This window comes from Lagopus muta, chromosome 12 (assembly GCF_023343835.1).
Source record: "Lagopus muta isolate bLagMut1 chromosome 12, bLagMut1 primary, whole genome shotgun sequence".
Lineage (NCBI taxonomy): Eukaryota > Metazoa > Chordata > Aves > Galliformes > Phasianidae > Lagopus > Lagopus muta.
In genome coordinates, this window is record NC_064444.1 from 2847869 (window position 1) to 2919079 (window position 71211).

Sequence of the window (71211 nt, forward strand, 5' to 3'; positions counted from 1 at the left end):
TCAACTGTTCCAGAGCATTAGCTGCCACTCCTCTCTTTGATTTACATCCCTCGTAAAATTTTATGGCCAGATTAGAATGAACTTCACTTGCACTGTGTTTTTGGTAAGGTTTTTGTGCTGAATAAAAGCAAAAATCAATGCTGCAACTAATTACAACCTCAACCAGGAAAGGAAAACAGCTCCAAATGCTGGTGGAGACCCCAAAACCCCTTAGGAGGGATCCCTTCATGGGCCCTGCTTCAGACACCTGAGCTCTTAGTATAAGAATGTTAGGAGAGCAACAGCAATATAAAATGACACAGTTTAGGGAAGAGCAATTTTGGATGGAATAAGACTAATGTGGCTTTTTATGGTAAACAAGAGGGAGTAAGAGGCAGTTGGGTTCCAGTAAATATGAGAAGGGAGTGGGTGGTTATCAGCCACTACGTCTGGTATGTCTTTGAGTCACTTGGCTTGTTTTCATGGAGGGAAAAGTCTACTTTTGAAATAATTGGTTGCTTTGCAGAGATAATGCAGCCATAGCAGGCTTTTTTTTTTTTTTTTGATAGATTGTGGAACTCCCTGGGCTTTAGTTAATCAGTCACTTTGCTTCAATAACTATAAAGCTAAGCCATAAATCCAAACAGAAAAAGGGCTTTTTTTTCTTTCTTTTTTTTCCTTCTTTTTGTCATTGAAATACAGCGTCACAGCAAAGGACCTTTATGCATAAGCATACATGAAAGACTGCAAAAAGGAAGGGAAATAAATAAGCCTAGTAAAATATTTACTGTGGTAGACATCAGTAGCCAAGGCCAGATTGATGGGAAATGCTTAGTTTGGAGGCTGACAGCCTCTAAATGACCTCGTTACCACTGCCTGAATCTTGAAATTTAACATGCACATGAGCTCCATTGGGACGTGCAAGCATTCTGTGCAAGCATTTTGCCGTATCAGGCACTGGCCCATTGACAGCAGCAGGAATTACAGGTGCTTGGTTCCTCCCAGATGTGTAAAGCAGGGATGCTGGAGAGCAACTCATCCTGCCCAGGCTCCAGCTGCCCCAGTTTGTGCCGGACGAGAGCAGATTGTATGCTACATTTCACTTCTGGCCAGGATTTTCCTCCATTTACTGCTTTTTTTTTTTGCTCAAAATTAATGCTTTTGGGCTGCAGAAGCATTTCCCAAGGTGGATTTTTCCACTGAGAAAGGAGCCGCAAGAGAAGGACCACTTCATATGGTCAAAGCGTGGGGCTTGGTAGATTTATTTTAAATTAAATAAGTTCTTCCATGTGTCCTGGACACAAGCTCACTATAAACTAATTTAAAATCCATGGAGAAAACCCCCAAGAGCCATTTTTTCAGTCCTTCAAGCTGAAATACCTTACCAGTAGTTCATCACCTGGCAAATAAACCTGCCAGCTCCAAACTTTATTAATCATTTTCTGTACCCTACTTGAACTTTTCTAAACTGAACTCAGGAGTACTCTAATTCTCCATCCACTGGAACCAAAAGAAACAAGTAAAACATGTGGAAGGGGAGGAATGAAGGCTGCATCAACCTCTTTTACCTCCTCACTGTAGGAACACAGAACTTCAGAGATTATGTTCTGGGGGATATAGCTGCCATTTGCCCCACAGCGTTCATAGCTATAGCTGTAGCTCTGTTACAGCAAGCTAGAAACAGTCAGACAGATTCCTTGCTCGATGGAAAGGATTTTTAGCTCACGACTTGGGCAGGGAATATTTGTATAGAAACGTCTTCAAATATCGATCTGGAGTAACAATTAACAGCTTTTCTCATTATTTATATTCTCTGGCTGAAGTGCATGCCTCAGAAGTCTTTGCTTGCTTACATACCTATATTTCTTCTTCTAAATTTTTATATTTAAATCTAAAGAAAAAGGGAAAGAAAAGTGAGAGGTGACAAAAACTCCACAGAAAGAAGTAGCAGATGTTCCTGAGATCATAGCAAAAACAATCCACATACTTAGTAGGAACAGACTGTGATGTACAACATTGATGTTTTTTCTAACCTTCCTAAAATTACCCATTTGACTGATTTCTTATGTGTAAAAAGAGGCATAAAGCCTTTGCTTCTGTCAAAGTACCACTGTCTCGAATAATTTAGAAGCTCCCTGTTTCAGTGCACTGAGACTTCCCGAGCACAGGCAGATTTAAGACACCTTTAAATTTGTGCATGACTCCCAAGAATGCGTTTCTTAATACCACTGTAACTAGAGATGTATTTATAAAAGAGCAGCCAGAATCCAAAGCTCTGAATCAATGGCAGTCCCAAAAGGGATGCAGTCACAGTGCTGCCTCGTGCACACAGCCAATGGCCCAGGGTGCAAAGAGGGGCTCCACAGCCAAATTTGTAGAGTCCAATTCACAAACACCAGTTCCACCAGTATGGAACCACAGCCCTGAGAAACTGCTGACTGGGAGGGCCGAATAATTGACAGCAGCCATATGTGCCTCAACTCCAATTGGGCAAATTTGAATAAGAAATCATTGCCACAGTATACATAGGCTTGACAATTTTATATTTAAGCACTGGATTTCTCTTCTGCAGATAACATCGCTGTAGTAATAAGTGCAAGAACTTCCTCAAAAAGGAGAACATCTTCTTTAAAGTCTCTTTCCTTATTGAAGTAAGCAGGAATTATGAATATGCATGGAACGTGTGTATACATATATATGATTTTTATACATAATCTTCCACATGACTCTCTTCTGTCTTGACATATTGTAAGTATGCTTAATTTGCAGTACATAATGGCAAGATATAACTAGGCAGAGAATGGACTGTAGGTTACATGGACCAGCAACTATCAGTGAGTATCCTGCATTCTGTGATGAATATGGCATCTAAGTTCAAGTGAATGATGAGATATTCAGATTATCATTGAAACTGAACTACCAGACTCTGCATTCCCTACACACAATCAAAAAATGTGTTTGTGTCACATATTTAATTAGTCTATAAATAAATGCTATTACTAGAGGACAGCCCATTCAGATGTGTTTCTTCCTAATTCTTCCAGTTTGACTTCACATACAGTTAAAGACTATCAAACAGTGTAGTTTCCTGTAGTAGCTTATGCCCATGCTTTAATGACTACACCAACCAGAGTTCAGACAGACAGAGCTTTTATTTGAAAATCAAAGCTGAAAGAGCAGAGGAACTGCTATGTGGGTCAGAGATCCATGCTGCCCTGTGCCCTGCTGTTCACACTGGAGAGCAAATGACAAGTCAGGAAAAATACCAAAAGCCTGAGCTTTTCAATCAGCCATGCAGAGATTTCTTCTCCATCACCTCCAGGCACCAAGGTTAGCAACACAAAATGTTCCTCATTTCTCTGCAAATCCCTTTATATCACTGACCTCCAGAACATCCTGTGACAACGTGTCTCAGAATTGTGCATTTTGCTGGAAATAACATTTCTGGAAAGCTGCCGCCTGCTAACACCATTAGGACAAGCCTGCGGGTGCTCACAGAAGAGAGCCATTGCTCACAAGGTGCAGGGAGGAAAGGTCTGGGCCTTCAGTGTTGGAACCAAGCTGCAACTTGGGAACCCTCTGGGCGGCTTCATCCCTGCAAGAAAAGCAAGGATGCTGAATGGTGAGAGGGAAGAACCAGATTGCCATCTTTTAATTTCTGACATGATTTTCACTTGGAAGTAGACACAGAAGAGGAGCCTATATGGATTTTGTCAGCATTGCCATATGTAGACTGCCTAAAAATCTGCCAGGTGGCTCATGGATGGAGTGGAGCAGCTACCTGGCAGCAGCTACAATCCACAGCTTACAAGTTCAAGCAGTGTGCCTCTTGGGGGTGTAGTGCCCTGTTTTATGTGCTTTAGAAGTGTCTGGTTATCAGATGAAGCTGAGCACTCAATTTTCTGAGTGTCATCTACGGCATCTCCTCTGACAGCCAAGAATCAGTGTTTATTTTAAAAAGCAATCTAAATGAAAACAAGCAAACTTGCCTTTTTTTTTTTTTTATGAGAGAAAAGATTCAAAAGGGAAAAGGCTGCAGTAAAAAATTGCTGTAATCATGTCGCAGGAGAAACAGCAATTCACCAAGAAACACAGATTTTGTTGATATAATCCTTTCCCCTATAAAAGGCATTGCTATATTGATTTTCTAAACATTTATCTGCTCTGTGCTGACAGATTTTTGTGTCAACACATTTTGCCTTGTAAATGGTCAGCCTGCTCTTTGAGATAGAGGATTCATTCTATTTGGGATGTGCCTAATGTTGCTCTTCGTAAAACATCCAAGGACTCGTTAACCTATATGGAGACCTATATAAAAACCTATATAAAGCTATAAAGCAAGCAATTGAACAAGTGTCTATGGTTTGTTTGCATGCACAAAGTGCTTGTGCAATCGTTCTTTTTCAAATAACACGTAATTGTAAAATTAACAAACACATCAAGCATTAAACAAAGAACACTTCCTTGTGCCAAACAGAAAATCCATTATCTGCGGAGCTGTAGCTACGTGGGACAATATGGGAAAATAGGAATTCTTTACCTCTTCCTGCTTGCAAAAAAAAAAGTTCTGTAATTATTTTACCTGTAATAAAATTCAGCCAAGCCCCAGCCTTGTGTTAACCCATCCAGTTGGAAATCTGCAATGCACTCATGGAAAACACCTCTTCCAGTCAGGCCGTTGTACACCACAGGGCAAGCTTGCTTGTCCAGCCTTGCAGAAACATCAAAGTGCTTGCCACCTTTCATAAATGCAAGAAAGGAAGAATGTTTCCAGACTCCAATTGTGTTTAATCTCAAAAATTCACAACATCTACTATTTTTGCATATAGATTTTTTCTTATGCTTTTCCAAAGAGCAGTAGTTTTCCTCTTTGCTTTGTAAATTGAGAAGGAACTTTGATCAAGGCATATTTTCAAATATATGTGTCACTTACCAGCAGTAAAACTGACTCTGTACTCATCCTTGATTACACCATCATCAGCCATTTCAGCCAGCGAGGCATTGGACCACTCAATCCCAGCCTTCTTCCCATCAGGGAAAAAGACATAACCTACAGTGAGGCTGAAGAGGAAAGAAATGGAGCAGAACAAAAGTTCAGCTAAAGCTCAAATGAATCAACGTGCTGACCTTCCAGGGGAGCTCAGCTTTGAGTATAGCCTCCATTCCTGGCCAGCAGCATAAAAATGGTTGTATTGTGGGATCTTGCAAATGTTGAACAGGGGTGGCCATGGAAGTAGGAAAGAAGATGAGGATTGCAAGAAGGAAAAGCAGGTCATTTGGTCACACTTGGTCACAGAGCTGGAGTCAGAAATGAGAGGATTGAAGCTCCCCACCATTCAGAAACATAACATTAGGCTCAACAATAGTGAGCAAGTGCTCAATTTCTACCTCTAAGTCCTCTAGACAGTAAGAAAGACAGCTGCAGCAGCCCAAAAGTAATTGAAAGGAAAGGAAGTAATTGGAGGTAAAAGCTGTCCTTATAACTAATTGCAGCTGGAAAATTGGACTGAGGGAGTGGAGAGCATGAAAAAGAGGGTGTGGATGGAAATCTGGCTAGGTGGGTTCAAAGCAAGAATGTGCACACAGCTGTCTTGCTGAGCAACTTCTGTCACTTTAGAGATGTGTGTTTTCATCAGGGCAAACTTCCTGGTTTACTTACTTCGTTGTGGTAGCAGGCATGTTTATAACTGTTAAATGTGCTGCAGTCCCATCCTGAAAGACAGGAATAAAAGAAAAGCGGTCTGATTGACATGAGTTGTATGCTGATTTGACCAAGAAGACCTAGAAGACATTGGATTCAAGTCAGGTTATGCAGCACACTATTACTTATTACTTTTAATTCTTCTCAGTCCATTTTCTCTGTAAGTGTGGCTGCAAATGAAAATCCAGGAATATAAACTAACTGAGGGCAAATTAAGGACATTAAGGACATCTGAAAGTCCACAGAAAGCAGACATAAGAGAAGAAGGGAAACAATGACTGCAGAAACCTCAGCTTGCTGTGTTCAGAACTGCAGAGCCACCTCTCACAGTTGCAAATGTTCTTTGACAAGATATCTCTTTTAACCTATATTACTCCACGCTTTAAAGCAGCATACAGGAAAAATGTTAAATAAGGAGGAACTAGATTCTCATGTTTTTATTCATTTCTATTCCATTCTTGAGTCTGAATCTCTTCATGCTCCACTTGGGCTGCTTGGAGGTAAATAAAAGCCCATGCTGCAGTTTTTTAATTGTACAGACATCGAGATGTAAGGACTCCAAATTTCAATCAGTGATTAACTTTAATTGTTTCTTAATAAACAGTTAGATGGCTTTTAATTAGGAGGGGTAGAGCAGCAGTTATTTTGAGTCCTGAATAACTATGAAGAAAAGGGAGAGGTTACTGACCGATTGTGCACATCACAGTGCAAAACCACAATCTTATTAAAAGGTACACAGGCATAAGTTAGATCCCAGCAGCAACTGGATCTGCACGTATGTGGGAATTTCCAAGGTGTGTTTTTCTGCTGGCCTGCATGTGTCTGGGCAAGAATTTTTATTCTGCTTTCAGTCTCAACTCATGTAATGCTGAATATAACAGACATCTTTATGCCTTTTCAGAAGCAATCTGCTCAGGTTGCATGCCAGCCTGGAATGCCAGGGTTCAGAATTTCCCCAGGCTGTGCTCTCAGCAGCCGCTCCTCCAGCACAACCACCATAGCAAAGCAGGGAATTAGAGCTGAGCATGGACAGAAATATTTGCTGACTGCTGTCATGAAGGCTTAAGATGCCTTCAAATATCTCAGGCTGTGAATCAGCATTGCATCACCTCCTCCGAGCTCTTGGGTATCTGTAGCAGGAGAAAATCTGTCCAGTAAAGCTGTCTAATTTTATCTTAAAAAGCCAAAACAAACAGTTTCAAGTTATCAAAACAATTTTTAGTTAAGCCAGTGTAGAAAAAATATATATTAATTTTCAAACACATGGCTCAGCTTTTTGAGATCTGCACCCATCACTGACATGTGCTAATGATGGCAACATTTAGAATTTCTGATTGCACACTGTGAATGCTCCCAGCATGTTATGTCTGGATATTTAAATGTAACTGATAAATTCAGAAACATCAGTAGTGCCATGGTGAAGGAGCATACTGGCATGCTCATATCTACCTCAAAACGTGCCAAAATCATGACATAACGGTAGATCTCAGACCAGTTCCGGACACCTGCAAAACAGAACAAAATCATCCAATGTAAAGTACACCATGGCTGGAAAACATGAAGGAACAGTATCTGACTTGACATTGACTTCAGATAAAGTAGTCCTGCAGTAACTGATACATGATGAGTACGTGCTGGGCTCCAGAACAGCCATGGAGTATCATAGAATCATAGAATGGCCCAGGTTGAAAAGGGCCATAATGATCATCTAGTTTCAACCCCTCTGGTATGTGCAGGGTCAAGGCCATCATAATTGAAAGAGAAGCAGAGTAACATGTCGAGTCAGACTGAGGAAAGGTTTATCTTGACCAAAACCAGGAAAATGTCTCAAAAGATAAAATTAAATTAACAGTTCTGAGTGTGTCAGGCCAGGAGGCTGAATGGGCCTCATCCTCTCCATCACAAGTCTCTACAGTGAAATTACATCCCATGCCTCTCTTAAAGAGGCATGCTGTCACCTGGAGGAGCACCAGGCTTCAAGGAGGTGAGGAGATGGGATGAGTGGTTTGGAGTGACTTAATCCCTACTGGAGTCTACTGGAGGTGAACAAGGGGAAAATTTCTGCTGTTGTTACCGTAAGAGTGGCTCCGAACACCTTTGAGGGAAAGTTTGGTTTTCTCATGATTTTTTATTTCAATTTCTCCAACAGACTGGCCCCACTGCTCATGTCGGAAATGTTGTTCCCTTTGTCTGTAAGAAAGAAAAGCTCGAATCAACATCGGCAAAATCAACATGGCTTCTATTAGAGAAACCACAGTGCCAATCTGATGGATGCGCATCCAAAAAATGAAGGTTTCAGAGCATCTAGATCACAGCTGTGTCAGATCCTACACGTCAGCAAACACTTTCAGATATCCCAGCTATTGCTAAATGCGTGTTAGAACACACAGGCATACCCTTGCAGCAGTCTGTAGAGTAATAACTAACCCCAGAAGACATTATTCTTGCCTCTCACTTTTTGACCCTTTGGAAGAACTCGATGGTCCATGGTTCCTGGGCAAAAGCATGGGCAAATGTGCTGGGATGACTGTCATCACGGAAGCTGAACACTTCTGTAGAGTTCTCCCAACTAGGAAAAGAAGGGAAAAAGCAAAAGCTGTTATCAGCTTGCAGGTCACATTAGGCCAAGTTGTGCACTTGCTACTCCAGGGATGCTCTTTGCATGTTATGGTGTTTGAAAATTTCTGATCTTTTCCATTTTTAATATGCTATTACTTTTCAAGAAAACAAACAAAAGGAAACAGAGAATGGGTACCATATTCTGCAGAATGGCTTAACAAGGGTCAGCAGATTACCTAACAAGGGAAGCTGGAAGGGCAGAGCCTCAAGTAAAAGGATGATGCTTTCTTTCATTCAGTCTATTCAGAGGTATAAATGCGGAATGATGCCAGAAATGCTGTGCTACTCCGACAGCAAATCATTTTTAATCAGGCAAACAGTCCATAAATCATTTGCACTGCTGAAAAGCAATGGCAGAATAAGAAAGCAGAGACAAGGATGGCATGAATTACTTTGGACACATGACCCTGTGAAAACAATACCTATGGGAATAAGAGAAATAAAGCCACAAATATATATTTTCAAATAGAGATTGTGGGTTTGGGGTGGTTATCTTGCATACTATTTCCTAGTTGTATGAGCAGAGCTTTTATCCAAATACATGCTAGAATCATTCTATAACTGTTGCTTGGGTCTAGTTCCAACCCCCTGCTATGTGCAGAGTCACCAACCAGCAGCCCAGGCTGCCCAGAGCCACATCCAGCCTGGCCTTGAATGCCTGCAGGGATGGGGCATCCACAGCCTCCTTGGGCAACCTGTTCCAGTGCATCACCACCCTCTGGGTGAAAAACTTCCTCCTAATATCCAACCTAAACCTCCCCCACCTCAGTTTAAGACCGTTCCTCCTTGTCCTATCACTATCTACCCTCATAAACAGCCATTCCCTCTCCAAGAAACAGAAGGACCAGTGTATTTTGAGACCATAGAACTAAATTCCTTTTAAAGCAGTTTCTCCAAAGACAAAAACACCAGACATAGAATTCTTTGGTACGATAACTGCCTAAATAACAAATACTGAAGTTCTCACTATGCAGTCAGTTTGCTTTCATTTCCTCAAGGATATACTGAAGAACCAAATCTTTAACCACAAACCCACAATACAAACCAAAGCAAACTGAAATGCTCTTACTGAAAAGAGAATTTAACCGGTACAAGTTCTCCCTCTTCTTCACTCCACTGCTGTCGGTAGGGTCCTTTTCTATAAGAGAAAGCACCATAATTCTGTATAACTTCTAAACAGGTGACATTTTTTATGTATTTGAAACTGGAATCAACAGAAGACACTGCAGAAGAATGGTGTCATTGTGTGCTAAAGAAGGACAGTAATACTCCATTGCAGTGAAGAAGCAGAGAATAGAACTGGATGTGGATCCTACCAGCTGTATTTTCAATGCATAGAAGGCAATGCATGCTATTGGTACCAAGTAGCTTTTGGTTCAAGCCTGTTAATTAGTTTTCCAGGTAGTGTTCAAGAAGCCTTGGCTTCACATGTATGAGCCCACAGTGCTGTAATACCTGAGGAATCCATTGAAGCTTATTTTCCAGCGTGCTTGGAGCTCTAAGTATTCAATAGTGAGCCCTCCTCCACTCCAAATCTCTTCAGATTCATCTTTCACCATCATGTTTGGGTGCTGTGGGTGCTAAAGAGACATTTCAGGAAAACATTTGTTTAACCCAATTCTGGAGGTGCAACACAGGTGAATTCCCACTGTGACAGCCCTCTGCAGGAGTAACATCAGATTGAATTGGCTTTTCAGCTCTGTCTGCTTTTTGGTAGCCACATACTGGAAAAGAAAATTGTATCTAAAATATTGGAGTTTCAGATAGTTTGTTATTGCTTCAGATAATACAACTGAACTACTTGTGCGTAGGAAAACCACTGTAACAGCCCAGCTCATGCTTAGACCCAAGCCAATGTGAAGCTCTGGGGGGTAAAAGTTATTTTTAGGCTGACTATGATGAAACAGATGATTTTGTTTTAAACATGCTTTAGATTTTTAGTGCTTGCAAGTTCTCAAAGCTCGTCAGCTGCTCTTTGAAAAATATGCCTTATTTCCTAAGGTTGTCAGCTTCCTGAAGGAGCTCTTATCCCTGCTGCTATAAGAAAGGGTATAGGGTATATATAGCTTGGCTGCAGTTGCAAATAATAAAGCCACAGCTACACAGTACTAGGAAACCTAATAATGCACATCAATCTTCACTTCTGTGGTTTACTGTGAATAGGATGCTCCCTGGTCATGGCTACTTAGCAAAGCAAATTTGTGAATGTAAAAGTATTGGTAAGGTGCAAACGGATTTAGGCCAGATCTTTTCTTTTCCTTCACCACAGAGTCAGCTACTGACAAAAAGAAAATCCACAAGTAAAATATTTGATTAATACTGTTTTCCTGTTAGGATGAATGAAGCAGATGTATATCTAACTCCTTAAAAGCCCTCCTTTCTCGTTGAAAGAGACGCTTCCACAACAGTTTTATAGCATTCACTCATTACAGAAAGGGGAAAAAACAACCATAGCTGTACAGCACTGCTTATTAACCACACGCAGCACATTATCACAAAGACTGAATGCTCAAATACTTCCAAGATGATTTACCAAGATATTTTTTTAGACAACATGTTATATTTAGTGCACTTACTGGGGAAAAAACAAAACAAAACAGTGAATATCAGATACCTGCCCTGAAAATTACACACAAGGAGTAATCCACTGAATTCACGGAAGTGAAATGCAATTTATCTACTGGAGCACCATTCTATTCCCCATGCGTGGATTGACTGCATTCAGTTTTGGAGCCTGATGGGGTTCATGAACAGCTTTCTTTCCTTAATGTCTGTTGCCACTTATCTTAATGAGACATTTGAGAAGACAACAGGTCTCAAGGTTTGTTTTTCTGCCAGTGATTGTTGTGCTCACTGGAAGTGAATTCTAATGGGGTGTTTCAAGAAGACAAGATCATGCAACACATGTAACTGCCTTGTAGCAGTACTGATGGTTTAGAATGTTAATCATAGAATCATAGAGCCACCGAGGTTGGAAAAGACCTCCAGGACCATCCAGCCCAACTGCCCACCTATCACCAACAGTTTCCACTTGTTTCTCAGCACAGCATCAATGAAGACACATGCGTGGTGGTGATGGGTTGACTGTTAGACTAGATGATCTTTATGATCTTTTCCAATCTTAATGGTTCTGTGATTAATTTTCACTTGGGTTCCTAGCATAGCAATAGGACTTAAGCACTGAATGTCCACCACTTACTTCAAACTCTCCTATTCCATCCACCCTCAGGAAGAGCCACATCTCACAGATGCCATTGGGACGCTTGGCAAGACGAGCAATCACAAAGCTCTTGTTGGTCTCTGCAAAGCCCGTGAAGTAAACTGAATCAAGTGCCTAGGGAAAAGGAAACAGATCTCGGCTCAGGCTGGAGGGGGAGAAAGAGAGCCATGCTTTGTTTTCCGTGTTTTTTCCTCAGGAACAGGACTTTACTTTCACTTTCTGTATCTAATACCACATTTTTCATTAGATTAAAAGCATTGTTCCTTTCTCCTTTGCCCATGTACTTGTCAGGAAGAAGAGATAGAGCAGGTGATAAGCAAGTTTAACCAGGGACCGTAATTATTTTATGATACTCGTGCAAAGTGAGCTTCTTGCCATAAGAAACCCAGCACTTCACTGCCATGATTACCAAGTAATGGCACTGTTAACATCTCAAGTCTCAAGAACGTTTAGGCACAGAAATCCACAACTCCACTTCTACCTGCGAGGTACAACCAAGGTGACATGCCCATGTTGCCATCCCAGAGATGTGCATAGGGGAGAAAAAGGGTGCAGGTTCAAGATTGGGTAGTGAGTGAAGCCCAGCATTGGGATGCAGGGGAAGGAAGCTTCTGATGCAGGGGGATGCAAGGTGCTGGTGTGCAGGGGATGCAGAGGGGTGTGTGCCCTTGAGGGATGAGAGTCCCACACACAGAAGTCCTGGGGAGTGTGAATACAGGTTATGCTAGATTAATGAGCAACCCAGAGGATGGAGGTCCTGGAGATGGCATGCACTGGGACACAGTGGGAATCTGAGGAGATAGGGGTCCTGGGGATGGCACTGCATTGGGATGCAGTGGGTCTCTCAGGGGATGGGGGTCCTGGGGTTGGAATGCATTTGGGCAGAGTGCTGGGGAGATGGGGCTCCAGTCAAAAGAGTGCCATAGAGATGGGATGCCAAGGAGATGAGGATGCTAGGGAAAGGAGCGCCAGGGAGATAGGTGCCAGGCGAAGCAGTACCAGAGAAAAAGGTGCCAGGGAAACGGGATGCCAGAGAGATAGACGAGGTGCCGGGGAAGCGAGTCGCTCTGGGGCACATCAGGCCACTCACGTGGGGGTCGGGACTCAGCAGACGCGGCCTCCGGGGTTCCGCTGCTCCTCCGCAGGCAGCCCGCTGCTTCCAGGCGCCGTAGAGAAGCAAAAGACCTCCCAAGGCCCAGCGCTTCAGCGGGACCCAGGCACCGGGAGCAGCCGCCCGCCGCGCCCCGAGCAGCGCCAGCAGCGCGGCCGCCAGCAGCGCCAGCAGCGCCAACATCGCGCAGCGGAGCGGAGCGCAGCGCGGGGCGCGGAACGGAGCTACAGCCGCTTCGTAGCTGGGCCGATCGTTCCGGCGGTCGCCAAACTCCGCCTCGAAGCTGCTTAAGGGCTCGTCCTGTCTGCCGGCGCTCTGAGGTCACGCATAGAAGTGGCATTTGTTTATTGATGTATTTGTGAAGTGGTTACTGTTAGTATTACCGTTACTAATGTTATCGAAAGTTGAATTTGCTCGGTTTATTTACTTGTTCATTTATTATTGCCATTACTATCCTTGTCATTCTCCTTATTTTCCCAATAAACATGATCTCAGCTCCCATTTTGCACAGCTGGATGGAACCAAAGAGAAGTTGAGGCACACCGCTGGTGTGGTGCAGGGGATGTGGCTTCTGTGGTTTCCTCCTTCCCAGGGCAATCTGTGGCTCTGAGCCTTAAACCTGAGGCTGCTCCCAGCTCCTTGGTTGGGATCTCAGTTCCTATTTCGATTTCTGGCTCTGTTTCATCCAGCTTCCAGCTTAAGTGGGTCCTTCGCTTCATCCCACTGCCAGCTGCAGCCAAAGGGGAGAAAAATGACTCAGCTGCAGTCTTCATCCAAGCCATGAAGCAGAATCTCAGCAGGCATCCTTTCAGCCACCTTGGTAGGTGCCATTTCTGGAAGCCTCACTTTCTGATGCCTGTTGGCTCACCACACAATAGACCTTTTTATTCCTCTGACAGTTAGCAAGCGTTTTGTCTCATTTCCCTACATTAGCTAAGATCCAGTCTGTCATGGTTAGGCTTAGGGTTGAGGTGTAGCTTGATCTTGCTTTGAAGAAAGGCAGGGCTCTCAGATTTCATGCTTTTTACATTTAGTTTGGACTCCCTGTTAACTCTACAGACTTCTCAGTGCGTGTATATAGACTTCTATGGTACTGGTGTGTGCATTTACTCTGCCTCAATGATTATCTGTCTGTCTATCTTTCAAAAGTATTGTCTTAGATGTTCATTTTATCCTCTTAAAAATCTCCCTTATTTGTACAATTTCCCTTTTCTGAGGCTGGACTGTATTGCCTTATTGCTGTCAATGGACATCAAAAGTAGACATGAAGGAGCTAAAAAGTAGAAGGCAGCAATGAGTTTCAAAAGTTTATTTCTGTAAGTCATCGTTGCTTGAATTAATACTCAAGGAGCAAGTGTTAAAGTTAACTACCTACGGTAGACAGAGAGCCAGAGAGACAAAAAGGTGATTTTCATATTTCAGATCATGCCATACAATGGCTAAAAACAGCCACAAGATAGATTATGTCACAATGTTATCACCGCACCTGCAGCAGAGCAGATAATGGCTCAGTACAGACGTAGGTTGCATTGGAATGTGTTATGAAGAACAGCTTTTATTTTTAGCTCAAATTTAAAGAAAACATTGACACAAAGCAATACTCGGCAAGCAACAATCCACACAAGTGACAAATCTTTGGCACTTTACAAACATGCATAATTAAACCCTAAACAACACTTGTCTTGAGACTTGCCTATGGGAAATGACATATTCTGCTGAATTGTTTTTGCCTCATGCAATCTGTGAGCAGTTTTACTGTGCTTTGCCAAACCATTGGAGTCCTCATACAAATCATTTGAATGTCAGTATTTGCATTTCTGAGGGCAGGAACAACAGAGCATGCATATTTCATGTGTTCCTCTGATATCTGAAGTATCCCAAAACTCTCCCAGTTTAAACAGTGCATCAGTTAAGGTATTGCAGCCGTCTCTACGGAATCTGTAACAGGGATAAACTCCATTCCTTCCTACAAGGACAGGAAGCATGGAAACAATTTGCTTTGTGCAGCATTATTTTTCAACATTTCTTAGGTAATCTGTTGGAGGACTTGAATATATCTCTGACAAACAATTTATCTTGGCAGTATTGTTTGCTGGGGAGGTGGTTCCAAAACAGCAGGACTTGCAGAAGAACCGAAGTCCTGACATGTCTGGTAATGTTTTTAGCATGGCAAAAACAATGATTTGCCTATTAAAACAGATCTGTCCAAGCCCTGTTCCACATGCTTAGCAAAAATGTGGGAAGTAAAACGTGCAGATGATTTGTTTGGTTTTGAGTTCAGGAGGAAATGAGAAACCTGCACAGTGCTAAAAATACAGAGAAGGAAACAAAGTGAATTTCAGACTGATTTGCTGCCTTGCCCTATCCGAGCTCTCTTGAACAGAAATCAAAGCTTACAAGAAAAAAAAACTGGTTCATGGTCTCATGGTCTCTAACCCTCTAAGAGCTGCAAATGAATCTAGATTTTCAGAACTACATCCACCAACACCAGCAAGAATCACATGTGTAGTGCAAGACCTGAACTTTGAGAAGTCTCTGGTCTGGGAGAAAACGTCCTATTTTCAGCCTGTATTTATGTCACATGATATTATATGTAAGTATTATTTTTTTAGTTGCTAAACAACTGCTTTGTCTATATAATTTCTCCCTCTATTTTCACATATGGAGAGATGCATACTGCTTGCCAAGGTCAGCATGACTCCAACATGTTTTAAGATGCCCTCCAGCTGCCCTCCAGAAACAAGCAATGCACCATCCAGTGGACAAGAGCAGTTACACTGCAGTGGCAAATTATGAAATATCAGTCCCACTAATAAGGGAATTTAGAATGCATTTAGAATGACATGGAGAGAAAACAAAATGTTAGAGAGATCACCTTCTATGATTTTCTGTGCATAGATTTTTGTGTGTAGGCACTGGAATGGGCTCCCCAGGGAGGTGGTGGAGTCACCAACCCTGGAGGTGTTCAAAGAACGTTTGGATTTTGTGCTGAGGGATATGATTTACTGAGTACTATTGGTAATAGGTGGATGGTTGGACTGGATGATCTTGTAGGTCTTTTCTAACCTTGGTGTTTCTGTGATTCTGTGTGCTATCATTTGAATAGCAGAGTTGGGGATAGACAGTTCCACCCACTGTATGAAATCCATCTGTTGGGAAATAGAAGATTACATACAAAAGCAAGTCCTTCTGAAGTCTCCAATATTTTGGTGCAAAAGAAGGAAATGGAAGAAAAGAAGCATAGAAACATGCACAGGCACACAGACAGCTGTATTATATTGCGTGTATCAGCACTTGCTGCCCATGTCCCACTAGATGGTGTTCATGCTACAAGAAAAATAAGATGGAAAAGTGTGTTTGAGCTGTCATAATGCCAGCCTTAGGCTTCTTCTTAATGTGCTTTAAATACTCCCTCGTCTCACACAGTGCTAGGTTAGCTGCTTTGTACCTCATTGTCAGAGGCAGATTACAAAGGGGTTTCAAGTGCTTCAAAGGGGCAGAGGATGTGCTCACAGAAACACTTCTGGCCCAGCTGCCTGGAGCTGAGGAGGCAGTGGCAGGTTAGCAGGCTGTGGCAGAGCTGTGCCTGGGTGTCTCAGGGCCATAGGAGCACAGCAGCTCAGGCTTCTCTACCTGAGTTGCCTTGTGCATCTTCGCTCTGTAACCTTCGACACCGCAGATATCTCGTTTCAGAGATATCGTCTTCAGCCACAAACAACTCTTTTTTCAGACATCGGGAAGGAAAATGTCTCGTTTCAACAGCTGGACGAAGCGCATCTCGCCCTGCCCATCAGGCAGCCCACCGCTCCCCCAAGCGCTCCATCACCAACACATGCGCACTACCCGCCCATCCCACAGCCGGCGCCAAGGACGATCCGCCTTGCGCTGTGCGCATGCGTGCTGCGCGCAACACGCACCCGCCTGTCTTCAGCGCATGCGCATTGATCCCAGCGGCGAGTCCTGCCTGCCGCCGCGTCTGCGCAGTGAGGGGCGCTCAACTTCCGCCTCCTGCGGCGCTACCCTGCCCACTTCCGGGAGCGCTGGGCTCCGCGGAGCGCACGGCGGAGGGGCACGGTGGCGCCCGCGGTGGCCCGGCGGGGGGGGGCTCGGCCCCGGCTCGGCCCAACGCGCCGCCGGCACGGCGCCAATCACGGCTCCGAGGGCAGCAGGGCCGCCGCCCTGAGGTAAATGCATCCCCGGTGCTCTCCTTCTCTCTCCTTCTCAGCCGTCGGGGAACCGGTTCCCGTCGGGTTACCGAACGGAGCTCGGGCGATGGACGAGGCGGGGTGAGACCGAGAGCTGTGAGAGTCCTGAGAGCTTCTGGAGAGGATCTGGTGCTGAGTTACGCTGCGAAGACGTAATTGGGTTGAATTCAATGAGCTCCTTGGGGCTAAAAGACTGATAGCGATTTCTGTCTCTTTAAAATCCACTTGCTTTTTCTCTAAGTTAATACGTTTTGTGCCGTGTTTTTCTCACGAATTTCCTGTTTTTGCCTTTGATGAGGGCGTAGAACTCTAGGGGAGCAAATGTTTTGCATGCTGCAGTGGTCAAAAGGCCAAAGAACGGTTTGAACAGTTTGTTTTTATCTGATATGGAGAAAAAAAAAAAGGTTTTAACGCTCTTAATCCATACTGATAATTACCAGTGGAAATATTTCAGCTCTGATCTGTGACATTGCTTGGAACCTTGAAGGGAAAATCACATGTGGATAGGGATATAACTGGTGGAAAACTGTATTGCTAGCCTGAGATTGCAGCACAGTCAGCGATGGTGATATGCAAACTGTCTTCAAATGAATGTAAGGTTATTGCATAATTTGACAAATGGAAAGGTTGCAACAAAAAAAAATTGTGCTCTCAAGTAGAAAGTGACATCCGTTTGTCATTGACAAAAGAGCAAAGCTTCCAGCTTCCACGCAACAATGCTGGTAGTTGTTTAAGCTTTCTAGTGTCTAATCTCAATTTGAGTTTGTGGCCCTGCTCCAAAGTAGGTAAGCTATAAAGGTTGGCCATTACTCATGTAAATTGTGCTTGTGTCCGTCCTTGGGTGAAGGACAGGGGTTGTTCTCGAGTCCAGAAGTGTTTTGTCCTTGTTCTTGTAGGCCAATGAACTCATGGTAAGTTGGTTGCTGTATTTCTTTGCTGAGCACTTAAGTCTTGTGGAATGTATTCTCTTCCACATCTATAGAGGAAAAAAGCTGTTTTCAAAAAGAAAAGACACCTTGCTGAGCATCTCAGGTGTTGCTCAGAGTTTTGGTGCACATGGGAAAGTGACTTAATATCGCAGCTCTAATCAGATTTATTGCTGATGAGCAAAGGGCTTTAATTCATCGTATAGATGCACGTTCTGAAGGCTTCCAGGGTTTTTCTTGTATTTTGCATAACTTGTGTTGCCCGGAACTCACATTTCTGGGTTTTGGGGATGTTTATAAAGAGTAATTAGATGATTGGCTTCCCAGTAAAACATCCATACGTGTGCTTTTATTGCTTCTGTGTTTCCCTTTTATTTCTGAGAAGCACGTTGCCTTTTCAGAGCTGAAAACGGAAACCTCCACTTTTTTTTTTTTGCGTCCTTCTACTTGCTGTGTAAGACAGGCATAAGGAGAAGTGACTTTAAACTTCACTGTTAAATACATACTTAATGAGGATCATCTCTTGAATTTGCTGCCAGTTCTGCATGCAAACAGCATCACATTTGTTGTATGTTTCCACTGTAAATTGTCAGCTTGTGCCTGTAGTAGAGGATATGTTGTTTAGTACAAGAAAGGGCAGCAAAGCATAAACGAGGCATTCATGAGACAAATATGGTATAAACCATGTAAAAGAAGGATTTTAGAGAGATGGTCAGCTTTGTCTCTGAGGGGATGGGACAGAATTGGGTTGTAGTTGATGGTTGTTGGACTGATTCAGAGTTGATGTGTAGTAGGACTGTTGCTTGGGCTGAGGAAAGTGTTTTCCATACAGTTACTGCTTGATGGAGTTACTAGAGCAGTTTTATTTGTTTGTTCTGAGGTTGTTTGCTAGTTCAGTTGCTGAGAGAAGTCGTAACAAGCCATAGTTTACTTATTAAATGGCTTTTTAGTTTGGATTGCATGCATCTGCAATGAAAAGCTAGTCTCCCAGATTGGGCATGGGTATGTTTAGTGGTTATCTGGTGGATGTCAATCAGCAACAAATGGTCCGAATTGCCTGTGATAATGGGCACAATGGTACGGTTGCCCATTTGGTGTGCTTTTAAATTTTGCAGTTTTTGAAGTTAATGTTTAAACTGCCATTCTGTGATTTTGATTTGCCACCAACGCTGTGTTTCCTATGCAGGATTTGAATCGATCCTATGTAAGCGCTGCTTATGTAAGTGTGTGATACCTGATAGCATCCCTACAACTTCTGACTTACCAGCATTTAGTCAGCAAAGCTGAAGGAAAAGAGTTCTCTCTACTGCACTGTCACTGAAATAGGAGGAATCTAAAGAGCTGTGCAGCTATAAAGTGACCCCAAAACATTTAAGTTCTGACAGCTGATGGATTTTAGACCTGCATATCAATTCTTACCTGTATATCAGTGAAAGAAGTTGTTGGTGTTTTGTTTTGTTTTCATTTCTAGGCCAATAAAGAACTTTCTTCTTCAGAAAAATAACAATGAGAAAGGACTGGAGTTGACTTCAGAGTGCTCTTTTTTCTTATTTCTTGGACAGCTGAGGGGCTTCCCAATGCAATAGTAGTATGGTATCATTCATCTTTCTGAAGCCCGTGGTAACCTTATTCCAGTAAGCCTACAGATGGGAGATTTGCTGTTGCAGTGGCTCCTCTTTAGCCCCACTGGAACACTGCAAGCATTTCAGGCACAGTCATTTTACAGGACCATCTATCCACTGGTTTTGACTTTTTAACATAACTTCAGTTTTTCTTCATATTTCCCCATGCTTTCTAAGCAGCCTGCTTGTCACTTCTTCATACCCTTTTATTCCAATAAAGTGCCTGCTGTTTGTGCCTGCATTTAGTTAACAATGAGATGTAGGTCAGATAAGACATACTCAACCTGAGAATTTCAAATAACACCTAACAGTGGAACTGCATTAGATTAGATTTAATACAATCACCTGTGTAAAGGGATTATGTTTTGCATGAAATGTTGAATGATCCAATGTTATCTTCCAGTGCCAGATACATGAAAAAGGCCAAATTAAAAACCCTTGTTTGAAAATATTAGGTTTAAAGCATTTTGCTTTGTCCTGGATGTTTGTACTTCAGCTGTTCCACAGAGACACAGTGTAATGGGGGACAGACACAGTTGATAGGGACAAACAGTGCAGTGAATAAATCAGCCACCTACAGGAAAGCTGTGAGTGCCTTGGTGGGGATGCATGGCACTTGATAAGGTGTCAGTGCTTTTCAACTGTTGATCCTTCTCTCCTTGAAGGGACCAAGACAGGGAGTAATGGGGCAGGTAGCTATAGAGGAGTAGCAAAGATGGCCAGGGAGGGAGGAGTCACATCAGAACGACTGTATCTTTTGTTCTTGCAAAAGCTGAACTGTGATGGCACTTCCACGTAAAGCAAGAACAGGAGATGCTGCAAGAAACACATATCACACACAGCTGCAGTGAGGATTTGGGAACTGACCAAATGAATCATGTCCCTGTCTTGTCATTGAGTTCTCTGTTCATAATTTCAAATGATTCGTCTGACTTCAATATTTTACCTGCAGAGGCTTAACATGTCTTCTTCTATTGCTTGTCATCTTCAACTCAGGGAATGGGTGGGTGATGCTGCAAACTAACGTGATGTACTCAGCCTTTCTTTGCTTTGTGAGCTCCTACTTCCTCAAAATGCCACATCAGTGACAACTTAATGATCCTAGTTTTCACAACATTGTGAAACCTTGTTTAACAAGCGTATAAAAGGTTATTCATAAAGCAAAACAGAATTCAGTAGCTTTGCTCAGTTATATGTGCATTAAGAAGAATATTCATTACCTTTTAGGCTTCTATAGATGATACAATTTTGTTTAAATAAGGCACGAGTCTTCTCGTTTCCAGAGGAAGTCTGTCTTGATATAACTTCCCTTGTTCCAAATGCCATGTGGTGATTCATAGAATGGCTTGGGTTGAAAAGGACCACAATGCTGATCCAGTTCCAACCCCCTGCTATGAGCAGGGTCACCAACCAGCAGACCAGGCTGCCCGGAGCCACATCCAGCCTGGCCTTGAATGCCTGCAGGGATGGGGCATCCACAGCCTCCTTGGGCAACCTGTTCCAGTGCCTCACCACCCTCTGGGTGAAAAACTTCCTCCTAATATCCAACCTAAACCTCCCCTGTCTCAGTTTAAAACCATTCCCCCTTGTCCTGTCACTGCCCACCCTCATAAACAGCCATTCCCCTTCCTGTTACATGCTCCCTTCACATACTGGAAGACATTTCCAGAATGGAAGCCTTTCAAGCTTTGAAGTACCTGATTTTCTAAATAAAATGTGTTCCCATTCGTTATGAAAATGGTTATGAAACTTCTAGGCTGTTTAGAAGAAATGCTCTCGCTTCACACAGTCTGTCTTTAGCTTGTTACATCCCAAGGAAAAGGAAGGAACATGATCAAAGTTGGTGAAACATTTGTATTGTGAAATAAGACGTGATTAGAACAGCTCATGCTAGAGTTTGAGTTCTTATACTCACTTCTGCATTGTAATAACATAATATATTTGAAATTTCAGAACTTTCTCAGTGCATGTTTCCATTGGCAGAATTGTGGAGCATTTTCTTTTATCTACAGATTCTAGAAAGAGTAGTTTCTTTATTTTAAATTGTCCCTGTTTGGATTAATGATTAGTTTGAAAACATTTGCTCCTAGCTTATGTTAGAATTACAGAACAAGATGGATGCAGTGTTAATTGAAACACTGCCTAGAGGTTTTTAGAGTGATCTTTATGACAACTTAAAAAGTCTAAAAGGCTTTTATCCCCTTTGGTCAGAAGTTTGCTTGCTGAAATTACATGCAGCATACTCCTATGGTAGTACATTGTTTCTACTTAACATTTTCCTGATAAAGCAAAAGTGATTTACTAATCAGTTTTGTGGTGATGTCTTTTCAGATTTCATCAGATATGACTATGAATATCCTGGTGTAGCCCAAAGGAAGGACATGATGTCAGAATAACATACAGAACAATTGTGAGGTATGTGATTTATTTTTTTTTTTCTTTTTTAATTTCGATTTTTCCTGTTGTGTTAAAAATGTTTTGGGTGTTTTTTAAACAATTAAACAAATTGAAGATAGCAATCTCATGCCATTCTGTTTGCGTGCTGGAGTAGTTGTTTGCAGAATTAAGCTAAAATCCACATATGTCAGGGAGTATGCAGTACTGACTTATTTCTTTTCAGAATCTTGATGTCCTGATTTATGGTGATAACTTGTTGGTCTGAGCAGCTGAAAACTTGCCTTGATTGAAAAATAATTGCACATTTCTACTCGGAGATACTGCATCCCCTCTGGATGGAATTCCACATTTGTGTTCTGTTTGAAGCTTCAGAACTGGAAGCTTGATTGTTTTGCTTCATTGACTCCTTTCAAATAATTGGAAACATCTATGCAGCAAGGAGATCTTGGAGGAGCACCTATTTTAAATGTTACTTTGGAATCTCTGCGCTGTAATCTGCGTATACTGCTTTCATTTCTGGTCTTTGAGATGATTCCTGCCTTTTTCTAACCATTAAAGTTTAAGGGCCAGAAGGATTTGTTAAGCAGAATGTGTTTATCATTCATGATTCCTGGTAGATGGGACTGTGAGATTTTTGAAGGTTCTTAACACATAGAGCTTCATTTGAAAACTGTCTCCAGTGTGAGACTTTTCACTTGGTGCTGGTTGCTTTCACCCTTTGAGGCTATATTCAGAGTCTTGGGATATAACCCAAAGTCTCATATAGACTACCTTTATAACAGAGAAAAACCTGAGACTTCTTCATAGCTGTCACCAATCAATATAATGCTTTCACAGCTCTCTTTGATATGGGCTTTAATAGCATGAATCAATATAATTTTTGGAACACAGTATACTTCAAGGTAAGAGCCCAATCTTAATGTTTAAGCTTTAATTTGTCTCTGGTTGTTGACAGCACTTCTGTGCTGCCGTTGTGTGTTTTTGCTGCCTAGAGATGTTTGAAAAATAACTGTTTTCATGAAATCTGATACAGTTTTGAATCTTGTTTTTGTTTCACATTGGAACAACAACAAAGCCTTAAAAGCATTCTGATGAAATTAAATTAATAAATGTGTTCTGTGAAAATCTGGTTTGTGCAATCCGTTGCTGTGCTAATTTAACCGCTGCCATTTGCTTCCCTTAGGTCTGGTCTGATCTGAGATGCTTTTCTCAGTTATCCAATCTGATTTATTATTTTTGGTTGCATTTTTGTTGTGTGGTTATGCTTTTGTGGGTGTTTTCTTGTTGGTTTTTTAAATTTTAAATACAATTGCACTTCTGTCAACAAATCTAGTTGCTTTTGAACTTGCTCTGCTTTTTGTTAACGGTGTTCTGGAGCACTGGTATTTCTATTCTACTTTTCTCTGAAGTTATGAAGCAGTACAAAAGCTCTGAAGGCAAATGTCATAGTTAGTAATTTTCTGAGAGACATAAACTGTAATCTGATGAAGAGTTTGCCATTTGGAATGATTAGGGCTAAAAGAAAGAGGTTACATTTTAACAGAAAGAGATGAGTAGTTTACAGGCATAGCAAGGTGGAATTAAGGTTGTTCTGAAATCCATTCATCAAGCATCAAATTAACGTGATAAAAATAAGTTGCAGAATTAGAACACTAATGAAGTAGCTTACAAAATTATTGCTGAAACTTTGTAAATTAGTGTCTCATAGAAACATTTCGTCCTTATGCAGTCATACAACTGTTAAGTTTTGATCATGCAATCCCATTCATTGTTTTGAAGCTGAATGTGTTTTATTTTACAGAAATGGAAAAGGAGAGCACCCCCATTTCTGGTTTCCTGATGTGTAGTAATGGTTATCTTTGCTTCCTGCAGGGCAAGTCCAGAGAACCATGCAGTCATCGGGGCACAGATTCCGTGATGTTGAGCACCACCCACTTCTTGCTGAAAATGACAGCTATGATTCCTCTTCCTCAGAGGCCGACATGGCAGAGAGGGTTTGGTTCATCCGAGATGGCTGTGGTATGGTCTGTGCTATAATGACGTGGCTTCTGGTTGTCTATGCAGACTTCGTAGTGACTTTTGTCATGCTGCTGCCTTCCAAAGACTTTTGGTACTCTGTGATCAACGGTGTTCTCTTTAACTGCTTGGCAGTGCTAGCTTTGTCATCACATCTGAGAACCATGCTAACCGATCCAGTAAGTATGCAATTGCTCCTTGGTGTTGGAGTATTCTTTCATATCACTCATCAGCAGCAGAGAAATTTGGTATTTGTTCCCTCTTAGTAAGGAAAAAATAATGTTAGGCCCAAACTCCTCGAGTTGGAGGGACTGTAACTATGCTTTGCCTGTTTTTATGTGAATGAAACCACAAATAAGCTTTGACTTGAGCTGCAGGCAGTATAAGACACATTATAAGGCAGAGGTAGGCTCATGAGAATTACAGTTCATTTGTTAAATATTAACCCATTGTGAAGAAGCTGGTAAATCCTCAGTCTTTTTTTTTTTTTTTTTTTTTTTTTTCCCCCTTTTTTTTTCTCTACATTTTTTTTCAAAGCTTTATAAAAGGTGTAGATATATCTTATTGTACCAGTTGAAATATGTCTTCCATTTATGGCAAGTGGAAAAAGTTCAGAGGTAGGCATGCTGAAAAACCTCAGTCACATACTCATCATTCATGCATTACCTCTTGTAGATATTTAGAGTCAGTGGAAGGAAAGTGTGAGTTTAACCTCCCTGCTGTTGTGACAATAGCTGTGAGAGGTCCTAAAACTATTCACTTTTAGGACTTTTAGTTTAGGAATTCAAGAGATTAAATTGTTTATTTTGTGCTTAGATCTGTTACTTCTAGGAAATATATCTGTTGGAAGAGGGATGAGGGGAGGGAAAACTATTTTCTCTAGGATTTTGAAACAATTTATGGAATAGTTGATTAAAATGTTATGACCTCTCCAGACTGACAGCTAATAAAGTTTAAGGACGGGTTACTTCAAAATATGCACTGGTAAAACTGTGTCTCTTTCTATACCTGTGTTGCTCTCACTGCAACAGAGATGAGTCACTCTCTTTTTTCTTATTCACTCCTCTCCTCCCCTCTCTTAGCATGGAAGACATGACTGTGTGATAGAAGATTGAAGGAAATAGGAATATATCACTTCTAAACTTATGTGAACTACAACATCCTGTCAGAGCTGTATTTTTTTTTAATTGTAAGGAGTTAGCAACAGTCTGAGCGTGGAAAAGATATAAGTAGAGTGGTTTTTGTCATCAGAATGTTAAGGGAATGATCTGAAGATGCTGTGGTTAGGTACAGATGAGTAGGTGAATTTGTGAGATGTTCTATAAGCCTAGAGTCACCTGGAACAAGATAAATTTGTGCATTCAGGAGTAACGTCTGTCTTTTAGATAGTTCTCCATTTTTACTGTGAAGTGCTATCATACGTTAAATGTGAATGTTTAAGGTAATATATATTGCAAAAAAAACCACTTCAGCAATACAGGATGGTCTTTAAGAAGCTCTCTTCCAGTTTGTGCCTCTTCAAAGACTAGCTGGTTCAAGTTTAAAGCACCATTTAGCCAAAGAGCTCTGTGGCGCTGCAGAGCTTATCTGGGGCAGGACTTGAACTGTCTCTCAAACAGCATAAATGCAAGATTGTTGTCCATTGCCTCTGATACTGTTACTGGAAGAAGCAATCCTGCCAGTTCCTCACAGTTCATCATTGCCCTTTGTGTCAGAACAGCTGCAAATGGAGCCTTTTGATGAACAATTTAAAAAACTAATCAATTGAAACATGGTTTCTTTTCCTGGTGGTTTGTTTTTCTTCTGAATTGGTTCTTTCAGCCGTCTGCCGTGAAGGTCTTTCACAGGAGCAACAGGCAGAAGGAAGTGCTGGGTACAAAATGGAGAAGCTGATGGTGGTTATACTGGAGGTGTGCAAGCTAAAAGCTTGGGTGTCAAGGGAGAATACTTGTTTACATGGAATGGGTAGCAAAAGCTTGGAACTGGAGAGTTGAAATAAAAGCTTTCAAGTAGTTGCTGACTTTATGGCTTTTGTGGATGGTTTGGCCTAACAATAGAATGTCACGTTTATGTGAAAGCATATTTCTTTTTAGTGCCAAACTTGGAGTAACTCGTAAGCAAATATTGTACCTGTAGTGCCCACATCTGCATGTAATGGTGTGTCTTCCTCATCATTCTATTTAAGCAACAACAGATTCTGGCAGGAGTATGCCAGTACTTGGCTATAGCTGTGTCTTGCTGAAATGAAATAGATCTTGAGGTCATGCGTTGGTAGCTTGCTGATTTGAAGTGGCTCTGGCTTATGGCAGATTAACTTCAAGTAAATGTATTTATTTCAGCAATTATCCTGAGATTACTGGTATGGAGTCTATAAAATGTATTATTAAACACTTTCATACCATTTAAGCAGCTTTTTCTGTTTTAATTGAAATGATTTCAGGGGGCTGTACCCAAAGGAAACGCCACTAAAGAGTACATGGATAATTTGCAACTAAAACCAGGAGAAGTGATCTACAAATGTCCGAAGTGCTGTAGTATCAAACCTGAACGTGCACACCATTGCAGGTATGCCCTGGTTTGGTTTATTTTTTAAAGCAGTTATTCATGGTATGTCTTCCTGATTTATATATCAGTTTTTCCCCACAGATATTTTTGATATTCAAGAAAGTTTTCAGAGACTTATACATTGCAGAGTGTCTTATACTGTAGCGTGAGCGTGGATGAGGGGAAGGAAGCAAGAGATGCTGTTAAAATCTGTTTTCCTATGCATCACTCTAATTATTATGCCACATGTTAGTAATGGGGGACAAAGGCAAGAATCTCAAGGAATTTTTCAGATAGAAACTAATGAAATAAGTGACCTCTTCAATCTTAAATCAAGAAAACACTGTTAGATTTTGTAGTGCTTCACTTGTGATTACATCTAAATTGGTTCCTTATTTTCTCAAAGTTTTATGAATAGTCAGTTAAATGTGTTTCTGTTTGTTGAAGATTCATTTTAATTACGATCAAAGTGATGGCAATTTGAACTTACAGGGCTATACATGGGATAACAAATATGCACATTGTTGATCAACTCTCAGTCTTCTGAATTTTCAGACAGTATAAATGTGCATTTCTGATATTTATTGTGCAAGTTGAATTAGATAGGCCTGCATAATTAGGGCTCACATAAATATGTAAATGTTTCTGGTGTCTCTTTCTAGGTGCGAAGAGTATATGTATTGAATTCTATGGTATATCAAGCCTTCAAAAGAACAGAAGTCTTGTCAGGACACTTTACATGTTCTGTAAATGTGTGGTTTCTAAATTAAGTGTCTCACTGTGTGTTGCATATCTTTGTGAAAGTTACAGCTGAAAAGCTATTTCCATTATAAATACTCTGCTTTGGCACTGAAATCTTGCTCTCATCTCAGCTGTGAGTGGGTTTTTGTATCTGGAATGCGAGGGGAAAAGTGTCATATATAAATAGCCTTGTATAGAATTATCTTTCGGTTGATTTCTCTTTGTTTCAGGTTAGTTGTGGCATGGATGCAGACACCAGGCATGGCTTCATGTGCAGTGAGTTTGATTCTGGCTGGCAGTATTAGCTCCAGCAGAGCGTTACATGAACACAGCTGTGCTGTTAGCTGGGCAGGCTTGGGGGTGGAAGCAATGCAGCTGCTTTCTTGTGCTAGAATATAAACTGTTATCCTATGGAGAGCCAGAACAGCTTTGTGCCATCTGTTCAGGTTGTGTTGTGTTCATGGGATGCAGCAAAGGGATACCCAGAGGCTCTGCTGAGTGTAGGTTGGATCTTGTTAATTTGCTCGTGGCAGATTTAGGCTGGCTCCTACAGACTAGGTATCTCTGTAAAGTGTTTCCCACATCTTCAATCTCTGTAGGATTTTCTAATTTGGAAAATGAAGACATTTTATGTTGAAATCTGCATATGAACAAAGAAGCTGGAGAATTGAGGAGCCCAGAGCCCATGCAGTTGTGTAACTCTGCATAGGCACTGCTTGAATGGTGGATCAACAGCCGTGGGGGTTACAGATGAAGCTGTAAAGCTGCTGGGTTACATCTGGGCGTCCTCCTTCAGACACAGCAGTGTTGGCTGTTCCAGTAGCCTGGGATCCCAGATGAGGCAATGCTGATGGAATAATTAGTGTTCTACATGGGCAGGCTGGTCCAGTAGAAATTGTCCCTTCCAACCCATGTCATTCTACGATTGTGTGACCTTGTGATTTTATTTATTTATTTATTTTACTTTTCTATGCTTTGGTAAGATCCTTTGTGAGATGTTCTGCATTCTGAAAGGGAAAAGTTGAACCTGAAAGTGTTTTGTGAGCCTGCTGTTACGCTTTTCTCAGCAGTTGGAAACTAGTTTAACTGTCTGTCTTTGTGTTGGCCATATAGTGCTACTAGAAGTTTGTTAACTTGTCATAAGTAGAAAACAAAGAGTTGGGTGTTGTTTTCCTGCAGTTTTCTGAATGTTTAATATATGTTGTATGGACAGGTAAATGGGCTGGAAAACCCCCTATTAGAATCTGCTTCTTTGCCATAGATTTAACACTGCAAAAGTGTTCCAAATAGGAAACAAAGAAGTTGGTTTGATTATACTGCCAGCTTCTTATTGACTTACAAACCCTTCTGAGTATATTAAGAAGATGGTCTTGTCCCAAGTAGTCAAATTGGCAACTTGCTGGTAAAAGAGAGTTGAAAAGGCAGATTGAAGTCAGTTCCTATTGAGAAACAGTTGCACTCAAAGCCACAGTGCAGATTTTGAGTAGTAAATTGTTAACAGAAGAGACTCTTATGATGTAGTTATGAAAATTGTTGTGCAATGCTGCAGAAGTTCTTTTGAGGAAGAAAAATAATTTCATAGTACTGTTAGTGATGGGAAAACAAACAAGAAACCTCTATTTACAACTTGGATATCTGGCCTCCATAAAACACTTGAAACCAAGATTTTACTGAGCAGTTAACACTTTAAGCATAAGGAGGAGGCTATGCTGAGTGAATGCTGTATTGTTTCTGCAGAAGCACAGCTGTTATTTCCACCCTGTTCTGAGTGCCTGCTTTTCTGTGTGGAGAGCTGATACTCGGAATCAAGTCACTGAGGTGGTTGCTTCAGCTTTTCTGTGAATTTCTGTTATCCAGGCCAATTTCTGTTAAGCTTCTAGCTGTGTCTTCCTGAACGTTATCCTTGACATTCGAAACTGTAATTGCATCTGCAATTGCCTGAGTGCATTCAGCAGGCTGGAGAAGACTTTCCTTTGCAGCTTCTTAATGCCTTGCTGCTCCTTTCGCCCTCATGCAGGCATCAGGGTTCATGCACAGTGAAATGACCCAGATTGCAGCAAATGGGGAGGTTTCCTTGAACTCTTGCTTGCATGTATGTCAGTGCTGGGACCAGGGAAGTAACAGCATACAAATGGCTGGGGTGGGAGGAAAGCTGTGCCACTGCTTTCAGCATCGCAGTTTGATGGCAGGAAGCATTTGTTGAATGGCGGTGTTAAATTAGAAATGAAGGCGGGCTTCCAAGCATCTGATGTCTTGGGGGAGCTGAGTAGGCTTGTGAGAAATACTGAATGAGCAAAAGTGATTCCTGCCCACTTCCCATCCTTTGGTTGCCGTGATTTGAATCCAGATACAATTTTACTCAGTCCTTCACCTTAACAGTCTTAGAGTGGCAGTGTATTTTCTGTGTCCCGGGAGAAGACTTGCATGGTCATGGTGATGAGCATTAGCTCATCTTTCCCTCACAGCTCAAGAATTAACAGGAGGCTGAACATAAAGGCTCTTGCTCTGGAAGGAAAATCTTTTGCAGAGCCTTCTGAACATCTTGTCATGAATCATACCTGTTTTCTTCTGAGCTGTGTTTCCTTATGGTAGTGTTCTTGTGTGAGAATGGCACTGTTTGAACAGTGATTTTCATCAAAGGAGTTGTCACGGATAAGACAAGAAGCAGTGGGAATGTAGGGGTGGGTCGTGGCAGCTCAGAGCAAAGGGAACTTCAGAGGGTCTGTGTGAGATTTGGGATCCGTTCCTGTTACCAGCGTGGAAGTGTGTTCTCCTTCTTCCTCAATGACTTTGTAGTCATCCATATGCAATGATTTAAAAATTACTTTGTGCACGGGAAAGCTGCTTATTTTTTCCGACCTTCTCCACTCTAATAGTAATCTGACTTTATTCTGTGGCTTCTTGCTGAAGCATTCATAGATACTATGCATAACTAAGCAGGTGTTTTGAATAATAGTGCCTGAATTTGGGAGGCTTATTGAGCTCGATATTTGCTGAAATGAAAATGAGTAACATTGTGAGTGTTTTGCAGGAAAATGTGAAGCACTCTGAGTCTGTACCTATCTTAAGCTATTGATCTAGGGAAGAAGTTCAGCACATTTTCAGCTGTTCTGTATTTGTCTGCAGATGGGCATTGGGATACAAGAGAATTGAGCCCTTTGGTGCTGTTGGCCAGATGTAAAGTGAACTTTTGAAATATTTGACTTTCTCATTTTTCAGTTCATCACAAAAATTCATTTCAGTGCATCTTCTCCTGGCCACCGAGAACATTTATTTCTCTTTTAAAGCACAAGCTCTGGTTTCTCAACTAAAGTCTTGTTTTCTTTCCCCTAGCATTTGCAAACGATGTATTCGAAAGATGGATCACCACTGCCCTTGGGTGAATAACTGTGTGGGGGAGAAGAATCAGAGATTTTTTGTTTTGTTTACGGTAAGGGAAAATCAACAGCAGCTTGATTTTGGTACGAATCTACCTTCAGTGTTACTATTTTGATTGTGTTTGTAGAGAGTAATGGCTTAAGGGCAAAATTACTTCGTGATTTTTTTTTTGTTCCTTTTTTCCACCTATCCAAGTTATTCTCCAGGTATTTTCTGTCCATATTCATGTCAACCTGTTTTGTAAAGTGCTGTTATTTTAAGTCATCCCAATTTTGCTGTTTTACATAGCAATGATTTGATATTGAAATTGTGGTGTGAGTGATGGAGCTAATCATAAACATTCATCGTTGCCCATGTTTTTAGATTCAAGCTTAGAGTTTGTTTGTCCATCATTGCATTGAACTAAAATTGGAAATAGGAAAGTGTATTTGCTGTGGAGTGGTAAAGGCTGGCTGAAAACAGTGTCTGGTTTACTACCTGGCAGCAGTCAAAAGTAAGCACTCTCTCTCATTTCCAGATGTATATAGCCCTAATTTCAGCTCATGCGCTCATACTGTGTGGGTTTCAGTTTTTCTCCTGTGTCCGAGGGCAGTGGACTGGTAAGCAAACACTTAACTTTCACTAAGTTACTAAGGAAAAGTCATCACTTCCACTTACTTCAATCCCTTGTGTGACATGTTATGAGACTTTAGCCTTTTTCTGTGAGGTCTAAAAGATGTTCTCATGCCTGTTAAGTTTCTTACAATTGTGACATGTTTCGAGAATCCAACAGCTTTTATTGCTGTTTATTGAAGAGGAGATAACTTACTATGAACATGCTCTGTAGATGTATTCTTTTTCATAATTAAACGTGTTGTTTTCACAGAATGCAGTGACTTCTCTCCACCTGTAACTGTGATCCTGATGATCTTCTTGTGCCTTGAGGGTTTTCTGTTTCTCACTTTCACTGCAGTCATGTTTGGCACCCAAATCCACTCCATATGCAATGATGAAACGGTAAAGATTGCTATTTTTGTGTCCAGTAACAATTCCTCTAGAAAGATGTGGTTAAAGATAATCTGATTTACATGAAGGAGAACTCTCATTTTGTACAAAACCTGATATCTGAAATGAATCACAATTTTTAGTCTCACTCATAAAATTGAGAAACTACTTTGATTTATGCTTTCTAGCAGATGTTCTTGCATTGTTTCCTTTTCTGACATAAGTTTTATAGTTAGGTTTTCAATTATGTATGTTGCACAACTTCTGACATCAGTTTGGACTTCTCAACCTTCAGAAACTCCTGAAATGTCAGGAGAAATGACTGCTTTCCTCAGCTGTTTTGTTTTAATTCTTCACATTGCTTCTCTACTTTGATATATTTTGTTCAAATATAACCATCGTTTGGACATTTGATCCCCTTGGCCTCTGATTTGCAGTTTCAGGCCTTGGGAGGATATTTGATGCCAGATAATTGACTTGAAACATAAGGAATTTGAACATTGTGGCTATTTAGACTTTTCTCATCTGGGGCTGTTTAAAGAGTACTCCTGTATTAAAGGCCTTGGTGTGTTACAAAATGAAAAACAAATCAGTAAATATCTGGCTTTCATTAGTGGGAAACTAAGAAAACAAAATGCATTTGGGGAGAGTAAGCCTAGCTTCAGTAATTACAATACGAGCATCTTCTTGGGAGCCTCACTACTTGATGCCATTAAAAGAGTAAAGAACATTTGGTGGAGGTGTGTTGTGTGCAGATCTTCTAACTTCAGCATCAGCTTTTCTGCCCATTTTGTCTTTCAGTTTGGAGGGCTGGGAGAAAAGGTAGAAATAGTCCAGCCTGTCCTGTATGCATTGTATGTTTTGTAAGTCTTTCTCTGTCTACCTGCAGGGTTGAATCAGCTTTTCACATTTTGTTTGTGCTAAATAAATATCAGTAAGACACCAGTGAGCTCTCTATAAATTAAAGGAATGTGAAATCATCAGTTTGGGTAATGACTTGTAGACTTTGGACAGTGTGTCACTGCACATCTGTTTGCATACAGGAGATTGAAAGACTGAAGAGTGAAAAGCCAACGTGGGAGCGGAGACTGCGATGGGAAGGAATGAAATCTGTTTTTGGGGGTCAGCCTTCACTCCTGTGGATTAATCCTTTTGCAGGATTTAGGATCAGACAAATCCTACTGAGATCGAAGAAAGGAGGACCTGAATTTTCTGTTTAAGTCTAGTTATGCTGGAACTTGCAAGAATACTATATAATATTTATTTGGGGCCAGAAAAGGCTGTCTACATATAATCTGTGACCAGGTGAAACTGATACCAGACATTTGCTTGTAGCAAGCAGAGTTTTATACGTTTATCGTCACAGACATCTCATTAACTTTCAGAGACACAAACTGGATCTGTAATGGTCTTAACAGCAAGATAACATAGAAAAAAAGCACGTGGTCACACTAAAGAAGCCAAATGTTGTCATGCTACTGTAATTTATTTTTTGAGATTAATTATGCTTTTTTTTTTTGTTAAACCCTTTTTATTTGATAAATGTTTGGGGAATTACCAGTGTGTTTTTATAAAAATTATATACTTAAGTGCAGTTGTCAATCACAAGGAGAAGCATTCTGGTGAAAGGTGATCTCAAATGAGACCCAGCCTTCTAAATCCAGTTTTCAGGGAATAGTGGTTTGTTCAGTTTTGATTTATATTTCAGCTTGTCCTAATAAATGGAGCTATACTTTTGTGTCCCACCTCAGACACACATTCTTCATATGCAAGTGATTCAAGGGACTTGTGCACACGACAGCATAACATGTCAGAGGCACTATTACACCCCTGCCGAATGTCTTCCCAGGCTCACAGCATGTCTTGTGTTTGGCAGTATTAATCTCGTGTGGCATTTAGGTAAGTTCTGAGTCTTCAGTAAATGACACTTAACAACTGAGAGCAGAATTCTGCCCTCAGATATGCATCTTCAATCCTTGTGCATTGATTCTAGAGGAACTTAAGTATGTAGGTGTTCTGAGGTTTGTATCTTGTTCTCTGAGTGGGGATAACTGGGGCCAGTGACTGTTAAAATGAAAAATACTGCAGATTGGCATCAATCTACTGAGAGCAGTCGTCTTTGTAAGGTCTTGTTCTGCTCCTTTTTTTCATTGTTTGGACTATTCATGAGGGGAACACTGTTAATTCATGGTCCCATGAGCAAAATGGTCCTATGAGCAGAGAAATGGGAAGCATGAGGGAGGTTCCTTTAGTGCTGACACAGCTTGCCTCTTTCTCAAGTACAACATGTCTTCAAAGTAGAAAAATCTGCAATAAAAGGGATCAATTTCAATTTTACCATCTTCCATCCAAAATTGCTTTCAAGAGAAGAGAACAGTCTAGATCTAGAACTGCTTTATGTGGGCCTGACAAACAACAGTAGTGCTCAGAAACGTTTGTAAGCCTGCAAGTAATGAAATGCAAATTGCCAGTAATGAAATTTAACTGCAGGTGGATTCTTGAACAATTAAAACTCTTTTTTTCCTTCTAGAAGTTACTGATGATACAAAGGATAAAACAGGAGCCTTGATGCAGAGCTTGAAATCGTGCCTAGAAAGTAATTTGCTCCCTGTTCTGGGACTTGCCTTAAAATTGTCCTGTTCTTGCTTTTGCTTTGCAAGTTGCACTGATGATCTGTCCCACTTCAAGCAGTTCAATGTGCTGGAGAATCTTATGCCAGTAAGTTTACTTACCACAGGGGTTATGCTTCCTTTCTTCAGTGACCTGCTTCTCCATTTCTAGCTGTCTGTGGCCTCTCAATTTGTCAGGTTTCATACTATTGTGTGAGTGAACATACCAAAGGGTCCCTTTCTTACCAACCACCCTGCAAACAGAACTGTGCAATACTGTGCAGTACGTTCAGTTTGCTTGGGGGAGATGGTGTGTAAGTCTGGAGAGTGGGCACTGGGTGGACACAGCCATTGAAACTGCAGCCAGTTGAACAAAGCTGTATCTCACACAAGTGAAGGGGAAGGCAGAAGTTCCACAAGAATCTTTGCATATTCAGTTGCACATCTTAAATGCTGGGAAAAAAAAAATAATGTCTGGCTTTGTCATGAGGCTCTCAATGTGTATATTGTCTAATAAAATATCCTGATGAGAATCAGAAGCTATCACTTCAAACGGATGAACTCTGTGACTTAGCAAGTGTGTGCGTGTGTGAAATCAGGTTTACTTGGCTTTTCAAACCCTTGTTACGTTGTAATTTTTTAATGTAAAGAAAGAAATAAAGTAATTAATTGAAGTCTTAAAGTTGATTCACTTCTGCCCCATAACTTGTTTTTGCACATATATATATGCATATTTAAATCTTTCCAGGGTAATGGTGTTGCATCCTTAGGTTTGTAATGTATATGTATGTCAAGCAATGGCTGACACTATTCCAGATTAAATATGTTCTTTCCAAGAACATGGGTTTAATTTAGGGGTGGTGTTTGATGTAGAGATGCTGGGAACACTTCTGCTGTGATTCTGTTCTGGCCCTAAATGCAGGCCTGTCATAAGACAAGAAATTATTGTTTTCTGAAGGCTTTACCTGACTACCTATGCTCTGGAACATGAGTCTGTTAGCTACTTGTGCCAGATCAATTTTATTCTATGAAGTAGTGTCTTAGATTGTTAAGAGGACGCTGTATTTTGCAGGCATAGATGATTCTTTTGCTTATGTTATGGGTATGTAATCCCTAAGGCGTTTGCATTGCAGAGATCAACAGAGAATCTTGAAAACTCCGAATTAAACAAGAAAGGCAAGCTGTCATTTAAAGAACTGTGAACCATATGGAGTTTATTTCCAGTAGATTTATTTTCTTACCATTAATGAGTATAAATGTATATTTAATTTCTAGAAAAGCATGTCATTTACACGATGGAGGAACTGGGAGCGATGTTACACAAGAATGGACGCAGCAGGAATGCTTGCAGTGGGATTTGTTCTCCAGCTATAGCCGTGTCAAATCAGAGTCATCAGCATGTAATATCGGGTCAAATTTGTCACAGGCATTAGTAAAACAAAACACTAAGATGCTGGGTGCAGTCAACCCAGTCTTCAGTGGTTTTCAGACCTCTGTTGTAGAATGGTAACTCTAAAATGTCTCCCCAAGCAGTGAGAAATAACCTGAGTACAAAGTAGCGCCCTTTGGGGGCAGGTTTGGCTGCTCTTCCTTTTTCAGTGAGATTGCATTTCTGTAATGTGCTCCATCTGAGGATCTCAGAGTGCTTCACAAGCCTCACAAAGCCTTTGCTGGGCACTGTCATCGCAGCATTGTGACAGGCAGGGGTCGGTGCTCGTGGGCTGAGTTTAATGCACCATGCAAGAACAAAGAATTCCCCATTGCACCCTGCATTTCAATCCGAGTCCATCTTAATGCATCGAGAGCTGACTGGTGAAGGTCATTGGGCTTTACAGGAAGGAACGTAAGCTCTATAGAAATCCAGGAGTCTGCTTTCTAGTAATGTTCAATTTATACAAATAAACACAGTGCCAGTGACTGCTTCAGGAACGTTTGAGGTTGTGTAGTCATCTGTTGGGGTTGTTTTAAGTAGTATCATGGTTAGAGGTGGTTTCTTGAGCTTACTGCTCATTGTGGGTTTTGCCATAGTCAGATGCAGAGCTCCTTTCTGCTGCCTGAGTGGTATTAGATGGATATGCCAATAAAGCAGAGGCTGCAAGTGACTCGTGGGTGGACTCCAGATACATTGTGAAGTATGGAAAATGACAAAATGTTGAGACCTTGCCATTCCTGATCACAACTAAGAACTGAGCAGCAGTAAAGGTTAGCTGGCCTGTGTGGAACAAGTCACATCTGGAAGGGTGATGAAGATGAAAGAGTTAGGAAGATATTCTTCCTAAAGCTTAATTTGCAGTGGGAGAATTAAGAGTGTAATTACATTTTTAATGGGGATAGACCTTTCCATACTGATGATGCAGGCTGTACTCACTGCCAATTAACAGGAGCTGCATCAGGTGTTTCTTTTTATGATGATAGCAACCAGGGGCTTCGAAAGGGTTATGACCACAGGGAGCTAAGTGATAGCAAACGCAATCAGGACCTGCTCTGAAGAGCTCGCAGTCTTGGTCCTACGAGACGAGCATTAACCCCAATCACGTGTGAGATGAGGGTGAGATCAGTGGGATGAGCTGTGGGATGACTCGTGCTGTGGCTCCTGCTGCAGCTTGGTGCCCTCTGCTTTACTCACTGACAGGGAAGAGCGTGACCCCCAGGTCCGGTGGCAGGCAGGGGATTGCTGTGCTTTGCCTCTGCAAAAAGAAAGGACCTGGTTCATATTCTGCATGGTTCCCACATTGCTCCCAGCTTCTCCTTCTACCTCTCCCTATAAAATCTCCTGCTTGGGTATCAGTGTCTGAGGTAAGAGCTGTGCTACGGCGCTTGGCCCTGCGCTAGAGTCTAGTTTATAGTCTTCGCTGCCTGTGCTTGTAGAAGGAGATGGAAGGGATGGTTCAGGAGATGCTGTGGGAGAGAAAAGAGACAGAATTAAAATGGACTTGGATGTCGTTCAGTGAAGCAGCATCCAAATAAAACCAGCAGACCATCCTACGAACTAAAGAGCAGAAGCTGGGGGAGCAGTGGGCCATGTGGGAGAGATCCCAAGTCCAGGCACATCCTTTCTTCCTGGGTTGCAGTGAGGCCCAGAGGAACTGATAGGCATATATCAGTTCTTTCCACTATTATGCCCTTGGAAAATGCTTGCCCCTAATTACTTTTTAATCCTTCCACTCTTAGAAGATAGCTCAACCTGCTGGCATCTGGACTTCATTTACAGAACATAATGTTTCTCCATCAGCATCTCTCTAATTTCCCTTGTGCAAGATGGCTTTAAAAAAGAAAGGAAAGAAAAAGGGGGGAAAAGAAAAAGAAAGAAAAAGCTAGATAACATGGTATAGATTTATATGGTTGAAAAATAGCAAAATATGCTATAAGAAGTGTAAGATCATAACTTGCAGAAGGAAACTGAAAGACATGATTACAATAGCTGTAAATAGCATGGTCCATTTGCTATTACAGTGCATAAATGCTTTAACAAAGAGCCATTGCCTGGCAGCAGTGTCCAGAGAGGTCAAAGGTGGACATGTGTTCATCTTGTATTTTGTTCTGGTTGACAGCAACCAAGATGCTTTAGCACCTCTACCCGCTGCTAACTGTGTGTGAGTCTTTGTGGTGTTACCCAGCACTCTTAGACTCTTAGACTGTGTTCATAGACACACAGTCACCACTCTTCATTTCTTTTTTTCTTTTTTCCTTTTTTTCAACTCTTGTGTTTGGTAGCATCTCAAAATCCACCTGGTATTAATTAATTAGTGGTATTAATTGAAAATCATGCCTTGTCTTTGGAAGATGTCTCCAGACTTCATAGTAAAGGAAGTCGACAAGGAGTGGCGTGGACTCAGATTCATTGTGATGCTTAAATAGATCAATAGATCTAATGATGCCTTCTTAATCCTTTCCCCCTCCCAGTCCTCTCATTATGCTGACAGCAAAAAAAATGGGCACATACGGTCTGGGACAGCGTGAATCACAGAGTTCATGTTGCCTGGGAGCACATGTCCTGGCAATGGGTCCAGGTTGAGACTGGGAGGTCCTGACTGGTACTGGACATCAATGGTGGTTCCTGCGGTGTAATCAGGAAAAGAAAGACATCATTCTTCACATCATTACTGAGAAAGCCAGATGGTCAGGCACAAAGCTCTTTTCTCAGGAAATATGGGAGACCTCTGTGGGTGGGGGTTAATGTCTTGGCTCCTCTTTGCTTCCTTCCTGCTCCCGCTCTCTGTTCTTTCAGCCTTTTTGCTCCCAAATGGTTGGGGTTTCAGCTAATAACCAACCACACTGTTCACCTATGTGTGTGTTTCACAATTACTGCCCTTATCAGGGTTTCCCATATAATTTGGTATATTGCTAGCTAAAATATGTTGTCTCCCTGCAGCTTGCATCAAGTAGGCTGCCTAAAAGTCAAGCTCCTGGCTGCTGTGAAGCACACAGAGCATACCCACTCCTATAAACTGTCCCTGGGCTTACATTTTCAGAGATAGGCTAGAAGGGAACCATTTGGGAATTGGACTTGAGTTGAGAACATCCCATGTTTAAGCTACAATTCAAGCTGATCCTTCACTTCCCTCCTCCCAGAACCACGTTATCTTTACCAACGCCCTCTAGAGGACAAAAATCTAGGCAGGAAGCCCCTTAAATGGCTTCATAATAAAACCCCTTTCTCAGCAGTGCTCCTACCTCCCAGCAGCATCTCCTGCAGCAAGCTGTCGATCCTTGCCACACCAAAGAGCTTGATGAACTGGACCTGCTCGATCATCTGCCAGGTGATGCTCTGCAGTGGGGGCAGCAGCAGGAGAATGTCACTGAAGCGGCCCCGGGAATCGTATTGGCGGTCATTGATGTAGTCCTCCAGATTGACCTGGACCTGGAAACGCATGTTCTTCACCTTCCCTGGCTCACTCAGGCCTTTGCAGTCTAGGGAGGGGTGGAAGAAATGAAGTGAATTGATGACCCTTGCAGCCAAGAAGCGTTACGCTGGCAACTATGCTCCAGGGAGGGAAAAGGCTGAGATAGAAATGACTCTGTGACAGTTATCTCTGTGTGCAGGTTATCTGGCAGATGTACAATGCACTGTTACTGCTTCGTTTCTCAGATGGAATAGGCTATTTCAGTGCAAACAGAAAGAGCTTAACTCAGATGGATGTATCTGGGTGCATGAGCGAAGAGGAAGGGTTTAGAAACTGATTTGTGTTTGTTCTGCAAACTGCTGAGACTTTCACCCATGCATTTTGAGTCTCAATTCTTCTCACTAAATCCATGCAGGTTTAGAGCTTATCTGTTTAAATGTATGAGCTCTAGCACTAGGTTCTTCCCTTGATTTCATGTCTTTGAGCCATGGTCCCTCTGTTTTCCATGGACTGCTGGTCTAGTTTTGCTTAATCAAGTAAATATTCAAGCGGTGTTGAAGTGGACAATTTACAGCTTTCCACTCCTGATTTTCCTCCCACCCTAAATCAGAAATTTCTGGCTACTGGACCATTTCCTTCAGTCTACAAAGAATGGCCAAGCACTACATTCTAGGGATCATCATGCCAAGAGATTAAATGGAATGGTTAGCAAGTTATTGTATGTCAACATGCAACTCCAAGGATAAGCCTACTTGTTAGCATGAATGAATTTTACTTCCGTAGAACTTGGCACTCTTTTCTTTCAGATGAAATCATGGTGCCTCGTTGCAGTGATCTAAAGCTTGAGATACCAATCAGCGGAGGAGCTAATTTGTCTAACAGCATGATAACACCATCCCTATACAGGTTTGCAGCAGGCACTTTGGCAAGCCAAAGATCATGATGTTTGTAGAACTCCTGTATCTTGATTTCAAATCAGAGAACACAGCAAAAAATGATTAATGGAAGATGGTACTCTAATTTTCCACGCTAATAGATGCCAAAGACAAAAGGGCGTTGCTGTCTGCTTGGAATTGTTCCTCCTCCTCTCCTCCAAGCTACAGGGCAATACACCTGAAGCTGAATGTTCTGCTGAGGGGACAGTGTGCATGCTGTAGGCATTCGGTTGGGGGGAACCTGAGTGGGATGTTTGTGGAATGACAATATAGGGATGATGCAAAGCAAGTTTTTCTTTGCTTTATGTTTCCCTACTCTCTTCTCCACCCTGGGCTGCCCAGCTCTGCTCTCGCTGGTGCTGGCTGCCAGCAAGATCCATTAACAGACATCCTTGATGTTTCTGGCTACTCAGTGCCCTGAACAGTCCACAGCTCTCTGTGGTTTTTAATTCTCATCTCAGAACTCTGATGGGTGCTTCAAACTGCTGCTCAGTCAACTAATTCAGCTAATGCATAATTCAGTATGAGCATATATGTCCTTAATAGGCATCTCTTTCATTTCAGACTAATGGGCTTTCCTGAAGCCACCTACAGAAGCAGCAAAACTCCTCTGAATTCTGCCAAGATTTGCACATCTGGCTGGAGCTACTATGTGCTAAATAGCAAAGTGTTCAGGAATAGGGTAAAATGCAGAGCTGTTGCCAAGGGGTTTTCAGCCTGGCTATCAGAGTTGCTCTTAGGAATGCAAAAGCAGGAGGAAGAGCTGCGTTTCCCCACCCATTGCCCTATTTCTCATATCCTCCTATAACACAACATCTCCTCAAGCCCTGTGCTTGCTCCTGCAAGCAGGAAAGTCACATACCTGGATCAAAGAAGATGATGGCTTTAAGGCATGCGTACTCGTTGTCATCGATCTGGATGTCCCTCAAGGGCTTCACCAGTTCATCTAAGATCCTGGTGGCCACACGAGCGATTTCTAGCTCTGGACAGTGCATTGGGATGATGAAGTCGTTCCCTGGGGACAAGGGAGAAATTCAGTGTTGAATGCACTGCAGAAATGGTCTCACCCATCGGTTGCCCAGACCTGGGCTGCCAGATAGTCCTACTGCTATGCAGAGTTGTGAACAACACCCAGGTTCACAATGGAAAAGCAAGGTGTGGATTTGACTCTTTGGTCCTTAGTTTTGCACATATCAGTGCATTAATACCATACTCAAAGTTTGTCCCATCTTCTGCTCTGATTTACAATTTTCAGCACCAATACTTAAATACCTCACTGTGCCCCGACCATCTGTTGCAAAGCCATGACACAACTGTTTGAGATCCTGCTTAATAGAGAGGTTTTCCCAACAACAGTTTCAAATCATAAGGGCACAGGTGTAAAAAATGATCTCAGTGGTCTTTTCCAACCATAATGACCCTATGAAAAGTCACAGTGTATTTGCCTCTCACTTTCTACTCTTCTCCAGAGGCCTCCTTGAGCATTTAATCCTGAGCAGACGTGCAGTGACCTATCCAGGTTCTATGTGTGCAGATATTAAAAGCAGGAGTGCTTTCAGTACTTTACCTAATAGTAGAAAGTCGGTGTAGGGTATGGATCGCTTGGCTACCCCAAGGAGAAGGTGTTCCCCCGCGTGGGCTCTGAGCAAGGCAACCTGCAGACAGCACAGAAGAGAGAGGTCTTAATAGAACTTCAACTCAAAGAGCAAAAAGGGGGATGGCTTGAGTTCTTAGGAAACAAATGGCTTTCATAGTCATCTACCAGGTTTTAGTAAAGAGAAAAGCTCACTGTCTGGGTCCCTGTGCACACTGGAGTGACCAGTTCTGTATTTTTGGGCTTTTAGGCTACTGAACTCATTGCCTTTGTCCTTCATTATTCTTCATCTGCTGCCAGTATGTTGCTTTGCAGAGTAATATATCGATACCAGATTTCCCCACTGAAAAGTACAGCTGAAAATTAGCACGGAAGGTAGCAGCACTACAGGGAAGGGCATTTGCCCATCACCTGGTCATCCAACGGCAGCTCACAGAACGCAGGGATGTACTTGGCCCACTCCACCAGCACCAGCAGCTGCTGCTTCATGGACTCACACACATCATTGATGGTGGCCACTTTCTTCATTGCTATATCGGCGCTGTGCACGGGGCTCAGTGGCAAATACTGAAAGAGAAGCAGTGCATACCCAGATGAGTGCAATCCTACCCCTCCCCACTCTCTTAGCCGAGTCTTTCCTCCGCAGCGATGGCTGCACACTTGTTCCCCAGGCAAAGCACCACGAGGTGGTGCTCGGTCCCAGCACCACGTCCCATCCCTGCTTCTTTCACAGCCTGTTCCGTGTCCCCGTTCTTACAGCACTGGGGCTCAGCTTCGCAGCAAACCAGCAAAACGCATGAAATGCACTCCCCCCGAGGTGGGTGTCTCGGACGAAACTCATCCACTTTGATCTCTAAAGAGCTGCACGGTGGGCGGAGAGTTAAAATGTAATGATTTTTGCAAGGGAAATGGATGCATTGTTGCATGTAATCTGCAACATCTGGACCATATGCCTCAGTGGCGAGAGGCGATTTGCATAACAATTTAAAGGACACTCAGGGCGAAATTCGTTGTGAAACCAGAAAGCAATCAGCGTCTGTTTAAGACAGCAATTTTGTTAGCTTTATTTTTTTTCTCCCTGGTAAAAACGAAGTAACAAATAAAAGATGTAATTGGCCATGATGGGAACATTGTGTTCTGGCCAGGACACATTGTGCAGAGAGAGTTGCTGAACTTCTGCCTGAACTTCGGAGAGCTTTTAGGGTGCAGCAATAATTGGGGTGGGGGCAGAGGGGACCCAGGGCATCCCTCAGAATTGCAGCTCTGCATCTCACACCTCAAAGGCTGCATCTTGTTTGGGGGTTGTCCTTGGGTCTCCTACCTGCTGTGCCATTGCCTCGGCCTGGGTGAGCACACTGATGGACAGCGAGCCGTTGTCTTCATAGCTGCTCCTACGGATGCTGATCCTGTCGCGCTCATTCTGCACCGCTGCAAAGAGAGCCAAGGAGCGGAAGTCTCTTCATTAAAGAAGCTCAGAAGGAAAGAAACTTCAATTCAACCTACTGCTCCCCGTTACAGCCATTGGCCCTGCCCACCCCATTGGTCCCTTCTCAGGTTCCTTTCAGGTTGGATATTAGGAAAGATTTCTTCTCTTGCAAGAGCGGTGACGCACCTGCACAGGCTGCCCAGGAAGGTGGTGGGATCATCATCCATGGAGATGTGAGCCATGAGGATGTGGCACTGAAACATGTGCTTATGGCATGTTGGGGTGGTTTGGGGTTGGCTGGGGGATCTTGGAAGTCTTTTCCAGCCTTGATGATTCTGTGATTCTTTGCTCAGGATACATTTCTCCAGATTTCTCCAAACACGGGATGGAAAAGCTGCCTGGTTTATGGGCTTTTGTCAGCTTGGGTCAAACCTCTTATCTGTGTTCCTAACAGGCCCCCGATGAGAGGCCAACAAAGTGAAAGGGCAGAAAACAGGCAACAGCAGCAAAATCAATACTTCCCATGACGCATAGAAGCCTGCTGCTTGTTTTCCAGGATCTGGCACTCAGCTTTGCTGGCAGTTGAACAGGGTGGGCTGGGCACGGGGCTGCAAGGGCTGAGGCACCAGAGCCATTTTTAGGTTTTACACCTCAGAGCCACCTTTGGTGGAGTCCATTTGGAAGAGGTACTCTGCACGCACGTGTAGCAGTGAAGCCTCTTCAGTCTGAGACAGTTAAAAGGTGATTTAAAGAAAGATGAGTGGTCACTTTAAATACATCCATAAGCTATAGTTAATCTTCAGAACAGATTAACCCTTCACTGCTTTTTTTTCTATACACCAGGCAGCATCCAGCTTTGAACAGAAAGAAGCCAACCCAAAGCCAACCTTTTCCTGGCAGGTCTCTGCCCTACTTCTCCCATCTGGCTCCATAGCAGATGCTCTCTTTGGAATGAATAGGCTCTTTTTACCCACTCCCAAGACAAGATAATTTTCTCATAGTAATCAATGAACACAATGACAGGGGTCCCACAAACCTCTCCTGCTCCCCTATGACAGACTCCTTTAAAAGCCTCCAGCTTGTTTTTCACCAGTCTGCTTTTATGGCACATATTTCAGTGCTTTCCTCATGCCCTGATAAGCTCAATCTCAAGTGTAAGTGGACGTCCTGGCTGACTTTCTCAAGGTGATTTGGGTGTTGTCACTGAAAGTACCCAAGATGCTGTGGAATTAGATACAAAAGGGAGTTAATGTTTTACCTGTAAAAAATAATTTATTGCTATGTGGTAATTATATTGCTATAATTATTGTGCTTGTAAAAGGCAAGGTGTAGGTCATGGTGGCAAGGCATGGCTGTGCAGAAGGTGCTCTGGCCTAGATGTGATCTTGGCTTTGCTGACAGTAAGAAAGGACTAAAACTCCACTATTTCCAGTACGTGTCCAGCAAGCCTCACTCCCCATCCTTTTTCTCTCATGCTGTCCTCAATTCATGCTCTGATTTCCAAAGCCAGTGAACGAAAAGACCTGGATCAGGCTGATGGCTGAGGGACAGCCCACAGAATTATAGAATTATTCAGGTTGCAGAAGACCACCAAGATCCCCAACCCAACAACAACCCAATCCCACCAGTGCCACACTGCCATGGTTCTGGAACACCTCCAGGGATGGTGACTCTGCCACCTCCCTGTGTCATCTGTGCCAATGCCTGATCTCTCTTCCATAGAGTATTTTTTCCTAATATCCAACCATGATGCACACGGCTCCGCTTCCCCACCCCAAACAGCTCAGCATCCCTGCAGGCAGATGGGTGCCAGGGATGAGAAGAACCCCTGCAACCCCACGCAAGGAGACGTCAGTGGGAAAACGTCCCTGTGATGCTGTTGCTCAGGGACAGCGCGTCTCTGACCTCAACTTCTCCCCAGGGAATTAGGAGGGAGGGCAGAACGATGCCCGCATCTCCCTCCAAGGAATTCACCACATGTCTCAGGCTGTGGGAAGCAGATGAGAAAACAAACATCTCCTCCATCTGACGTTTCCATACTCGGAGCAACCCCGGGTCCTTTTGCCATGAGCACACTGAGGATGCTGGCATGCGGAGCGCTCGCTGCGGCTCTTGGGCAAACAGTGGTGTGTTTGTGGGATTGCAACAATCCCATGTTTCCCAAACACTTTGTCCTTGCTGCCTTGCCACATCAGTACAGAGCATGTGACAAGGAACCTCTGGAGAATCCAGTAGATTTGGGCACAGGCACTGATTTGAAGCCAACAGCAACAAACTAGTAGTTTTCCATAGGAATTGCAGATGATAAAGCCCTCCTTTGCCACCTGCCTACATAAGAGATGCCATTATTACTCTGCTAAAACAACCCATATTTAATGCCAATCAGGTAGGAATTGTGCTAATTAATGAGCAGCATACAAGGAGACAGCAGGAGAAGGAGCTCTGAGTGCTCCATTGGAGTTCACAGTGTGCCCATCTCTACTGACAGATTCACTCCTTCTTGTTGCTGGATTAATTTCTATGCACAAATCATTTTTTCCCCCATACTTTCTCTGATTTCGTAGGGGTGGTGTATTTTATTTGCACATAAAAGCCAAAGGAACATGCACATTTAATCCTTTCACATGCTGAGGGATGGTTTATGGCCATCAAAATGCTTTACCTTTTCCATCTCTCTTTGCAATGCACTGCAGTCCGAGAACTCTACAGGTTGGCAGAAAAGACGTGCAAACAAAAGGCATGAAATGCTAACAAAACCATTCTATAAACCTGTCTGGTTTAACAATAAACAAATAACAGCTTCAGGTCCGCCCACTGTGCAGTGGTAGTAATCATTCTTTTTACTTCTGCATAAAACCAGAGGAGCTCATGTACATTCATAAATTTCTTTAAAGGGGACAAGAGGTTAAATATTAACCTCTTTCTTCACCAGCAAACTGCATCCTGACAGTGCGGTGCTGGACATTTCAAAAGGCACCAAGGTTATTAGCTCAGCTCCACATGAGCTGGTGGCCAGGCTCATTGGAGAAATCACAGCCTGCTCATTTGTTCAAGGTTGAGCATGGTGACAAATAGCTGCTAAAAATAGTTTTGGGGAGTGTTTAATATCACTCCTTGTTCATAGATGGTTTCCTGGTCAAAAATCTGTCTGGTAGTATTGTGTGAAAGAGTAGAGATCAAACCTTGTTCTGTGCAAAGAGAGGGAAGTAGAGAGAAAGCCAGAAAAGGCACGGAAGGGATGGAGATGTCAGAGTGTACATCGACTGCCCTGAGGCACTGCCCTGACCTTCACCACACACCAAGAGAAAGGGAGCAGATCTGCAACTATCCGAGATCTGGAGAGCATTCAAGCAAGTCTTTTCCTCACAGCTTGTCCTGACTTCAACGAGTGTTTGCTTATTAAAATGAGTTATTGATACAAAAAAATGTGATAGGAGTAGGAGTGTTCCTAAACGAGCTAATTTCTAGGAAATCTGGAGACTTTTCTACAAGACTCATGTGTTGGCCCTTCTTTACTCTCGCTGTTGACAATGGGACCTGGATCCCTTCTCATGGCACAAGCAGTGGCTGGATATTTTGGGTGTTTCTTTGCCAAAATTTCTCACTAGAGATATAGGGCTCAAGTGTGAGACATCTTTTCAAAAAGCAGAATCAAATTCAGAGTGCTCAGACAGTCATGCACCTGCCCCTATAGGCAGGTCAAGCTTTTGCATCATACAGCTTCTCCTTTGGGCAGAAATTCCCATTTTACCAGACTGGCTAGCATAGCCACTCTCATTCTCTTATCCAACAAAGTTGTTTCCAGCATGGAAAGGAGGAGAAAAAGATCCAAAAGTGTTGCATCATGTCTTACAGCACAAGAAGATCAGAAAAGAAGAAAAATCACTCTGGATCCAAAGCTCCAGCTTATCCATTAGTTCTACCAGGCTAAGGACATGTAGAGGACAGCAAGTTTTCCAGTGCTGCACACCACACCATGGAGCAGCAGGTCAGCATGGTGCCAGCCACTGAAACAGGCAAAGTGACACAACCCCACCTCCACGCCCCAGGTGTATTGTCACACCCAGGCTGGGAAAAGGATCGTTTCCATCTTTTTTCTCTCTACAGTGAATAAATAAATAGTGCTGTTACCACACCCTGGAAAGTCTGATTGCTGTTACGTGAGCTGGTTGAAAAATGATGTGCCAGAGAACAAGTGTCAAAGCGCTGTGTGCCAGCGCCGGGACGACTTGACACACTGAGTATGGATGTCGTGGATCTGGCACAAATTGGTGCATACCACTGAAACATTTGTATAAACACTTTTATCATGCTGCTCTACCCCAAGACACGGCTTCTCATCTTCCCTTATGCTTCGCAGTACTGTTTAATATTAATCCAGAACCAACCTAAAGCAAACAACAACGTTCTTTTTGTACACACAATTGTGCAAGAAAATTTCTTTCTGAGTTCTGCACACGTGTTCTGGATACAGCTCTGGTCAGCTAGGCTAATTCCTACAGAGCAGTTGCTCAAGGTGCTTTAAAACCTTCTGTACCAAACACATGAGCAGTTTGTGAGCACACAACCTGACCACGCACTCATAAAATAAGTTTCAAGGAATGTGGCGATGTGGAACTTGGAATGCGTCATCATGCATCAAGCTGCAATCAATAATGAAGGAATGAGCCAAGGTTTTATAACTTTTGCCATAAAACAAATAAAAATCACGCTTCAGATGAAAGAATGGAACTGATAACCAGATTTCAGCCTTTCCAAACTGTGGAGTTTGCTGCATTGGTGATTGGCTCAATCCTCATCTAGAACTGAGAGCAGATTTGGTTGGCTAATATTACTATGATAACTACTTTTTTTCCCAGCTTTGTATTTACTCCATTTCTCCTAAACTAAACCAGCAGGCATTTTAGCTACAACCATGACCTATCCAAATTGCAAGACACCCTGTTCTCCAGGAAAACAGATGGTCAGGGATTTGGAAAGAGATTCTTGTCATCGTTGGTGAAAAGTTATGAATTACCAGAAATGAGTGAAAAATTTCCCATTGGTTTCTGTGGAATTGTGATTTCACCCCTTAGGTAAAGGGCAAATTTGGTGGCAATCCCTCTCCCAGTATTGAATCACCTAAAGAGAGAAGCCTCCCGGGATGTGTGGATATTGGCACAAAGCTGTAGCTGAAATTCCCATCTAAAGAGATGGAAAACAGGGTTTTCAGCTGCAACAAGAACCCTCTCACTGGGGAACAGAGCATCAGCTCAGACAAGAGCTGCTGCTTCCCTCCACCACCTCCCACAGATGGAGCAAGGCCAGAAACAGCAGCAGGCAGCCTTCTCACACCTACCTTCTTTCTTCATGCCGGCTCTGAAGCACTTCTTCAGCCTGCAGTACCTGCACTGGTTCCTCTTGTCTTTGTCTATCACACACTGTCGGCTGAACCTGGAAGGAGATGGGAAAGATGGAGCAACGTGGCTTGTGCCCTGCTCAACCTGAGCAGCCCCAACCCCAGGACTCACGAAGGAGCCAAAGGCCTTGGAGGGAATGGGTGGAATCAGTGCTGGTTTGGCCCCACTCCCCATCTTCCCACTGCCAGCTAGGAATGCAGCAATTTCAGACCATCTACTCCACGAGGACTGTGATGGTTTTGGCTGTTGAAGTGTGATGGTGACACAAGTTGGGCTGGTGGTTGGCGGAGTTGGGGTCTTCATCTCCCACTTTCAGATGGCTATCAGGTGTCTAGTTTGGACCAGTTTGTTGACACTGTCTTTGCAGAGAATAAATGCTCCATGACCCATAAACCCTTTTGTGCCTATAGTCTACTTTTGAGGTAAGTGGCCTTCACATTTCTCTTCATTTCAACAGGAGATGGAGAAACATCCAAGTGATGGCCCATGAAGGCTAGGCCACTATGGGTGAAGGGATGGAAGAGGAATCTGTTGTGCAGGGAAGAGGCAATGTGCGTTGCTCCGGAGCCATCATTAGGTTGTAAAAGCTGAGGCACATTCCCAGGCTGGTAAAAAGCCAAAGGTACAAAAACCCAAAGGCTTTCCAAGGAATTCAAGTCTGCGATAAACAACAGAGCTTTGAGCTGGGCTAAATACAGCACGGCTCACCAAATAAGGATTCACAGACAGGCAAGCATTTACCATTTGCTTGGCTTACACACTGCAACTCCCCAGGCTGCCAAATGTCACAGTGATTCATCGATTCCTGGGGAGGGGCAACAATTATGCTCCCAGGAGAGCAGGAGCCAAAATTTCAAAGAAATCAGTAGTAGCTATTCAATCCTCCTGACAGGATCCTGCAGTGCATGGGATGGGCACCGTGCAGGTGGAGTCTGATATCAGATTGGGTGTCTTTTGTGGCTGTTGTGACCTGGAGTGATAAATATCCCAGGAGCGTTTTGACAAAAAGAGCAACTTGCATTACAAAAATATGGAACTCCTCTAAAAGGAAGAAGAACCCTGGAACAAAAAGAAAACTTCCAGGTTTTAATCATAGATTAAAAGTTTGAGGGTGGGTTCGAGTTTTTTTCTCTTCCTCCTGTGCTAAAATAAACACCGTTTTTCCAAGGCCAACCAAGATAGCTGCTTTATAATTTATGGCATCCTCCTGGAAAAAAAATCTCTCCAATGTGTACCTGTGTGCCAAAGTGGCTGTGAATCATCACTGGTCCATGCTACATTCTCGGAATAATTGTGAAGTTATCAGTGATATGTAAGCATGCATAATTCAATGTGTCTGAAAACAAAGATGGAGAAGCTGTGGTGACTCTGGAAGTGACGGGTTCTTGGATGCCTATTGCTTTCACGTTGTAACCAGGAAAAACAAGGCTTTGAGAAGATATCACTGAAGCTTTGGTCCTTTTTCACCCTTCGCTTTCCCTTGCTGGTTTGTGATGAGGTTGTGGTGTCACTCCACATCCAGAGGCTGTACTCTTACGCAAGCCTCATGACCCTATTTCTCCCCTGAATCACACCACGACAGTATGAACTCACAAAACAGATTGCACAGTGTCATGAAAGGTGCCAGCGTCCAAGATGAGATAGGACATAGCTTACTCCTTAGCTCCCTATCTTCTGGCCACAAGTTAAACTGCATCATTATTGTCAGCATTCACGCCACAGTAATGCAGCACAAGGGATGGGGGGGCCTCACTGTACAACTTGATCACTGCCCCATTACTTGCAGTATCAATGGCATTTAAATCTCACAGAGTGGGCAGGTACCTGCAGGAATAGACATGGTTCTTGCGGACGCTCCTCCTGAAGAAGCCTTTGCAGCCATCACAGCTGGATGCCCCGTAGTGTTTGCCCGTCGCCCGGTCCCCGCAGATGGAGCAAAGGGAGCCAATGCCGTTGTTGAGCAGGTTGGTGTTGGCTGATTCAGCTGTGATGGTCTCTGCAGGCATTGAACAGCGCCCGTTGGCCTCCTCTGTGATGGAAACCAGAATCAACAGACAGCAGGTTGGTTTTTGTCAGATAAATCATGCGCTGAGCCCGCCCCTTACCTGCATGTGCACACACTGTGTGTTTTGCTGGTGAAACCTCCAGATGGAAGCCATGCTGTTCTCAGCCTCAGCTGGCACTAGCTCACTTGGCTTTGCTGCTGGATAGTGGCATTTTTCTTAGCCTCAGTGAGCAGGGAGACTTCAAGGCTTATAACCCAGTGCATTCATGAGAACTGAACAATTATTGCTGCTTTTCTTGACAAATCATAGAATCATATGAGTTGGAAGAGATCTTTAACGGCCATCTGGTCCAACTTCCTTGCAATGAACAGGGACACCTACAGCTCCATCAGGTGCCCGGAGCCCCATTCAGTCTGACCTTGGGTGTCTCCAGGGATGGAGTTCCCATCACATCTATGGAGTAAATTCTGCCAGTGCTTCAACACCTGTACTGCAGAAAACTTCTCCCCTGTATCCTACCTAAATCTCCCCCCTTTTAGTCTGAAACCATTTCCCCTTGTCTGGTCACAACAGACCCTGCTAAAGAATTTGTCTCCTTCTTTCTTACAGCTCCTTTAGATACTGAAAAGCCACTCTCAGGCCCTCCTGGAGACTTCTTTCTCCAGGTTGAAGAAAAGGCTCTGGGGAGACCAGATGCAGAGAAACCTTATCTGGATGTGAGATATATGCTGTTGAGGGATGGAAAGCCATCTCCCCAGTTAGACAGCTGAAGAACATGATCCAAAGCCTGCGCCACAAAAAGCATTGGAAGAAAAACGTTGTTAGCTCAAATAAATAGCAGAGAAAAGACAGAAGAAACAGGAAAGATGAACTACTTCATGCACACAATAGAAGTGAAAGAAAGACACCTTGGGGTCACCTCTGCAGCTGGGAGAGAGAGACAGAAGCTCAAACAAGAGTTACTTTTGTTCCCCTCAATGTGGTTTCTCCTCTGCTTTACCCACTGAAGAGGGCCATTACGTTCCACTGCTTACAGAGGAGCACAGGAGGATTGACCTTCTAAATCTGACACCTAAAATTATGTCATATGAATGCCCACTGTTTGCACCCACTCATTTGGGGCAAGAATAGCTCTGCCTGGGCTGTGTGTATACACTGCTGAAAGTTCCCCATTAAGCTTCTCCCCTGGCCTTAACCACCAGACTCACTGCCCTCTGAATCCCTCTGAATCCTCCTAATTCGAGGCAGAGCTTGGGTGAAAAGGAAAAAAAAAATGAGAGAGAGACATGAGAAGATGCAGATGACAGTGTTTACATCTTGCTGAGAGAAGGAATGTTTGTGGAGTCTGTCCTGACCTGAGCACTCACTGCAGGATGGTTTTGTGAATTTATCACTCCTCTGGGAGTGTGTTCTTTGCTCCAGAGGAGCTGATCTCGTCCTGCAGTGACCTAGGAAAGGCTCTGGGACAAGAGAGCTGGGCAGAAAGGGGAACAGCTCAGCTGATGATGTATCGAACAATGAGAAAAATGAGAAAATTACTTGAGGGGGAGGAATTGGTACTTGATGTGGGCAGTCTAGAGAATGTTTTCTAATGCATAATGTGTAAAAATATCTTTGGGTCATCCTCACACAACTTATATATAAATACACAGAAGGAGAATGTTATTTTTATATGTAAATACTCATCAAAAATTTATAGGGAAAATATTTACTATGCAATGAAAATCGTAAAAAAAAAACCCCTGAAAAGCCAATAAGGCTTGATTTTTTTTTTTTTTTTAATGGGAATTTTGTTAGCTAAGGCTGAGATGAAGACATTTTTAGCTAAGACTTCACAAATGCAAAGGTCAGATTTCTTTTTGCATCCTCAGAAAGACTTTCTCATTTCTATTTCACCTTCTAACACACAGGTGAGCAAATGAGTGGGTTGGAGTGACCTGGGAGCAACACAAGAATTAAAAATGACAATACTGAAATAATTCTTGGGTTGTAACGACAGGAACTGTGATTTACCTGTTGCCATAACCCATGCGCCATGCTGCAGCTCTGACATTCATCAGTAGGTAAGTGCAAACAGAGTCCATGTGAGAAGTGCTTAATGGTAATTCAAATTGATTTTTAGATGTTTTTACATTGATTCTATATTTAATATTGATTTGATAACTTTAAGTAAGCTGTACTGGAATACTCCTTCAAAGGTAGCTGTACTAAACATTTGTGCTTCTGTTGCTTCATCTGTTATTTTTTTGAAGGAATATATGAACAAAAACAAATACACCAAATGTGCTGGATCCCATTAAAAAAAATTGCACAACAGAAATAAAGATAAGAAAGCCAATTTTCTCCTTACTCCACCCGTGCTTTCTCTACTGACTTCAGAGGAATCAAGCCAAGGTCATACAATTTGGTTCTCAAATAGACTCTTCATTCTTCAGTTGGGTCAAGATTGCAAAATGATGCTGGAAAAGCATTTGTTCACCAGAAAAGGGTGTTGTTTTGTACCCTGCATGGGAGTAAGACATGTGAGGAACTGTGTTAGGTAAGAAATTGATATTCTGGTCTTAAACCTGGTACATATTGGAGGCATAGCCACCAGCTGCACGTGAGGGCCCATGGAGCCAAATTTTGCCCTCCTCTGCTACAGTTTTGTTGGGTGGCTGTATGTTCAGGCAGATTATAGCTAATAGTTCAGTCCCCCATGTCCTCTTCAGCTGAGCTGGATGAGAGTAGAAATTTTTAAAGATAAAAGAAAGCCACAAGCTGGCATGCATATGTCACTTGCAATGATTAATTTTAATTACAAAATCCTGTTGCCAGTTAATCATGAGTTCCTAATGAGAATTAGCTCAGAAAAACAGAAAGGACACAAACAATATTACGTGCATCCAGTAACTTCTGTTGGGGCTTTCAAACCTACTCAGTATTTGGGGAATGTCTGGCTTTTTCCAGAACTAATCACTGCTAAGAAAGGCAGAGGAAAGCCAGGATCCATGCTATCATTGTTGCATGCCTGTGAAATCAGCTGAAAACTGTAGGTTCTTTCCTTGAGCCCTTACTGGCACAAGACAAGGACCTGCTCAACGCATCATGGAACACATTGTGCCTCTCCAGAGGTGTTGCTGCCTGGCATTCATCACCGAGATCCCCAGGGAGGGATGCTCAGAAATGGATCAGTTATAGATGTTCATGGCTGTGATACAACAGAACAACTCCTAACCCGTGCCAGCACAGTACCTCTGAAATTTCTGCTGGCAAGGTGAAGATGAGGATGCTCTCCAAGCAAAGACCATAACTCGTCTTCCACTGATTGGGTCCTGAGCTGAGCTGAAGACCTGTGGTTGTGACCAAACTCCTCATTAGGATCATCCCTAAAGTTTCAGCTTCATGCCTTTTGTGAGCTATGGGTTGATGGTTGGACTAGATGATCTTAGGTCTTTCCAACCTTAATGACTCTATGATTCTACGTATGAGCAACATGCAGCACAGGAACCATAGCCTAACTGGATTGCTGAATTTGATTATTTAAGAGTCTTTCCCAACCTAAGTGATTCTATGCTTCCACCTAGCTATGATAAGGGTATCCCAGTGTATTTGTCAGCTTTAGGGCCAATTAAACTTGCAAACTTGAATGCATATAACTTTTTGTTATGTATTGCATTAATATGTGAGCCGTTACCAAACTGGGGCTGCAGTGAAGATGACAGTATTTAGGATAATAAGAAATAACAGCGAGGATGCTGCTAGGGAATGGTATCTGGCTTCCATTCAGAGCTGAAGATCAGCATACCTGACCCCTCAGACCTTTTTTCTGCTTTTCCTTTCAGTTATGCTATTGGTTGCCAATCTCTTCAAGGCAATCTCTTTCTCTTCTGAATGCATATTTCACACCAAGCAGTGCTTCCCGGATTTCCCTTCCATGCACCAGAAATCCAAGCCAGTCTTGGCCTGTGGTTCTGATGCACATCATTTGCACTTTCTAATGGGCAAATGTTCTGAGATGGTTTTTTCATGCTTTCAGCCATTTCAAGGTGCAGTGGGGTTGGGAACAGGGTTTTTGCCAACATTTGCCAAATTCTCAAGGTTCAGTGCTGTGTTTGAGTGCTGAGAAAGGAAAACAAGCACTGCAGTGAGAGAAAATTTGACTAAAGAATTAGTGCAATATTTTAATACTGCTTCATATTTTAAGCAAGATGACAACTCTGACAAGAGCATAAGGAAGTGGGTATTAGCAGCACATAAAAAACCAAGTGAGAAGATGGCTTGCAATGCCAGCCAATGTAAAGGAAACAATTTTCTACCAAATGGGCAAGTTTCTGCAGTTACAACATGTATTTTTATAAAGGAAATGAAGGATTAACATTGATTTTCATTGACTTCCTTTTTCTTTTCTTTCTATTTAAAACAGATAATTTTTTAAACTTCCCCTCTACTCCCGTAATGGATTCTACTCTGATTTTGAACTGTTTGGCAAATTATGACCTACGTGGGGTGGAAGATTCAAAATGTATCTAGGCACATCTCAGAACTGTAACTTCTGAATCTTAGCCGTCAAATCATTCCACATCATCAATTAACTCCAGATTTTGATGAAATAATTATATTCCAAAGAAGAAAAGAGTTGTTTTTAAGAATGAATTGCCTCATTTGAAAACATTCTATTTTTCACTTTCACATCACTCAGCATGTAAGCAACAGTTCTGATACCATTAAAGTTCCTGTGGCAACCCATTCCTGTTCAAGCTTATATAATACAGTAAAATTGCAGTTCAGTTTAGTAAAGGAAGTAAAGAATAATTTCACTCAATGAGGTAGATTTGGTTTTAAACAAATCCATTACATTTTTTAAACTATCTAAAAGAAAATTATTTCTTGATTCCAACAATTTTAAAGTATTTTTGAATCTCTGTGAACTTTAGTTTTGAGTTATCTACAGGAGATGACTTGTTTGGTTAGCAGTACATTTCCAGGCATGGACATCTGAGGTCTTTTTTCAAGTTATTTTCACAAACTGTAGAAGAGGACACTTACCCAAGACAAACAAGCTAATTTCAAAACAGCTAGTTCCTGAGAGAACCAGTTACTCATTAACAGCTAAACAAATAACCCAACACTGATCAAGATAAACTTCAGAAAGACTCAGCCTGTCAGTTCTACTGAATGAAAAAAAAAACATAAAGAGCCCCTAGCAGGTTTTGGTAATTAATTTGCGAAATTATATTGAATTTTGAGGAGATTTATACCACTCTAAAAAGTAAAAAGTATCTTGCCGTTCAGCAGAGTGATAAAGTGAAATATCTGCGTTAAATGTCATTTTTGGAGTAGAGTGGTGTCTCAAAACCTTCCCACAAAAATAAGAAATAAGATCTGTATCTAGCAAAAAAATAATAAAATAATAATAATAACAATAAAAAGAACGATCCTTCTTGGGACAGAGAGAGAACTTTTCTTGAAGCTAATTTTAAATTCTGAATTCTTCGGGCCTTTTTACTTCATTTTTCTCCTGAGAAATTCCGTTTCCCACTATAATAATTCCAAACATTTTATGTTGTAGATAATAGCCCTTTAGAAATGTTGATTATTTTTTGATGAGGAGTCAACTAATGAGAAAATGTGAGACCATAAAAATCCCATCTCCATTTCACTAAGCTTCTTAACAAGTTAAACGAAATATTTGCCAAAATATTGCCAAAGGCATCTCCAACATTAGAATCTCAGTTACATGATTGGTTTTATGCTGTACAACCCAAATGTCCTCTGCTTTTCAGGCAGTGAACAATTAATGTCACAGAATAGTGTTTTCTTTAATCTAGAACACCTTTGACTGCACAAATCCCAAATATCACACAATATGCTTTAATTCTGTGACCAAAGTGAAACTCTTCCTATATTGAACTTACTGAATCCCAGCCACATTCTTTATGTGTCCTAAGAGCTAATAGACCATTTTGATACCAAGATACCAAAAATAAGTCAAGTGATCCTTTGGATATTGCTTCTCAATCTAAGTATCTATGAACAAGTATCAGATACATGGTATATTGTATGAATAGCCATGTGGGTGGTATTTTTTTCCCAACAGTTAAATATGAACCCAAGCCATATATAGGAGTGAAACATAAATTTTAAGGCAGAAATATCGATAATAACTTTTTGCATAAGTCATGTAGGGAGCCAAATGCGTGGTATGCTATCAAGAGCTCCACCAGCATTTGCAGTATCTTGTAGGCTCTTCAGGGCATGATGCTTCACAGACCAAGGAAATGAATAACTCCAAAAGGACCAGGAAGTGAAACCATCCCATTTCAGCCCAAATATTACTGCCGATCCAACTGAAGTTGGAAGGTCAGCTGCTTAAATACTGCCTCTTCACCCTTTGCCCCACACCTCCTACCTGCCTGCCCTACGCTTTCAGCTTTTTAACAAAGGCGGTAGAGATTATTACAGAGGAAGCGAATAGGAATCTCACCAGTGTTGTTTGGAAGAACCCGAAGGTTTTCAAATTCTAGCATGGTATAAGAGGAATCCAAGGAGTCGACGTAATCTGGCATATCCATGTCCATGATGGACTGACACAGCTTCATTATTACTTGTCAACAGCAAGGGAAGCGGCAAAAACAGCCCTACTGTCAATCACGGCCAAGTTTTCCTCTGCAAAGAGAGACACCCCAGCCCACTCCGTGACAAATCATTACCTAGCTCTGCCCACAGTCCCCTCCCTGTGCCAGCAGAGAAGGGACGAAACCTTTCCTTCTTGCTTGCAGTCCCCTCCCTTCCCGGGGTGCATCTGCGCTCTCAGTCCCGATAATATGGCACAGATAAGGCCTAGACTCAAACAACCTGGATTGCATCTTTGGGTCAATACAGCCCAGTTTATGGCCATTCCTGCGCAAACATTTTGAAAAGGACTGCAGAGAGGCGTTCACATATGCACTGCTTTTCCCGTGCCACTGCAATGTCACCTTGCTTGGCTACCAGCCCTTGGGAAAAGATCAAGTGATGTCACTTGAAGCTGCTGAAGCCATGAGTCAGTGCCACCACTGGCTGACGACCGTTAAGATAGATCGGTGTTCAGAGCTTGAGGCGTTGCCAAGAGAACATGGATCACATCCCGACGTACGACTGGAAGGGGAAAATGAGGAATCATCACAGCCAGATGCATGCTTTCACCCTGCCCCACGGACAGAGGAAAGGTAATTTCTCCCACCAGTCCTGTTTCTCCATCCTTCTGGCTCCAGGCAGCCCAATTTCTCAGAACTCCCATTGAGCTGCAGTTGCAATTTGCTGGGGCAGAAGATTTCAAGTGATGGCAAATGACAGAAATGGAAAAGGCTGGAAAGAACCAGGCAGACTCCCTCACAGATGTGTGGTGCTTCATTTCACGTTGACTTATGTTTTCCTTTCCTGGGAAAGGCCCGTATTATGGAAGTATAATTCCAGCTTTTCCCCAGGGACTGTGCTGTTGGGTTTTTAACTTACCAAATTATGCGTAAAAGTTTTTTTCACTGTGACACGTAGCACAAAAGACTGGAAATAAAACACAGCCATGAATTTCCCCCAGAATTGTACCTTGAAGTAGTTGGTTTACTCCTGGTTTCATCCTCCAGATGCCTTCCTGGACCTTACAGTTCCATCTCCAGTGACGTTGTTGTGTGTCAGAGAGCCCTTTCTTTCCATGAGCTCTTCTGCGAGATACAGTTCAACATCCTGTTGAATATAGAGGAAAGAAATCTTGAGAAACAGGGAAGTGCATTGCCAGAAAAAAAGCGATTGCCAGATGGCCTGAACTCTCACTGAACCACAGATCAGGGCGGCCCCGTGTATCCTAGCAAACTCAAAATAGCAAGAAATATGCCAAAACTGAGTTTCTAAATGTATTCAGACTGATTTCATCTACACAATCTTTGTTTCATATGTGGGCAGTCAAGATTTGTCCACATCCTTGGGACTTACAGTACACTTTGCAATGGGTTAACACTAGATAGGCTTTTCCCCTATAAAGATTGGGTGCAGGAACACTTACCTTTCCTTTCTTATCATTTCTGGGGCATAAAATAATCTCATGTGCCATAGATACTTTTTTCCTTCTTTCCTTTTTTAAGTACATGTTGTAACCAGTGGTGCACAAATGACTCCTTGGTTAGATAAGACATTATGTTTTTATCCTTGGACTATGTCCCCAGGCTTTCAATAATGCCAGCATCAGCTAAGTTAGCATCTGATTAGTCTTTCTTACCTCTTACTCAATGTCATTCTTGATTATGCCTACTAATTTGGCACATCTTTTTGAACTGAGCTACGGGCACAATCCTGCCTGATTCTCAGCACTCTGCTACCATTGCAGCCAAAGGAGGAGACTCAGATTTCCACAGATCCAGTGGGCTTTGTATGGGTTACTTACCACTGAAATAGTCATATATGCATTTGCCATGCTTTCAGGCATCCAAGACATAGAGAGAGGAATGTTGGGGCTCCTACCCTGATATCAACAGTTTAGATATGCTTCAATGTCCTCAATTTCTCAGTACAAAGATACAGAGTTAAGGCTCTTTTCCAAAGAAAGCTTGGCAGTGAGGATGTGCTTGAGCACTTTTTGTTCTGGGAACAAGAAAAGGGCACTGGGAAAGAGAAAAGGTTATAGTGCAAAATTCATAGTTTGGGACCAGACTCTCAATGTCACAGCCATGCTGATAATCAGGGCTGACTTTGTTATGGAAGGTGGTGTTGGAGTGATTGAAGGCCACTTTTCTATCCATTACAAACAGATGTTAGCACCCTGTTCCAAACCACACCACCAGCCCTGAAGAATACTGAAACTTTGTTGAGGGGTGAGCAGTTTCTTCTTTTTCCTCTCCTCATTTTCTTGCTTCATTTTCTGAGTTACAGCTGCACTTCAACTGCTATCACTACGAGGCCAGGACTGAGTTTAATTGTATTATATACACTGCAGCAAGGACAGAGGGCAAGCTCTAGCAAACACATGGTCACTGTGAGACAAGACAATTATTCCTAGGCATAAAATCAGATGCCTTTGGGAGACCTTATTAGACAGGATGAACTACAGAAAAAGTAAGAAATCCTTGACTAATGAGGTAAGAATACAAACTAACAAGAACACTCTGTCAGAAGCAGCATTTCTCTGGCAAGGCAAGCAGTGGGAGATGTTTGTAGGCTTTTGGCTCAAAAGTTTGAGAGTTTTCTGCCTTCGTTCTTAGAAACAAATTGAAAACCATTATCACTAATTTCTTCACTCGAAAAGTGGCAATAAATACATTCTCTCCTCCCCTTGCAAGAGTTTGTGAGTATGAATTCACCAACGCATGGGTGGTTCTCCTATACCAGAAGTGATGGTAGGTGTAAAGTTACATATCTGGAGACAGGGTGGCTGGGCACAACCAACCAATGAAAGACTGAAGCCAGTAAGGCCTTTTCTCTGACTAAAGTATAATTAGAACCAGCATGCTGCTGGGATTGTAAACAGTGTGAAATCATATCATTAGCATATGATTACAAGTTCACACGTGGCAAATTCATCCAGACCAGATGTCTGCTAGATCAGTTCCCTCCTTTCTTATGGTGTATGACAGCACATTCTACCCGTGATACAGTTAACACAAGATACAGAAGAATCTCTCTTGACTTGTATCCTTATATAAGTATTTCTTATTATGATTAACAGTTTCATGGCACTGACTTTTTTACTGTATAGGGAGGGGCTGCTTTTCCAAAAATCACCTAGGTAACTTAACACTATGTGTTTAAAAATATGGACTGCAGATATCCTGGGACTGGATATCCTGGGACTGCAGATATCCTGTCAGTGCCATCACAGCCTAAACCAAAGGTTGCAGGGCTGAACTGACTGTAAAAGATGCTCACAAGGTTAAGGTTGACAGTTACTGAGATGGGGTTTGCTTTTTTCTTACTCTTTGAGCACATTTCGAGGAGGATGTGCAAAGGAGTCTCCCCAGGGTTTCCTTCCTTCACAGTGCAAACTTTCACTCCTCATTTGAGGATGCTGGTCTCTATACAGCCCAATGGACAGGTCACTCACTTCTCAAGACAGTCTCTGAATGCTGTAGCCCCCAATTAATACCATTTTCTTTGAAGTTAATGGCAACCAGCCAACTAACCGACACATTCACCCAGAAAAAGTTTGCCAGAATCTTCAATAAGCTTTGGGCTTGGCTTGGTGGCCATTTTGCGTTAACACTTGTTTCATCCCCTGCCAGAAACCCACGGACATGACAGAAACCTGTTGATGTCCAAACCCAATAAATCTGGGGTTGTTTAGAAACAGACCACATTTCTATAGCAGGGCCAATGGTCAGTCAGTGAGTCACATCCTGCGGCAGTGAACAAAGCCTGAGTTAGGACATATACTTTTCTCCAAAACGACTTGATAGCATCTACAGGCAGGATGGCATTAACCAACCAGCCCTATTCGAGTCCCCATGAGGACCTAGATGTGATAGACAGTGCTGTGATGGACATAGGATAACATCACACAACATGTATAAGGATGCCTTCTCTGAAGGAGGAACAGTGACATGGAAGGCATCAATTTTGAACTAACTGTTCAACACAGATGAAACCTGAGCTGGATTTGGGAAATAAATCTGAGATGTTTCATATTCTTCCAGCAAGCAAAGGTTAACCTGGTAGTTTGTTCTTTCCAATTTCATGTCACTTTCATTCTTGGCTATGGTGCATTTGGCCAAGGCCAGAATTTCAGAAGCGATAAGTGCTCATTTAGATATCTAAATGAAACAATCTGACCTTCAGATCTGTTGAGAAACACCCACTGGGAATAAAGACTGGATTTGCAGATGTCTTCATGTAGCCAGAGACCATTTGTATCTTGGAAATAAATCTCCTGCTTTGAACACCTGAGTCAAATCAGATGTCACAGTCTACACGGAGTCTGCTGGGCTGTAACTGCCTTTGCAACCCTGTCTTTTTCTGGTGAATACATCACAGCAAACACTTGATACCTACATGCAGCAGTTTGAATTTCTGTTCTGCAGTTTTTTCAGAAGATGAAGTCACAAAAGATGAATTCTCTCCTGACAACAGAGAACGCAGTATCATTAAAAGATCACAGAGACCACCTAGTCCAACCATCAAACCATCCCCACCATGCTCACTAACCATGTCACTCAGTGCTACATCTATCTTGTCCTTAAAGAACTCCAGGGATGGTGACCCCACCACCTCCCTGGGCAGCCTGTTCCAATACCTCACCACAGCCATAGAGCTCACATAGACATCATGAACTAGGCTAGATTCCTTGGCTGTGGGTGATGTTGGCCTCCGACTAAAGCAAATACACAAGCATGAACCAGGGCTGGCAGCAGGAGAGAGGAGCCAGGAATAAGGAAGCAAAATTACCTAATCTGCTGCTGCTCAGAGTAGGCAGGGGACTCATCTGGAGAGTGCTGCTGCTGTGGGCAAGGTTTTGGCTTTACTTGCTGAAAACGGCATGCCATCAGTCAGGAGTAACCAACCCTGAAAAGTGTATTTGCTATGACTCCCATCTCCCCTGCGAACGACATTCCTGCTGCTTCGAGCTTTTTCGGTTGCAGTGTTGACACTTCTTCAGATCTGTCATTAGCGCAGCTGAAGGGAAAACAGAAACGCTATTCAGGCCCCAGACCCAATGTGGGAGGTTAGGAGTGCAAATTCTCACTTCACACTGAAAGCACGATGAGTGCTTTATGTTACTGTTGCTCTTTCTATTTTAGGGGATGCCTTTATGAGACATTTGCTGTCATACAAAGTAATTTTTAATGTAATCCAACAAATTAATGTTATTAAAATTAAATTTTTCACATTTCCGAGAATTAGTCTTGAACTTCTTAGATTTTTTTCCTGCACCTTATAAATATCTACCTCTGTTTTTGAAGGTGTTTAGCTATTTTGCTGGTTTTCTTTCATATTTTAAGACTTCTGTGCTGAAGCCTAGATCCAGCTCTACCACCACGAGGATTCGAATCTCCCCCCAGACTCACTTTTTGTGGTTGTAAGTTGCTGATTCCATCTTCATACTGCATTTTCATTACATTGGACAAAGATCAATAGAATTTGGCTGAGCTCCAGAGAATAGTCAAGAGCAATGAGTTGACCTGTGGCTGCGTTCACCTGAATCATCATCTGTGTTCCAGTAAATACAGGAGCTGAAAGCAAATTGCCTACCTGAGAAATCATGCAGCATTTCTGCGGAGTGGTTTTGGTTTCTGTTCATGGCCCCTAGATTTTCTAGCTTTGTCATCTTGCAGACAAATTCATAGTTCAGAACAAACATGGAATTCCTCCAAATTACTCATTTCTATGATCTTTTGTAAGAAAACATTCAGCAGCATCATTTTTCTTGTTTGTGATTCTTGTCTCCGTTCCCTCCACATTTTTTACTATTTCACCCATCTGACAGCAACATTACTTGGCGGGGGGGGGGGGAAATCTGGGAGTGTTAATGGATAACATCAAAGAGAAGGGCCAAAAATAAAAATGAGAAAAATCATTATAAAATATAGTTTAGCCTAGAAAACTGGACATATTTTTAAATATGTCCAGTTTAATATTTAAATACAAGACCATATTTTTAAAACAAAATGAGGAAATCCGATGGTCCCTAAGAATCAGCGTCTCTCTCACCTCTATGGCCATGCATCCGGAAGTAGTCATTATAAACCATTCATCTCAGATGGACAGTCAAAGATAGATTATAATTATCAACATACATTTAATTTAGCAGTGTCATTCAGTAGTGTATCCTGTGGTTTCTCCAAGAACCAAAGCTCTGGGAAATACTGCTGGCACTCCAGTGAATACTGAAAAGAAATGTTGGTGTCTATTAAGTGCATATTTGTAACTGTACAGTCTCTGGACTACTCCAGTACACCCACCCACTGTATTGAACCATCAGCCCTACAACCCATGAGGACTTTTTCTTATTTTGTAGAATTATAGTCACTTGAGTTGGAAGGGACATTTAAAGGTCATCTAGTCCAACTCATGGAATCTGTGGAGTAAATTTCTATTTGAGCAAATTTCTATTTAGAATCAAGGTTGGAAAAGACCTCCAAGATCACCTAGTCCAACCGTACACCTACTACCAATATTTCCCATCAAAATAATGTCCATAAGCACTCCATCTACAAGATTCTAAAAAAGACATATCTAGTAGGAATATCTTTTTAAAAATACCTTAGTGACTGTGAAGAAATCTGATATAATGTAGTGATCCAGCAACAGCCATAAATGAAGAAGCCGTTGTTCTTCAGAGCCAATGAGTACCAGATGCATCTTGCTCAACTCTTGACATTTCAGGCTTACTGCATTTCTCTATAGGTGGTTATGTTCTGCCTTCCTCACCCAAAGAGAGAAGCTATTTTAAAAGCATTTGGGTCAAATTCAGACAGATTTTCTTACTAAAAGATCCTTCTACAAGGAAAAAAAGTGTTAAGTAAACATACTGACGTGTTGGAAAGATGCTTTTTATGACTTTAAGCTCAGGAAATTATTATAAGCATTAAGCTATATTTTCCCCATAATATAATATTTTTGAATAATTCATTCTCTTCTGGACTGCCTTACTCATAATTGCTGCTCTCTTAGACTGGTGGGCATAGTAAAAGGAAGTGTTTACTGAGTGACAAATACGTTCATATACAAGACTCCTGGTTTTGCAGATGTTTTCAGGAAGCTATAACCCCTGATAAATCTTTGCAGACCACTGAGATGAATAATATTTGTGGATGCATTTTTGAGGCTACCAGACTGGAGAGGTATTTGTGGCTGTGGTCTTTACCACTCACACAGAAAATTATGTTTTCCTTACATCCGTCATATAGGTTATATTTTGCCATATGTCTTTAATTAGGCCGTTTTATGTTATGAAGGGTATGCAAAATCAAATGAATTATTTAGAAAATGGAATTAACCATTAAAATGCAGTGACAAAATACACTCATAGCAAAGTACTTAAAGCAAATGCTCTGAATCCAAGTGCATACTAAATGTTGCATGGATTCAGAAACTGTTGAATCCAGCCTAAATCGAATCTAAAAGGACATGCTTATTACAAGGCAAGTTGCACAGAAGCCTTCGTTTCATCATAATGACCTCATGAACCCAAAATGAGTTTCTCTATCTTCTGCCTCTAACAAAGTTCTTCCTAATTTGGAGACCTGAGCTCGTTCAGAAGCACACACTCACCTAAGAAAGTTTGTTGGCCATGATTTCACAGCGCAGTGAAAAGTGAGCTAAAGTGAGCATTCCTATCAGTTCAGATTGGATCTAGTGTGGCTATAGCCACAATCCAACAGGCTCTAGCCAGTTTTGGAAGATTGCAAAGGAGGAATCTCTTCTCCATTCTTCATGGCTGTACTGGGAAAGGGATTTCTTTTTGTTATGATGACTGTGACCGCAATGATTTAGGTCAAACCAAACACAGAATATCCCACAGCACCCTCCAGCCAGTTTGCTGACTCAAAAACAGCTATCTGCAAGCTTCCAGATGCTGAAGTTATTCTCAGACTGAGTAATTTCATGACCATTTTGCCTCCTCATAAGAGCAAGACTGGGAGGGAAATTTATGATTGCGTTTCACACCAAATTTCAATTTCTGAACACCAGTAATGATTCAGATTCTGTCAATCCTGCAGTCTGTGCTGCTAATCTCTGAATAGCAAGACACACACACACAAAAACATTTGTCTGCTTTCTCCTTTCCCACTGTTAGATTTGCTTGTGCATTTGTTCACTCTTAACAAATAGTTCCTAGAAACCCAGTGCTTGCTTACCTTGACAGTCAGAGCAGTTACCCTTTAGCTGCTGGTAACTGTGTTTGTTCAACAGCAATCCCAGGGGGAAACGTTCATCAGACTCCCAGATTTGGTGCTACTGGGTTCCCCAGTGTAAAGCAGAAATGCATTCCAAATTAAAAACAAACAAACAACAAAACAGCAAGGGCATTCAAAATATTTTTTTAAAGGGAACAGAGAGCACATATATCATATTGCAGTACTGGGGTATTGCAATACCAGCAGTAGTACAGTAGAGTATATATAAGTATATAGAGTATATAGATAGTATATATAAGCATATATATACAATAGAGTATATATAGAGAGAGTACATACACTTATGCACATTAAAAATATGTATGTACATATGCATATATACATCTACATATAATATACATGCTTTCATGCTCAGCCTACTGTAGGAAACCTGCTCTAAGCAATGGGGTTGGAGTCAACTCTCTGGAGTTCCCCTTCCAGTGCTTGGCAACCCAGACCACAACAGGCGTTGGAAATAAATAATATCTGAGGTCCCTTCCAAGCCAAGCCGTTCTATGATTCTACTATTCCAACTCCTACAAAATCTATGATTCTACTACTCTATATGTGTATGTATGCAAGTACACGTATACAATGCAAAAGTCATCTCTTCCACCCCTGCTTTTCTTCCTAGCTTATGTCATGGCTCAGAACAGAAGGTAAAAGGAAGCCCTCCATCCACTCTTGCCCTGCTCTGAGTTAATCTTGCGGTTCCCCTGCAGATGCTGGTGAGCCAAAAACAATAACAAGCTGGCCACATCTATCCTTTTATTTACGGCCTAACATGCATTGATTCTGCCTCCTTATGTTACGCTTTGAAAGAGAGAAGGAAAAAATAATGGAGGAAAAAGAAGTAATGGTAAATGGAAGATTTTCACCAGCTCCAATAATAATTCCTTGCAGGAGCCTATGTGTAAGGGGAAGAAGAGGCAGGATTTGTGTTAATGGGATGACCTACGCGGACACAGCTGAAATGCAATGCCAAATAATGCGCTCAGATTCCCAGTGCTGCAACTATTTTTCCTCTACCATGTGGAAGAAGCTGACCTCTGTCCTTTATTTTTGAGGTATTTGCAGTGGTGGTGGGGAAGTATCCTAAATCCTGAAGGAGCTCTCAAACCCCAGTTTCATTCCTCATTTCAGTTATGTTTAGAGCACAATACGGGTCTGTTATTCTCCGTCCCTTGCTGAAATAGGTCAGTGTGGCCTCCCTCGCTAAAAGCTACCTGGCAATTATGCTTTGCCCCAGGCCAAAATTCTGCATAAAAAACACAGATGGAATATTAGCACAGGGAAAAAGATTCTTATTTATATTCCAGCAGCACTAAGGGGCTAGATGCTTTTAGACCAGGTGCTGTTCAGAAATGTGGTAAGAAACAGTCCCTCCTTCAAGCAAATACAGAAGAAAGAAAATAGGAAGGAAAACTGAAAGTGAAGCAAGTTGTCCAGGATGAAAGAAAAGGGCAGATCTGCTCAGCTGCAGATAGTGTCTTTCCCACCGAATTACACCACTGCATTATGACATACTCCTGAATTCATATCTCACAGTGTGGGAGAAAGTATAATCATGCATGTAATCATTTTAACTTAAAGAGGCACCAGGGAGTTGATCCGCAGCACTGATTCGTTTATACAAAAGAAGAAAGACCATGGCAAGTATGGAAAAAAATTTAGCACTGTGTCACCAGCCAAGAAGCTGTCCACAAGTTTAGACAGAGTAAAGCAACATCATCATGGACTGAAATCCATCTAGTTTGGCCAAAAGTTCATTGACGCATATAGAAGGTAAAGATAAAAGAACATATCACTTCTGTTTTCATGGTTTTATAAAATGTATCATCCTACCATCTCTGTCCTGCTCCATGCTGGGCACTAAGAAGAATTTCTTCTCAGAAAGGGTGGTCAGGCACAGGCTGCCCAGGGAGGTGGTGGGGTCACTGTCTCTGGAGATGTGGCACTGGAGGGTCATGGCCAATGGGCATGGTGGGGGTGAGATGAGGTTGTACCTTGGAGGTCTTTTCCAGCCTTGATGACTCTATGATGCTGTGACTCTATCTTTCTCCAGGACACCTCCAGCATCTCTGCTTGCTTCCGGTTAGGACTTTGTAACTTAAGTTTGCTCCTGTGAAAAACTATTCCAACAATAGGCAGTTTACACCACCTGGCTGCAACATGAACAAGTACATAGTGAGGTTGGCCCACTTTTCTGCTCAGGATAATAAGCAGTGCTAATTAGATTCTTTTTTTTTTTCTTTTTTTCTTTTTTTTTTTCTAGGAGAGTTGATTGAATCACAGCCAAAAGGCATATTTCCCTAGGCAGTAGTCTGTTTAAATGAACTCTTATTGCACTGGAAATACAGGCATTTTAATCTGTCTGAAAGAGAGATTGGGGAAACAGAGTTCTCATATTGCTTGAACGCTTCATACCAGACAACAATTTCATTGTACTTCAAAGAAAGAGTCTGATTCATGTTTTGTGATACTAAGGGAAGCTGGACACTTTTCTTTGCCTTTTGTGTTTCTACTGTCAATGACACATGAATGGATGTTTATAATTTCCATGACCAGCCTATCATCTTTTCTCTGTCCCCATATTGCTGTAGGAATAAGCAGCATCAAATCTTACCCTTGCTTAGACTAGGAGTATAAATAAGGAGCACTTCTGCTTCTGTAAACTGAGTTATGTCAGTTGTATACTGTCATAACTGATCACCGAGTTTAGTTAAAGACATTAAGAAACCAACCAACATTTGCTGTATGCACAACAGATGATGCACTGATATGCATTGCTAAACCACATGACTGTACAAGTATAGTTATCTTTTTAGGAAATTCAGTCCAATCCCTGATTGAAAAATAAATCCCCAAACAAGAGCTGCAACGATAAGGGGCTTGTCAGAGAAAGCAATGCTTGCTCAGCCAAGTTCACAAGGTGGATGAAATAAATGATGAAGTCTACATCTTTAATTACTATTTTACGTTTGTGTACTATGGGTAATCAACTCCCTATGCATCTTGAGAACCTACAGATAACAGGTTCAGACTGCTGGCTAACTTACCACAGTGTAAAGTAACTGAAAACAGGGAAATCATTCTCTTTACTATGCATATGTAAATCTACACCATCACTACAGAATCAACTCATTTAAAGCAGGGTTATTGGGATTTATTATAATTTTGAACAGAACTCAGCCCAAAATGCATCAAGAGCACAAAGAAAGCATGCTTGCAATGATATACGATGCAAAGTGCAGCATTTAAGTTTCTTTTGCTATTAGGTTTTACTTGCATCGTCAGCCACAGATACCCTGAAGCACTGCAGAACATGGAAACCTCTCCTGGCTCACACAGAGGCTTCACAGTGCATTGCACATCAGATATCACTTTGCTCTGGCTAATTTAACAAACCCACTCCGAGCAGCTCTAACGGGAAAATGTTGACCCGATGCTCAAACTTTCCTCTTACTCAAGATGGCAGCAGAGATACTATGAGTCACTCAACAGAGCTGGCTCCAGGATTTATTTTCTGCACTTCTACTCTCGAGTCACTGGAAACAGATCTATCTTGTGTTGGAGCAAGGGAGAATCTAATAGAAAATAAAACAAGAGAGTCAGGAGATGTTTCCGGATGTTACTTACTGTGTCCTGTTGCTCCTGGCCTTCTCCACTTCTTTCCACGGAGGAACACATGATGTTTGCATGGCCTCGTTAGAGAAATGACTTGTCTCCAGGTTGCAGTGTCAGAGACAAACCAGAGGAGTGTCCTGGAAAAGAAGAAATAGATGATGTGAAACAGATGTTTTCCTTTAATTGCTTATTGCAGATGCAGCCCAGTAACTAACCCACCTGCTATCTTCCCACAGGGATAATTCCTCCTCTCCATGATCCCAGCCAAATGAATTTATGTTTCCATGCCACATTACACCCATCTCCACTTTGCCCAATATTATGCACCAAGACCATGTCAGTTTGCAAACATTAAAAATAAATAAATAAATAAATAAAAAATATTTTTGATGTACTTAATTACATACATAGATTCATATGGAAAGTAGGGTTTTCCAGAGTACCTATGGATGTTAATTCAAATTATCAGTGAATTCAAGGCATGTCACAGCCTTAAATACAGCACAATGCATACCTAAAATCTGTTTCTTCAGAGAGCAGTTTTGTCATAAGAACTGACCAGAAAGATACAATGAAGATTTTGTTGTCTACACAGGCCACCCCTTGAAACAAGGTCAGCTCACATCTCTGATGCTGCATGGTGTCACTGGCTGTCCTCATTGCCAAGGAAATTGGGTTTCAGTAGAGAAGCCAACAAGAAAGCAATCTGAGAGATGATCATTGACTGAATTTGATAGGAATGGAAAAAGAACGTGACCTGAGCTACAAGCCTTGTTATGGTCCTCATTAATACAGCCTTCATCTTTTCTTCTTTTTAAGGGAGTTACTTATTTCTCTGCCTCAGGCAAGAGCAAAAGCCAGCTGGAGATGATTTAGTCCTACTTCACTAATGTTGACATCTCTGGATTTAATATTGGCTTTTTTGGAACCCTACTACGAATCTTTGGCTTGGCGAGGTGGCTCAGGTAGTTATCCTGAGCATAATATTTTGTTAACCAACCAGCTGCAGATCTATTTCAAATATGAAACAGGATTCTGGTCAGCCAGGACTAACAAAATCTCCTCAAGCTCTTTCACTGCATGATGCTCAACAGCCACCAACTCTGGGGAATGTCTTCAAAAGGTTTTCAGTGAGCAGCTTAACTAATGCCTGCTGTAGAAATACAAAGCAAAACCAAATCTTCAGAAAGAAAGGCCAGTGGCTGGAGAGATGGGTGGATGATGCTGGGTATAGCACAGAAGGAGCTGCAGAGAGCAGGCTTGTGCATTCAGTCCTACCAAGGGAGGTCACCACAGACAAGGCTCAGCAGAAAGGGCAGCCAGACTCAGCCAGCCCAAATCCCACTGCTGTTCATATGCCCCATGTTTTCCAGTGTCTCTGGAGGCCCATGAATACCTGATTGAAAGGGACTAAAGCAATGGCCAAAGCAGAAACTGGAAAAGAGCCCAGAAACAGCAAGTCTTAAGAACAGACAATAAAAACCAAGGCGTGTCATGACAGTCTTTGTTCACATTGCCCTCCTTGGGGGCAATGGCATGTGATGGACAGAAAGCTAAGCATCAAAATCCCTGCCAAACCAGAAAGATGGAGCTGAATTGAAAAAATATCCTGTGCAAGACTGCTCGGGCAATATTTTACCTGCCCTATCTATGGATATTAGCTTTGCATTGCATGCTGTTCTTCATGTGCAGGATTATTTGGAACAGAAAAATATCAGGAGATACAAGGTTTGCCTTCATCAGTGATACATAGACCTTCAGTGGTACAAGAGCACCAGGAAAAAGAAGGAGAATGGTGATTCAGCTCCTATGAAAATCAAGTCACTGTATGTTTACAATGATTTTAGCTTCATCTAACAGCATCTGGACTTCCCTCAGAGTAAATCTCAGAGATTTTCAACAGGAGAGCAATGACGGATTTGAAATATCTTTTGATTTCATTTTGAGTAGTTCACGTCCAATTTGGTGCCCAATGGACAGGCAGTTCTGGTGAGAGAAGTTGCTACACATAACAAATTGAGATAAATTTCAGTGGAGAATTTCATAATCTCACCTGCAATATCCAGTGTCTGTTATTATGCCCATTTACAGACATGAACAGTTCCCATTACTTGCCAGTGTGTGCAAAAGCCCAGGATATAACCAGTTTCAATGTCTGCTTTCACAAAGCAATATTAGCTACAGTATTTGAGATGAAAGAAGACCAAAACGAAAAGCATATCTAAACAAATTAAATTAAAGAAACCTTTCAGAATAAACTTATCTCGTGCTCTGCAAATAACCTTATATGTTTAATGAAAGTTTGATGGAAATCTAAATGATCCCAAATTTTATCAGAATAAATCATCTAAACAAAAAGCACTTCTGAAAAGGACAGATATTATTACTAGCCATCTGGAATGCATTACTCCTTTCCAAGCAGCACTGTTGATATTGAAAGTGTTGTAACAATATCCTTTTCTAATGTGGTTCCACAGTGGCTCCATCC

General features: G+C 42.1%; 3 protein-coding genes across 4 annotated transcripts; 1 reads left to right on the forward strand and 2 right to left on the reverse strand.

Moving 5' to 3' along the window:
• Positions 1-3112: 3112 nt before the first annotated feature.
• On the reverse strand, positions 3113-16281 carry LOC125699478 (uncharacterized). Its single transcript, XM_048959047.1, has 12 exons — positions 16264-16281; positions 12610-12945; positions 11499-11633; positions 9755-9879; positions 9369-9437; positions 8136-8249; positions 7755-7870; positions 7130-7185; positions 5639-5691; positions 4913-5040; positions 4562-4718; positions 3113-3574 (listed from the first exon to the last, which is right to left on the reverse strand). Exons 1-12 carry the CDS (start codon positions 16279-16281, stop codon positions 3472-3474), a joined length of 1410 nt encoding a protein of 469 aa, XP_048815004.1. The 3' UTR covers positions 3113-3471.
• Positions 16282-16680: 399 nt separating this feature from the next.
• On the forward strand, positions 16681-32932 carry ZDHHC7 (zinc finger DHHC-type palmitoyltransferase 7). The gene is made up of 8 exons (XM_048958566.1): positions 16681-16814; positions 21715-21798; positions 23653-23975; positions 26237-26361; positions 30415-30511; positions 30977-31058; positions 31325-31455; positions 32487-32932. The coding sequence occupies exons 3-8, from the start codon at positions 23670-23672 to the stop codon at positions 32661-32663; spliced, it is 918 nt and encodes a 305-aa protein (XP_048814523.1). The 5' UTR covers positions 16681-16814; positions 21715-21798; positions 23653-23669; the 3' UTR covers positions 32664-32932.
• Positions 32933-32951: 19 nt separating this feature from the next.
• LOC125699232 (hepatocyte nuclear factor 4-beta-like) lies at positions 32952-57337 on the reverse strand. 2 transcript variants are annotated; one of them, XM_048958564.1, is made up of 10 exons: positions 56723-57337; positions 50075-50279; positions 48190-48284; positions 42747-42853; positions 41837-41992; positions 41399-41486; positions 40694-40846; positions 38727-38963; positions 37996-38109; positions 32952-36950 (listed from the first exon to the last, which is right to left on the reverse strand). In XM_048958564.1, the coding sequence occupies exons 1-10, from the start codon at positions 56835-56837 to the stop codon at positions 36814-36816; spliced, it is 1407 nt and encodes a 468-aa protein (XP_048814521.1). In that variant the 5' UTR covers positions 56838-57337; the 3' UTR covers positions 32952-36813. The 2 variants fall into 2 exon arrangements, with proteins under 2 accessions (XP_048814521.1, XP_048814522.1); XM_048958565.1 differs by having other exon boundaries at positions 32952-36739; positions 56723-57333.
• Between the last annotated feature and the right edge of the window lie 13874 nt (positions 57338-71211).

Bases quoted from the DNA above. Each gene is read 5' to 3' on its own strand.
- LOC125699478 (XM_048959047.1), bottom strand. The intron at 9,438-9,754 runs GTATTACAGCAC...TTTCTCTTATAG, and splicing joins AGCTTCAATGGATTCCTCAG to AAAAGGACCCTACCGACAGC. The intron at 7,186-7,754 runs GTAACAACAGCA...TCTGTTTTGCAG, and splicing joins TGTTCGGAGCCACTCTTACG to GTGTCCGGAACTGGTCTGAG.
- ZDHHC7 (XM_048958566.1), top strand. From the start codon at position 23,670: ATGCAGTCATCGGGGCACAGATTCCGTGATGTTGAGCACCACCCACTT. The intron at 23,976-26,236 runs GTAAGTATGCAA...AAATGATTTCAG, and splicing joins GAACCATGCTAACCGATCCA to GGGGCTGTACCCAAAGGAAA. The intron at 26,362-30,414 runs GTATGCCCTGGT...TCTTTCCCCTAG, and splicing joins GAACGTGCACACCATTGCAG to CATTTGCAAACGATGTATTC.
- LOC125699232 (XM_048958564.1), bottom strand. From the start codon at position 56,837: ATGAAGCTGTGTCAGTCCATCATGGACATGGATATGCCAGATTACGTC. The intron at 41,487-41,836 runs GTGATGGGCAAA...TGCTGTCTGCAG, and splicing joins AGCTGCCGTTGGATGACCAG to GTTGCCTTGCTCAGAGCCCA. The intron at 38,110-38,726 runs GTAGGAGCACTG...ATTACACCGCAG, and splicing joins GCAGGAGATGCTGCTGGGAG to GAACCACCATTGATGTCCAG.